Source organism: Mytilus californianus, unplaced genomic scaffold, assembly GCF_021869535.1.
Source record: "Mytilus californianus isolate M0D057914Y unplaced genomic scaffold, xbMytCali1.0.p SCAF_4, whole genome shotgun sequence".
Classification (NCBI taxonomy): domain Eukaryota; kingdom Metazoa; phylum Mollusca; class Bivalvia; order Mytilida; family Mytilidae; genus Mytilus; species Mytilus californianus.
Window position 1 is genome coordinate 31,279,333 of NW_026262690.1, and position 72,089 is coordinate 31,351,421.

At 33.1% G+C, this 72,089-nt stretch overlaps 2 protein-coding genes across 5 annotated transcripts in view; one reads left to right on the forward strand and one right to left on the reverse strand.

Moving 5' to 3' along the window:
• The first annotated feature begins 15,401 nt into the window (after positions 1–15,401).
• LOC127737877 (NFX1-type zinc finger-containing protein 1-like) lies at positions 15,402–48,098 on the forward strand. 3 transcript variants are annotated; one of them, XM_052248823.1, is made up of 9 exons: positions 15,402–15,465; positions 30,098–30,203; positions 31,286–31,384; positions 32,030–32,143; positions 34,686–34,784; positions 35,060–35,173; positions 36,747–36,908; positions 38,975–44,238; positions 45,597–48,098. In XM_052248823.1, exons 2-9 carry the CDS (start codon positions 30,181–30,183, stop codon positions 45,794–45,796), a joined length of 6,075 nt encoding a protein of 2,024 aa, XP_052104783.1. In that variant the 5' UTR covers positions 15,402–15,465; positions 30,098–30,180; the 3' UTR covers positions 45,797–48,098. The 3 variants fall into 3 exon arrangements, with proteins under 3 accessions (XP_052104783.1, XP_052104784.1, XP_052104785.1); XM_052248824.1 differs by having other exon boundaries at positions 34,689–34,784; XM_052248825.1 differs by lacking the exons at positions 32,030–32,143; positions 34,686–34,784.
• Positions 48,099–68,716: 20,618 nt separating this feature from the next.
• Positions 68,717–72,089, reverse strand: part of LOC127737879 (NFX1-type zinc finger-containing protein 1-like) — a 20,343-nt gene continuing 16,970 nt past the window's right edge. Inside the window, exon 4 of one of the 2 annotated variants that reach the window (XM_052248826.1) lies at positions 68,717–69,603. In XM_052248826.1, the coding sequence (XP_052104786.1) occupies positions 69,404–69,603 (200 nt within the window). In that variant the 3' untranslated portion in view covers positions 68,717–69,403. The remainder of the gene's footprint in view (positions 69,604–72,089) is intronic. The other variant, XM_052248827.1, reaches the window with a different exon arrangement.

Sequence of the window (72,089 nt, forward strand, 5' to 3'; positions counted from 1 at the left end):
GTAAGATCTACAAATAAGTCAACATGACCAAAATGGTCAATTGACCCCATAAGGAGTTATTGCCCTTTATAGTCAATTTTTAACAATTTTTTGTAAATTTTTGTAATCTTTTACAAAAATCTTCTCCTCTAAAACTACTGAGACAAATTTAACCAAACTTGGCCACAATCATCATTAGGATATCTAGTTTAAAAAATGTGTCCGATAACCCCGCTTACCAACCAACATGGCCGACATGGCTAAAAATAGAACATAGGGGTAAAATGCAAGTTTTGTCTATTATTTTTTGAACCGTTATAAATAGAAAAAATCTGAAAGGAACAAAATGTTCAGAATAATGGGCGCTATCAATTGTCCATATACGTTAAAACTGTTAGACAAATTGTTATAGGAGTTATTGCGCATAAATGACAAATTTTACCATTTTTTCATTTTTGCCTATTATCATTAAAACTATGATATTTAGAGAGAAACATTTTTTTTTCCATTATGCCTTATATGATTTAAATTATAATAGATAAATAAACACTTAAAATCACAAAAATTATCAGCAAGGCAAGATCTATTAAAAAGTCAAATTTTGCCGATATAGTTAGTAGACTGTCACTCTTCATAGTAGTGATTGCCCAAAATAAGGATTTTATTTTACCCTCTTTTGTGTTTTGAGCAAAAAATAAAGAAGATAGAGAGAAACTATACAGACTTAAAGATCAGTAATACAAGATCAACAAAATAGAGATTTTTGTCATGAAGTCTATTCTCGTCTACAATGTTTAAGAGTGTCCTTTGTTTGATATGCACATAGACCAAGGTGAGCGACACAGGCTCTTTAGAGCCTCTAGTTTTTATATTAGAATCATTTAATGCACGCTTGAAGCTTATTATGTCAATTTTGCTAAATTATATCAAGTGCTATATACAAATATCATCCCTTGACTTTTTATAAGGTTATTTCAGTTTCTGTTTTTATACATAAAAAAGAATTCCTTAAAAATCGATAGATGTATATTTCTAGGTAAAAATATTATACTTAAAAAAAACGTATGTAATATCGAATTGTTAAAAGTCTTGAGTATGGAAAAATCTATCTATCAATAAAAATGCAGCACATCAGACAGCCGCACTATACTGAGGAAAATCCCTCTTAGCGAACATTAAGATCGTTTCGGTAGAGGGCTTTTTAAAATTTCCCCGTTCTATAAAGTAAATGTAGACTGTGAAATCAAGAGGTCCATAAAGCCAAATATAACCAAATGCAAGCCAAATTTAAATACGCATTAGGTTTTCAATAGCAACGCTTTTACCAGTTATCTCCCTTTTGTAATTGCATAATGACGTTACGTACTTAACTACCGTCTCATAGTTACAACTTTTCGCCTTTTACCTGAAGATTGTTGTAAAAACATGAAAGTACTTGTGAGTATTAAATAATATTATTATACATGATCCGGCAATATTGGACTTTTTTATTGATATATATATATATAATTCGTCTCAAATTTAGATGTGGCGGCATGGTAATTGACATTATCATCCTTTACGACAGACAAAATAGCTGATCTGAAAGGTACACCATCTACTTGCCACTATACATCATGTACTGTGTTATAACCCTAGATAAAGCCGACGAGGAAAGGCATTACATCGACCACTGAAAGCTATATTTTTATGTAGCCTAGGTGGTCGAGTGGTCTAGGACGCTGGACACGGTGCAGGCGGTGTTGCCACGATGTCACAGTAGCAATGATTCGAATCCCGCTGAGGGAAGAACAAAAATTTGCTAACGCAAATTTGAAGATCTAACATTGTTGGGCTAAATTTGAGACGAATTATATATAATATTATGGTGTTAGCCCTGTAAAACCACGTGTTATCCGATGGAGAATGTCTGTCGTAAAGTTGTCACATGTTTAGACGTAAAGATGTATTATAGATCATCTCCCATCGGCATCCGTCCATTATACGAGCCACTGTCAATTTCTTAGGTACTTGTCTGTGAAAAAGTTGAGTAACGGTGTATTTGTACCTATTTTCAAGAACAATGTGCTCAATTTTCAGAATTGTCTGACTTTAGTCGTCAAATTAAAGGAGATTTAATATGATCAAAAAGTCATAAAAATTATGGGTTTTGAACATATGCTCTAATCTGAAAGAGTCGGATATCTTTTTAAAAGAATATACTTTTTATTTTTACATTTTGTTTATCTATTCACATTGTTCTGAATTGAATCATTATAAAAAGTAGCTAGTAAATAATGTCAGAAATATAAACGAACTGCCTATAATTCTAAACAATACAAGACCTTTTAGTCGTTTAAAATCAGACTAGTCTCTGTCACGTAATTAGTCGTTATTGTTATAAATCAAACTGCTGTCTTCATCTTCGTCCATCAATAATGAGATCAAAGCACACTTTGATACTTTAAAAATAAATATGAATCAATATAAATATATTGACGAGCAGATTCATATTATTTATAATGAGAATTATATATAAAGGGAATTTTTTATCAATCATTAATATACGTTTACAGTATTGACTTAAACCACATACCTTTGATGCTTGTATCATCGTTTAAATACGACATGAATGGAACACATTTTTCGTATCAATTATAGATAATGACTCAGAAAATTGAATTAATAATAAATATTTCCATAATGTAATCTTTGATATATTTTTCTAGATTGCTTTTTATTTATAATTATATAAAGATACTTGCAACACATAAACTAGAAAATGGAAAGCAAAATATCTTTGGTATTTGTATTCAAAACGTACAGCTGACATATTTCTAGATTTCATATTTCTGTTCTGAAAGAGGTTTCCAATGTTTTGGATTGTCATGAGTTGTCTACATCTAGAAAAATATCAAATAAAAAAGAGGAGAAGATATCAGGGGGCAATCAAAAACCTTAAGTTGAAACATTCAACGAAGGAAAAAATCCAAACAATTAAGAAATGTTTAAAGTATAAATCTATAAGGTTTTAGAAGTATTCGAAAGATAAAAATGAAACAAAAGCCAGAAAAAAAACCAAAACAAAACCCCAAACAACTAGAAAACAGGAAATAATTTTAACTAATTTGTATGAAGATGCTATAAAGCTATCTACAAAATATTTGGAGTATTATTTGAGTATAAGTTTAAGAACTGGATATACAGGTATGTAACTTCATACTTAAAACTTAGTGTAGATAGAACCTCTGATTTAAGAAATAAACATAGTCTTAGATGCATGATTTTTTTATTAGTTGCTATTGGCTTTGAACTAGTTGTTAGTAACTGCTAGTAATGTCACATATTTAATAGGTGTCTTTTTTGTTGAGGGTATGTATAAATACCCTGCAACGTCCGGTCTGTGTTTTTGTTAGATGATTTTCTGCTTTGTATCGATCTGATGAGTTAAGCTCTTTTCAACTGATTTTTATAGTTCGTTCTAATGTTGTTCTGTTACACCACTGTCCCAGGTTAGAAGGAGGGCGGGTTTGTTGGCGCCAGCAAACTAGTTTAACTTCGCAACATTCTGTATGTGCTTGTCCCAAGTTAGGAGCCAGAAATTCAGTGGCTGTCGTTTGTTGCTGTATATCATATCTGTTTTTCGTTCATTGTTTTATACATAAATCAGGCCGTTAGTTTTCTCGTTTTCTCGTTTGAATTGTTTTACATTTGTAATTTCGGGGCCTTTCATAGCTGAATATGCGAAATGTATTTTTGCTCGTTGTTGAAGGCCGTAGTATGACCTATAATTATTAACTTCTATGTCATTTGGTGGAGAGTTGTCTTATTGGCAATCATACCACATCTTATTTTTATCTATAAATGATTAAGTGACTTCTCAGTTGAGAAATGTTTTACATATTAGTGTTGATATAAAAACTATAGATGATTCCTTAGAAAATTACAGTTTACTAAAGGAGTGATCGTGAAAAGGGACATTTTTTTGTAACAAAACGTATTTAAATGTTTTAAAAAAATATATCCGAATTCGGTTACATGTAGAGATATCAATTACTAACACAATTTGGACATGAAGTACGAAAACAGCATTAAGGGAATAGCCAAACAACATAAAAAGATATAGTTTATCTTAAGCTTTCATGCAGCAAACGACCATGAACAAAACATCTATACACATACATTGTTTTGCATATTATAAAAGACACTAGTAGTCACAAGGTCACCCCTATTTTATGTGTTATTTGTGTTGCTGTATTTTTAGTTTGATTTGTAGTGGTTTGTTGACCTTTTCCTTGTCTGTTCCTTCTTTTTCATTTGTCTACGTTGTTGTCTGTCTTTGTTCTTTTGTACTTAAAGCGCGGAAATCATTATGTGATCCGTGTAAACTCATCGAACCTTTAAACAAACTTATTAGTAAGGGTTATCGTACCAATGTTGTAATTAGATCTCTGAATATAGTTTACATTGGCACTAATATCGATTTTGTCATTAGCAAATTAAAACATAACTAAATTTGTATTTTCTTTTCAAACGGGATGTATAGAGACACACACACGTTCATTTTTATCTATAAAGAAGTCACTCCTAACTATCCTACTACCTGTCGATACATTTATTTTTGGCATTGCACAAGTCATGTCTTCTTTGACTGTTCATGACATTAAAATACTAAATCCCTGGGATGTATTTTAGTTGATTTTAGTCTCTGATGCATGATTTTTTATTATTAATTGTTTTGGCTTTTAACTATCTGTCAGCAACTGCGAGTACTCTCAAATCGTACTTTCTTTTTAATTTGACCTGTTGATACTATTTGTAATGCTTTTTTGTTATTTAATGTTAACATGGATCTTGTCTATATACCAGCTTTGATTATTTGGTATTACTACAAATTTTCACTTCTTCGTACTATGAACATCAAAATTATTTCATTTTTCCTTAGATGCTGTTCTTGGACCTGTACAGGAAGTTTTATCTAGCACTAATTGTATAGTTTTATTGTTGATATTCACCCCATATGTACCAAGTGTTAGATTAGTTTTATTGATATTAAAGAAATTTCTTGGTATTCCTAAACGGAAGATTTTATACACACAGAAGAAGAAGTATACTTAACAACAAAATTATTTTCATTTACCTGTGTATAATATGACGTAGGTTTCTTCAAAAGTGATGATTTTCTAAAAAATGTTTGACATTTCACAGTGATATCATACTTTAACTTTATTTAAACCTGTTTATTTACTTTTGACTTTAATTATTTATTCCTTGTAATTTTTTATTAACTGTGTATTTGCATTCAGGTGTCACAGGTCAAATTTATTCGTTCATTGTGTGTTAATTTACGTTTTTTGATTGAGTTAAGCCTTCAAATTGATATTTTATAGTGTGTTTTTCTATGTTGTGATGTTATAATATTGTTTCAGAAAAGGGAGAAGGTTTGGTACCATTAAAACGATTAATCCCGCTGCAAATTTTTGCACCTGTCCTAAGTCAGGAATCTTATTACAGTAGTTGTCGTCTGTTTATGTAGTTCATACGTGTTTCTCGTTTCTCGTTTTTATTTAGATTAGACCGTTGGTTTTTCCGTTTGAATGGTTTTACACTAGTAATTTTTTGGGGCCCTTTATAGCTTGCTGTTCGGTGTGAGCCAATGCTCCGTGTTGAAGGCCGTACCTTGACCTATAATGGTTTACTTTTATCAATTGTAACTTGGATGGAGAGTTGTCTCATTGGCACTCATACCACATCTTCCTACATCTATTGGTTTTTTTTTAATAAATGAGGATTATAACGTTATATAAATCTTTTTATATATGCCTGTCATGGAGTGCACCTAGATTGAATTCAGCTTCGTTTTGAAAGATAACAATTTTCTGTATACAAGAAGATTTGGTTTGCCAAGAAACCTTAGAAAAACACATAGCTAGGCTTCTACAGTTTAAGCTTAATGTTAAAAAATTGTGAAACTTGCATATAGACGAACATTTTTGATGATTAACCTACAAGTTTTGTGAAAGTATGATAAATTCATTTTCAGTATTTCATGTATTTTAAACCATCTTTAGATGAATAAACAATTACTTATATAATGTTCATTAGCCGTTTAGTACGACTCTTATTTTACCCGAATTGATGCAAGAGTATTAAAATTCTCTATACAAATATTATTAAATGTTTGACCTTTTGAAACAAATAATAATACTGATTACCGATGTAGAGAACTTAATCAACGTAAAAGTGCTTTAAGGGCATACGATACAGTTACAGGGGAGGTAATGACGTTGCTAACGTAAAATTCTATTCAAACTGTGACATATTTGGAAAAGATGCATTTTCGACTGATTTTTATCATTCAGACTGATTTAAGCTGAAAACGAGTTCATGGACCCCTCTTTTTAAAAATGACATTTGGCTTGATTATGTATTAAGATTATTTGTGCCAATTTTCATGAACATTTCACCGATGAAATTTTTTTAAATTAGATAAAATTACAGCAAAAGAGGGGCGAAAGATACCAAAGGGACATTCAAACTCACAAGTCGAAAACAAACCGACAACGCCATGGCTAAAAAAGAAAAAGACAAACAGACAAACAATAGTACACAAAACACAACATATAAAACTAAAGACTGAGCAACACGAACCCCACCAAAAACTGGGAGTGATCTCAGGAGCTCCGGAAGGGTATGCAGATCCTGCTCCACATGTGGCACCCTTCGTGTTGCTCATGTTAGTTCAAACCCGGTAATAAGTCTAATTCGGTAGGTCACATTCGGAAAAGGGGACGTGATTGTAGTTACGACATTAGGAACATATCCGCTATCATCTGTGAAACGGATATTATGTAACGGTCAACCAACTCGTGATGGCGTCCGTTAAATTTACGAAGGATGATTTCAACTTCACCATTTGGAACTCTTGGTTTAATAGCTTCCTTGTGAGCAGCAACTCTCTATCAAGGAAATCATGATAGGAAATACAAGCCTTGGAGTATCGTATCAACTGGGAGATATATACTCCGTATTCAGGCGCTGCTGGAACGTTGCTACATAAAAATTGAAAGTTCACAATTGGGAAGCTGAAATCATCTCTTTTGTCATAAAGTTTTGTTTTCAACCGACCCTCATTGTCAATTTCTAGATGTAAGTCAAGATATGAGGCAGACTTAACTGTATCTGTTGTATCCTTTATCTCAAGTTCGATGGGATAGATGCGTTCAACATAGTCACCAAATTTTGAATTATTTAGTGAGAGAACATCATCTAAATAGAGGAAAGTAAAGTTAAAGGATACTGCTAACTTCTTTTCTTTCTTCCTAAGAAGTTCCTGTATGAAGTAAGCCTCATATGAATAAAGGAACAAGTCGGCAAGAAGAGGGGCACAGTTGATTCCCATGGGAATGCCGATTGTTTGTTGAAAAACACGTCCTCCAAACGTAACAAATATATTGTCAATCAAGAATTCAAGCATCTTGATAATGTCAGTTTCAGAAATTTTTTTATTAGAATCAGAGTGATTTTTTACAAAGTAGGATTTATCCCTCCTTAAGACCAGATACTTGTATCTACGTTGGTCATTCTTTTTTATGAAACAAAGCAGGACCAACTCTTTCAATTTGTCTTTTAGTTTGGAATGGGGAATACTTGTGTAAAGTGTAGGAAAGTCAAATGTTTTAATACTATTTGAAGATGAAAGAGTCTTAGATTGTACGTACTCTAAAAGACCTTTGGAATTTTTTAGTATCCACATCTGATTCACGCCACCTCTTGAATAGGTAGTTTCACAATAACTTTGAAGCCCGGCTTTGATTGCTGATAAAATTGATGTTAATAATTATTTAGAAAGAGGTTTCGTGGAGCACTTGGAAGACCTATCAATATACTGTTGTTTGTAAGGACACTTATGTAGTTTAGGTATCCAATACAGTGATGGAAGATCCAGTTCTTCATCTTTGGTTGAAATTCCAAAGGAACATAGAACAGACCTATGATTATCCAGGATTTCCTCTTTAGTAAGTGTCGTGGGGGTATATGTTGAGTTTCCAAATGAATTGTCAATATCTAATTCATTTATCAAGCAGTTTATGTAATGTGATTTACACACAAAAACGATGTTGTTTGGGGCTTTATCTGCGGGGACAACAACATATTTGTCATGGAGGTAGGACAAGTGTTTAGCAACATTTGGGTCTTTAAAGATTGATGTAACATGGGTTTTAATAGACCCATTCAGTTTCTTAATTCTGATTTGTATTAACGACCTTCTTTCTCGCGTTTAACCCATTGCCTGGCATAATCCACGACTGAATCCATCAGTATTTTGAAGTTGTGTTTCCAATTGACGGATTTAGGCTCACGAAAATTCGGGCCTTTGGATAACACATTTCGCAGAGAAGTGTTATTGACAATGTTTAGGTCACCAGTAATAACGTGGCCAGCTAGATTATATATGAATGGGGAACTAGCACATGCGCAATCAGGAGGTTTAGACTTGAACTCGTCAATATTGAGATCCTGCAACACGTGTTTGTAATTGAAAATTTTAGTTGCAATTGGTTTGGTATAGGTATAAGAAATGATAGGTACAGACTGATCTTTAAAATAGGGAGGTATTTTCGAGTGAACTAATTTATAATGAAGGATATTGCTCAAGTTGATGCATCTTTGTTGACAAAGGAAAGTTTAAGAAAGGATCTTTTCTCTTTTTCATCTTTTCCAATGCGAACTGGTTTGAAAAGTCTGTGACTTGCAATATCCGAAATGATAGCTGTAAGTTTGTATTGGTTTGAATGAGGGTTTGTAACAGTGGTTTCCAAACATAAATTGTACCGAGAATGAAAAGGGTAATGAATAAAGCTTCGTGCGAATGTGATGAATACCTAACGGCTTTTGTATAAATGACAGCAGGTCATTAATAGAGACATCATGGAGAATAGGTGATGTATAAAGACGATGACCATGACTGCGTCTACGCCGAGAAGTAGAGTTGAAAATGTTCATCGCATTCACCGAGCTACAGGAAGGACTAGATAGAATACCTATACCATCAATTTTGTCATTGCAACCATATGGTGTCGCAGTTCCCAATAGTCGAATCCAGTAGTCTTCTTTCTGTCTACGGAGAGGTGTTGCAAGATGAGGATTGTTAGTCCTGTGGTACTATATTATTTCGATGATGCCAAATTGCATAGAAACGATTGAATGATCAGGCTGGTTAAAATACTGGTAAACAATGTCGATAGCACTGTTGTTGATGTCTGATCTATGGCGTTTATTTAGCCTTCCTTTCGTTTCACCGACGTATACCAATCCGCAAAGGTTACACTCTAATCCGTAGACGACATTAGTTGATTTACAATTCAGATCATCGTAGCTTCTGGTAAAATAAGACTTTTTGGTTAAATTGCTAGTGAATTGAGGATCTGTTATAAAAATTCCACAGGTTTTGCAGCCTGTGACTTCACATTTCGAAATTAGACAGTGTTGTTCAGAGTCATCAAAATCCAAAATGTCTTGTAGAATAACTGAACACGGCTGCGTACGTAGATTATTGCCGTTGTTATTAGTATGATGATCTGAATGTGTCATGTTAGGGATATTTGTCATGTCTGTTGATGAGGGGGCACCTACCATATCAGACGACACCGTGTCCATGGTGACGTCTGTTTCAGACATTTTTATACTGGGCGACGTCCGAGCCAGTATTCTGTTTGATCTTCGTAAATTCATGCGTGTAAGGCTACTAGGCGGATGATGTCCTCGGGGACAAAATGTCCATCAGCAGAGACATCGACCCAGTGGTTGTAAAGGAGGGGCGAAAGATACCAAAGGGACATTCAAACTCACAAGTCGAAAACAAACCAACAACGCCATGGCTTAAAAAGAAAAAGACAAACAGAAAAACAATAGTACACAAACACAACATGGAAAACTAACGACTGAGCAACACGAACCCTCCAAAAACTAGGGGTGATCTCAGGTGCTCCGGAAGGGTAAGCAGATCCTGCTCCACATGTGGCACCCGTCGTGGTGCTCATGTTAGTACAAACCCGGTAATAAGTCTAATTCGGTAGGAAATGCGGTTCTTTGACTAAAATCTTGAAAATGTGATAAAAATGAAAAATTTCCAAAGAATTGTTACACAAATTCAAAGCACATTTATGTAGAGTAGATATTCCAGATGCTTTTACAAAAATCCGCTTGCGTTTATCCTTTGAAACAAAAAAGTTAAGTATTTCTTTACAAAGGATAGAAATGTCCAAGTAACCGAAATTTCCAGTAAATGTCTAAAATTTCGACCCAATTTATCTCTAAAAGTAGCACATGAAGGTATATTTTTTATTACATATTTGAATTGACTAGGTAAAAAATAGCTTGTATGCAAACTTTTGTCAAAAATTCACCGTGGGATCAAAACTGTATCGTATGTCCTTAATCGCGTAGTTACGACGAGTATTTGCAATCTTCACTCTGAACTTCCCGTTAAGGTAAAGTTCGGTTTGGATTCATGAAGATGACCTTCTCACGTGATCTCAAGTGCTCCGGAAGGGTAAGCAGATCCTGCTCCACATGTGGCACCCTTCGTGTTGCTCATGTTAGTACAAACCCGGTAATAAGTCTAATTCGGTAGGAAAATGCCGTTCTTAGACCAAAGTCTTGAAAATGTGATAAAAATGAAAAATTTCCAAAGAATTGTTACATAAATTCAAAGCACATTTATGTAGAAAGATATTCAAGATGCTTTTACAAAAATCCGCTTCGTTTATCTTTTGAAACAAAAAAGTTAAGTATGTCTTTCTAAAGGATAGAAATGTCCAAGTAACCGAAATTTCCAGTTAATGTCTAAAATTTCGATCCAATGTATCTCTAAAAGTAGCAAATGAGAGTATATTTTTTGTTACATATTTGAATTGACTAGGAAAAAAATAGCTTGTTTGCAAACTTTCGTCAAAAATTCACCGTGGGATCAAAACTATATCGTATGCCCTTAATCGCGTACTTACGACGAGTATTTGCAATCTTCACTCTGAACTTCCCGTTAAGGTAAAGTTCGGTTTGGATTCATGAAGAAGACCTTCTCACGTGATCTCAAGTGCTCCGGAAGGGTAAGCAGATCCTGCTCCACATGTGGCACCCGTCGTGTTGCTCATGTTAGTACAAACCCGGTAATAAGTCTAATTCGGTAGAAAAATGCCGTTCTTTGACTAAAATCTTGAAAATGTGATAAAAATGAAAAATTTCCAAAGAATTGTTACACAAATTCAAAGCACATTTATGTAGAGTAGATATTCCAGATGCTTTTACAAAAATCCGCTTGCATTTATCCTTTGAAACAAAAAAGTTAAGTATGTCTTTCCATAGGATAGAAATGTCCAAGTAACCGAAATTTCCAGTAAATGTCTAAAATTTCGACCAAATTTATCTCTAAAAGTAGCACATGAAGGTATATTTTTTATTACATATTTGAATTGACTAGGTAAAACATAGCTTGTATGCAAACTTTCGTCAAAAAGTCACCGTGGTATCATAACTGTATCGTATGTCCTTAATCGCGTACTTACGACGAGTATTTGCAATCTTCACTCTGAACTTCCCGTTAAGGTAAAGTTCGGTTTGGATTCATGAAGAAGACGCTTCTCACGTGACTTCAACTTCTTAGGTTTTTGTTTTGGTTTGTGTTGATCAATCTTAGTTTTTTCGAATATAGGTTTTTGGTTATCGTTTTCTTCTCTTTTTTTCCCCTTTCAATTCAATACAGATTTGTAGATATGATTCCATTCTTCACTTGTGTTGCAATGTCAAGAAATGTGATCTTAGAGGCAGAGATTTTATAGATGAATGTTATTGAGGGATGGGCGCCGTTGGCATGTTGAATGAACACATTAAGTTTTTGTTCAGTATTATCCCACTGCATGTCAATTTGTCGATGAATCGAAACCAAGAGAGAGGTTGAGAAAGAGAAGTATTGAAAATTGGCTGTTCTAATTTGTCCATAAAATATTGGCATATGACGGGGCCATCTTTGTTCCCATTGCTGTTCCGTCAACCTGGAGATAATGTTCACCATTGAATGTGAAGTTATTTCATTTTAATACCAAAGGTTAGAAGCTGGACTAAACATTCAGTTGGTGGGTGTAAGGTGCTGCGAGAGTTCCAGACTTCTCTACAGGCTTAAATATCATCTTCATGGGGATGTAAGTATAGGGAGAGGTTACATCTAGCGATACAAGGATTGTTTCAGGTGGTCTTTAATGAAAGTTAATAAATTCTGATATCTTGTCTGTAGGGTGGTCACTGGTAGAAACTATTGGTCTACCTGGATAATGGACTTTGTCTATTTTGGTTTGGGCAGAAAATAGAAACATTTTTGTTTTTCCAGGTGTTATGAATTCAAATTTGTCTGCATCTATATGATCCTGTTCACATCTGATTTTCAAGTCTGTGGTAACTTTTTTTTGTGACTTCAGGAGTTGGGTTGCAGTCTAATTTCTTATAAAATCTTCATAAGAAAGTTGGCGTTCTGTCTCCTAAATAATCACATATGTCCATGACGATAACAGCGCTGCCTTTATCTCCCGGTTTCAAGGGATTACCCTTATTATGAGAGTAAAATTTCAATCGCTTGAGTTCTTATGTAAACCAATTAAGAGATTTGATAATAAAGAAAAGAATAAAGACAAAGCAAATCAAATCAAATGTCAAGAAAAACTTGCAAAAGAAAACACAATTATATATAGATCTATATACATGTGAATGCATGATAAATAAATTTACGATACTTTGTGACAAGAAAAACACAACTGATCTGCAAGGTATACCATCTACTTGCCACACAAGCCGAAGAAAGGCACTACTCGACTAATAAAACCTATATTTTATATACAATAGATGGCCGGGTGATATAGGGCGCACTAAGCAGTGCATGCAATGTTGAAACAATGTAACAGAAGCATCAAATCCAACTGAGGTAAGAACAAAAATGTTCTTTCGCAAATTTGCAGATCTAACAGAGGCTAAATTTAAGACGAAGTATATATAAGAAGTGAAATTAGCCATGTATTAACCATCGGTTATCCGATGGAAAACCTCTGTCGTAAAGTTGTCACGTATTTAGACATATATAATTCAATTGACGTGACTGCACGATAAGTAAATAATCATCCTTTACGACAGACAAACAAAGCAGATTTGCAAGGTAAACCATTTACCTGCCACAATACATCATACTCTGTGTTACAACCCTTGATAAAACCGACGAGGAAAGGCACACTCGACTAACGAAAGCTATATTTTCATATAGTCTAGTTTGCCCAGTTGTTTAGGGCGCCGAACACAGTGCAGGTGGTGTTGCCACGATGTAACAGAATCAGGAGTTCGGATCCCAATGAGGGAAGAACAGACATTTTTTAACGCATATTTTCAGATCTAACATTGTTATGCTAAATCTAAGACGAAATATATATATACATTGTGATGTTATCCAAGTAAATCCAAAGGTAATCCGTTGGAGAATCTACATATCAATGAAGTAAATAATCCTTGGTTCAGTGGATGTATATTCCCAATTTTTTACATTTTTACCTATTATGTCTTGTTGCAGTTCAGTGTTTCTGTTGTTCAGCGATATACTACTGTTGCCTTTATTTGTTCTGCTCACACATTGTTGTCAAAAAATTGAATTTTACGCAACTGTCAAACAAGTGGGAGGTTTTGCTAACAATGAAACCAGGTTTATTCCACCATTTTCTACATAAGGAAATGCCCGAACCAAGTCAGCAATATGACAGTTGTTTTCCATTCTTTTGAGGTGTTTGAGCTTTTGATTTTGCCATTTGTTAAGGGACTTTCCGTTTTGAATTTTCATTTTTTTCCTCGGTATTTTTGTTATTTTATAATAATTTTCATAATAAATTCAGAAAAACACATGTCAGTTACATAATGTTACTTTATTATTTGTTAGCTCTTTCTGTCATGTTTGGCTCTTCATACAGAATGAATGAAAGTTATCGATAACAACAATTACGTTGTATCAACTTAAAGCTGAAGCGGTTAACTATATACAAGGAACGTTACAGTCTTCCAGTATCATTTCCATGGCAAAAATATTAACATCTTTTAAAAGATCAATTTACGTTTGATAAAATGTAATTTGTGGTATCATAATTTATCATTTCAGCATTCTTTTTCCCTTTAAATGTTCAACTGATTACTTTTATTTTAATTGTAAGTTTAATAGAAGACTTCATATAGGAGTTTTTCAGGGTAGAATGAAAAGAAGCTAGCATCTCTCTTTAACTTCACGTTCCACTATGTAAATGATGTCCTCTCACTAAGTTACTAACTACTTGAAACTAGTTAAGAATACAAATTATAATTGCATACCAGTTGTATGTCTGTGCTTGCTATGACTTTATTATGTTGTTCTCTGTTTATTTTAATTATTGTCACTATATATATTATGCTATTTTGCTGTAACATTATGCAATAAAATATTCATTCATTCATCTGTTCATTCACTTGATAGTTCAAAGTTCGGTGACTTAGTTGAACGCATCTATCCAATCGAAGTTGAAATAAAAGATTCCACAGAGATACAGTTTAGTCTGCCTCATATCTTGACTTACATAAAGAAATTGACAATGAGCGTCGGTTGAGAACAACACTTTACGACAAAAGGGAGGTGATTTCAGCTTTCCAATTGTTAACTTTTCATTTCTATGTAGCAAATTGCAACAGCACTTGCATATAGAGTATATACTGCTGATACGATATCCCAGAGCTTGCGTTTCCTATCATAATTTCCTTGATAAAGAGTTGCTGCTTACAATGAAGTTTGAACGAAGGGTTGCTAGTGATAAAGTTGAAGTCAATCCTTTGAATGTTGAATATCGGTGTCACAGATTGCCACGAATATGTTACAACTGTCGTAAGAAGAACAACGTCCCTTTTTCTTCATGAGCACAATCCCGTCCTTTTTTCTTTGATTGTGGCATCACTAGATTAAACTTATAACCGTATTTGTTATTACCATCAGCACCTAGAAGACTACCACATGTGGAGCAGTACCTGCTCACCCTCCCAGAGCACCGGGTATTCCCCCGTTCTTGGGTGGGGTTCGTGTTGCTCAGTCTTTAGTTTTCCATGTAGTGTTTTGTAAGTATTGTGAAGCAAGAAGTTGTTTTAAATGCACCCGGACTATCAATTGTTGATACCTGATAGACACACTTATTAAATTAGTTTTAAGTATCAATGCGAAAATATTCAACTATGTTTGAAACTTAGAAGGTAAATTCAAACAATTTGATTGGACGAGGAGTTAATTGTAAACATGTGCTAATAATAATAAATTTTATCTTCAAGTATCAACACATTTTATTTGTATCAGTACTATCCTACCAACTTGTAATTTAGCCAGTTTTCAGAAAATCGATTACCTGTATTTAAACCACGGTAATTGATGACTAATGCATACGTCACAACAACGAATGTGCAACTTGAAAGGTAAGAAGGAATTAATGTATATATGTATAACAATAGCCAGTTATAATTATTATAATGATAATAATAATAATTATAATAATAATAATTATATCATATAAATAATAATAGAAACAAGTTTGATATATTTTACCATTATGAAATGTAAATTGATTCTCAACAATTTCATTGACGAACACTGAAGTCCAATGGAGTACAACATGCAAACACTGCGAGCAATCAAATAAAGAATTGTTCTGTTTTATAATAGCGAAATAATTGTATTGGAACATAACTTTATACAAAGGACTAATTATCATTTGTGTGACAGCCTGTATTGTAACACAACGGTCCAATGATAAAACAAATCGGGTTTTTATCTCCATTCGCGTAATAATTATACATTTGCACCAATTTATAGGTAAACACAACTCATGAGAAACATAATTAATATAGAATTTATTGATACTATTACAGAAAATACCCCTTCATCTGTTATCTACTTCCTGCTCACAGCGGGGAGGTGGAAGTAGTATTTCGAGCAGGATACGTTTTGTATGAATATCACACGTCAATTAGCACTCTTTAAATACAAAGAATGCAATTTGAAATATATATGTACAAGTCCGTTATGGTGTATTATTTGTAAGCTACACTTATAATACACTATACTTCTAAAACATGTAGTGTCGCCTCTACCATACATCTTGTACTTTTAAAGAACAAAGATGATTTTTTCCTGTTTTCTTACGGATGATGGCATTTCAAGAGATCTGATTTTGACGTTTGTTGTTGCTTAGATTTTCTTTATAACATCCATAGAAATGTAAATGTTCAGATTGTGCAAATAAAGCAACACACTTTCCATCAGATTGTGCCTCAGTCATAATTTCCTCCGCAAAGCAATCCTCTATTTCATCTGTGTGGCAGGCCGAAAAACTGAGATAACCATTTGTCAGTTTCACTTGACTTCTCATTGAAATCTCTTCTGAGCCCAGCTGTTATTTCCAACTGTTTGATCTTTTCGCAACTAGTTGTGTGCGAGATAAAAACGACAGCACTCTAGTTTAGATGAATGGAATTCATTAATTTAAACGTTGCACATTGCTTGTGAAGTGATGTTGGATTCAAAGCGTGCTGACTACAGATTAAGTTCCACATAATACGGTAACAATTGTAATCTTTTAATTTACTGACCAAAGTGCATTAATAAGGGATATATAGTTACCATTTTGCATCCCTGTATGGGAATAAAAAATATTAAGGACATCACTTGAAAGTTCCATCAATAAATATTTCTGTAATACCACTGCTCAATCTTTCCAAATTGACATGGCTTGATAAAATAATTATTTCGTTGTCAAGGTCATATTCATTCACCAGCAAGAAGAATAAATATATATATCCAAGCAATGTTAGATCTGCAAATTTGCGAACTTTTGTCTTTCCCTCAGCGGGATTTGAATCCATGCTTTTGAAACATCGGGGCAATTCCGCCTGCACTGTGTCCAACCACCTAGACCACTAGGCCAACTAGACTATACCATATAGCTTTCGTTAGTCGAGTGATTACTTTCCTCGTCAGCTCCACCTAGGTTTATAATATAGTTCATAATGTATGGTGGCATGTCAGTCGTGAAGGACGATAAATACGTGGACTTACCATGCAGTCACATCAATATGTATTTATTATATATGTCTAAATATGATGACAACTCTAAGACTGATATTATACATCGGATATCCAAGGGTAATATAGTGCTAACACCACAATTTACCTATTCTTCGTCTCAAATAGATTTTGGATAAAAAGTTAAAAACTTTGACACGAAATGAAATCAATTAATTTCAGCGAAGTTCAAATTGTGGAATGTCAACCACAGCATCTGGATGTGTTGATTCCTTTGGATGCATGTATACATACGCCGAGTCTAATATTGTAATATTGTAAAAACTTCATTTGCATGAACTTACAGATTCTAGAATTATACAAGTCTCACATTTCTACAATCGTTGTATGGTTTTTCATTTGCCTTCAAGATTTTTGCAATCAGCATACTAGATTTACGCCTTTTTACATCAGGCTGTTCATACTGAAGAAGGATATCTGTTTTTCGAAATATCTATTGATATTTGTATATAATCAACTTTCTTCGTTGCAAGTTTTGTTATTGTACACTTTTTAAACGTATATACTTAAACTATCTATTGTGTGACAGTATCATTTTTCATACCGATACAACGCCCTCGTAAAAAAGATGATTGACTATTATTTAGACGTTTTATACATATATAAAATGATATCTTGGTCAGCTGTATATCATTGAACGGTATATTTGGTATAGCATATGCTTATGAATATAAACGTATAGTGTAAAACCATTAGGATATATATTGTCTCAATTTTGTTTTCCAGATATGTAATATTATAAGTACTAACACCGGCAATTTCAGGCATGAGATAACAAACTCTTAAAAACTGGATTTAAAATTAAATACATATAGCCATAATGATTAAACAACAAAAAATACAGATGTGCATTAATGTACTATTTGAGAGACAATATTAACTATAATCTATCAATACTTGAGTTCAACGTAATCAGTTATATAAATACCATAAGACCATGACTATGTGACGGTGTATTCACCTTTATCCGCATTCTTGACAAATTCCGATATCTTATATATGATTATTTTCTCATAGCTGCAGTACAATCAGTTATTTAGTGTTGTAATCATGACTTTATAACAAATAAGGCATCATGAAATCAATCAATAATTTGCATGTTTTATCGGTTTTAAACCAGTTTGAAATACAAAAAAAAAAGAAAGAAAATAAAAGTATAAATTCTTATTCAATCAAGATTATCCTGGCAAAAACGTAATGCAATTTTGAACAAAAAGAAAAGACTATTTTGTTTAAATCGATGTCCATTCTTTTTGAAAAGGAATCATTCAAATGGATATTAATGATTTGTAGAGCCAACAGTGACATTTGCATGGTAATTTTTTTGTTAAATCGTATGATAGATATGCACAGAATGTCGCCCTAGTTGCAGAAAAGTGGAAAATATCACTAACGATTTGATGTGAGCTCTTGCCATCACTTAGCGTCCGTTGTTGTCGTAAACTATTTAAAAAATCTTCTCCTCTGAAACGAACGTCCCAAATGTTGCTCAACTTCACCTGAAAGTTTCTTATTGTAACTTATTTCAAAATTATATCCGGGGATTTGATCCATCGACAAACATGGCCGCTGTTGCTAAAAATAGAACATGGAGGGTAAAATGCAGTAGTTGGCGTATATCTCAAAAAGGTATAATTGTTGCCGAATTTTCAGATAAATTAGACAATCTGTTTTGGAATTATTGCCCATGAAATGTATTTTATTTCAAATTTCGCAGTTTTTGGTTATTATCTTGAAAACGTTAACAGATAGAGGAAAATTTTAAAACACTAAAAATGACCAGAACAATACGATCAACAAATAAGTCAACTTGGCAGAAATCGTCAATTGACCCATTATAGGAGTTATTGCCTTCAAATGATGATGTTTACCCTTTTTGCATTTTTTTTTTAGGTTTTAGGTAACTATAGTTGACAGAGAGAATCTTTCGATAATAAAAGTGTTCAACAAAAAATTATCTACAAATAAGCCAACATGGACAAATCGTTAATTGTCCTTGAAAGACTAATTTCAATCTTTTTTCTTCTTTTCTTCAAGGCAGAACAGACATAATTATATTTGTGATCTTTTTATCTTTCTACACCCCTTTTGTACACCGTTTTTGCATTTTAAGGTTTGAGAATTGCGTGTTCATCACTACATGTGTATTTTGAATAAATCATCAGCATTATCTTCATAATCAGTTTTAATCTATTCTTTTGTATGAAATGTGTTTTTTTCGTTTTGATTTCAATTTCATGCATCAACATCAGCTAGACACATATTTCAACATACTTTGGTCTTAAGAAATAAAGTTTAATGATGAACATTGTACATCTGTAACATTTTCTGGGGACTATTCCAAATGTTCTCTTGGTTTTGCAATGCATTTATTTTTAATTTGAACTCTCAAATAAATGTATGATCACAGCTTGAATTCTTCAATAGTGTTTGTAATCATATAAATAAATTCTCGGGCTGAAATTTGTATAAACAATACACATGTAGGTGAACATTTACCTTCCACGCTTACATCGTCGTATCGGACAGAATCTGTATGTAATTATATGTAAAAATGTCTTTCTTTGTACCATTAACTTGGTTTTATAAGAAATAAAGAATATAATGACAGATTTTCTGCAATGCGTCTGAATGTTTTAGTGGAATCGCGTACGTTTCCTTGTCAATCAAATTTGATGAAAATTAATCCAAGATCCTTATAATTAAAGACAGTCATAGGTGGTAAAGAAAGTTAAACAAACGTGGATTTCATTTTTGTATTATAGTTTTCCAACAAATGACTGTGTGTGTCTTTGATAACATAATGTTTTTCTACTGTTAGTTGGTACATATATATACAGTATAAATTTTTATTTGTAGATATAAATTTGAAACTTTCACTATGGTCAACATGTCTTATTGTTATGTATCTCCTACCCACATAACATAATGGAAAATTTTCTATTCTATAGACAAATACTCTGATTGTATAAAGTGATTTGATCAATGATGGTAAAAAATGAATGCAAGAACTTTGTTACCAAAACACATAAACGTCAGTTGATCTGATCGAATTAATCAATATTGTGTTTATCAAGCCGTATAGAAAATCAACGGGGGTATGTAGGAAATGTCGGAAAATCCAATATCCATCATTCAGTCTTACTAGTTTGTTTAAGTAAGATTCATCCTTCATATCTTTTTGGCGGTAGACAATTCCCTACTGCACTATTGACGTTTTGGGTACAATACATATGCTTTAAAAATATTTTATATTATATTTTCTATAAAATATAGAATTTCGGTTACACACCGCTTACTCTTTTATCGTTTTTTGCTTACGAACATTTACATTTAGTAATAATATTTTGATGATGACTCAATGACACACGTACTTGCATCTCATATATCCCAGTTAACTTGAGATTTAGGATCCTATTGGAGCTAGAAAAAATGAAAACAACACGATTGTATTTTTTTGATTGATTTTTGAAACTTGAACATTGGTAAACTAATGTTGCCTCTAATTTAGACATGGTAAATTACAATATTCTTCTGCTAAACCAAACATTGGATATGGTTTAAAAAAAGCAATATTGTAATTACTAATATTATCTTATTATCTGACAAAAAAAATTATTTTTATTAGTCTTGGGAAAGTATCATGCTAAGAAATATAAAAATTCCCATATACTGTTTATTTAACATAGAAAAGTAGTGTAAAAAGGCTTACATCTCTGTAAATCTTTAAAAAAGTGAAAGAAAAATTGAAACTGGAATAAAGAACAAAAGTCAAGAATAACATTCTTACGTACCGTGACTTAAGTAAAACTTTATCCCTTGTTATAATAAAAAAAAATAATATCCCATTCCTCAAAATAACTCTGATATATAGAATATAAATTAATATAATGACTAACTCTTACTTGTAACATTGCAAACTTGTATATAAATTGATAACAACGTTCAAACCTATGATTGCGTTGAATAAAAACCGCAATTTTTATACGTGTGCATGCAAAACAAATGTCTTGGTAGAGGATATAATTACAGCGCAAACAACATTTTCCAAAAGACCAAAAAAGTGAAAAAGTATATTTTAACAAAACGTATTTGACTAGCAGGTCGAACAACGGATGTTCTTAAACCCTGCTGACTGCCATTGGCGATTGCCAAATAAACGGATCACCAGATGTAACAACATGGATCCTAACTATTAATTTAATACCAAACAGAAAACAATAAACTTGCGGAAAAGATGGTATACCGCAAAAAAAAAGGTGCAAAAATTAGTACACCATATCCGGATTTCGACAATTAATGTCTCTTAAGTGATGTTAGGAATCGAAACGGTATTTGGAAGGCCATACAATTTACCTCAATTTAGGATAGACTCTTGAATTTGGAAGGGTCGAAATAGGATGAACGGATCATATAAACCCGAAGGCAAATATAATACAAGCCCAAACGAAAAATATAAACAAGTCTAAATTGAAAACAACGTTCAAACCTATGATTGCGTTGGATAAAAACTGCAATTTTTATACGTGTGCATGCAAAACAAATTTCTTAGTAGAGGGGTCTAATTACAGCACAAACAACATTTTCCAAAAGACCAAAAAAGTGAAAAAGTATATTATAACAAAACGCATTTGACTAGCAGGTCGAACAACGGATGTTCTTAAACCCTGTTGACTGCCATTTGCGATTGCCAAATAAACAAATCATTAGATGTAACAGCATGGATCTTAACTATCAATTTAATACCAAACAGAAAACAATAAACTTGCGGAAAAGATGGAATACCGCAAACAAAAGGTGCAAAAATTAGTACACCATATCCGGATTTGGACAATTTATGTGTCTCTTCAGTGATGTTAGGAATCGAAACGATATTTGGAAGGCCATATAATTTACCTCAATTTAGGATAGACTCTTGAATTTGGAAGAGTCGAAATAGGATGAACGGATCATATAAACCCGAAGGCAAATATAATACAAGCACAAACGAAAAAATACAAACAAGTCTAAATTGAAAACAACGTTCAAACCTATGATTGCGTTGGATAAAAACTGTAATTTTTATACGTGTGCATGCAAAACAAATTTCTTGGTAGAGGGGTCTAATTACAGCACAAACAACATTTTCCAAAAGACCAAAAAAGTAAAAAAGTATGTTTTAACAAAACGCATTTGACTAGCAGGTCGAACAACGGATGTTCTTAAACCCTGCTGACTGCCATTGGCGATTGCCAAATAAACGGATCACCAGATGTAACAACTTGGATCTTAACTATTAATTTAATACCAAACAGAAAACAATAAACTTGCGGAAAAGATGGTATACCGCAAAAAAAAGGTGCAAAAATTAGTACACCATATCCGGATTTCGACAATTAATGTCTCTTCAGTGATGTTAGGAATCAAAACGGTATTTGGAAGGCCATATGATTTTTTTATATATACATTTCGTCTAAACAACAGCCCAATAATGTTAGATATACAAGTCTAAATTGAAAACAATATATATATATATATATATATATATATATATATCTATATATATATATAATTCTTCTAAATAACAGCCCAACAATGTTAGATCTGTAAATTTGCGGAAGCAAATTTTTTGTTCTTCCCTGGCCGAGATTCGAACTCATGCTACTGAGATATCGTGGCACCAAATCGCCTTGCACTATGCCCGACGCGCTAGACCAATCGACCACCTAGGCTCGACTAAAATCAAGTTTTCGGTTACCTTTCCTTGTCAGTTTTATCTAGAGTCGTAACACAGTACATGATATATAGGGCATGAAGATGGAATAAACTGACGAGGAAAGGTAACACCCGGCCACTCGAAACCCGCTTGAAGAGAAGGGGCTACAGAATTATTCAAAAAAGTTTTCAGAAAGCGGAAACTATTCCAAGGAGTAAACTGTTAGAAAACAGAGATAAAAAGAAAATTAGAAGAACTCCATGCGTTCTTACTTACCACCCATCTCTCAAAAACAGCTTCGGTGTCATTCGTGAGCATTGGAAAACAGTTAAAAAGAATTTCAAATTATCCAAGATTTTTCCCGAACCCCCCATGATAGCTTTTAGGCAACCCAATAGTCTGCGGAACCTGCTATTGCGGGCTGAAGTATCTGATCATAGAAGTACTTCTGGAGAATGTCGTTCGTGTGATGAAAAACGCTGCAAATGCTGCTTACAGATGCATCACTCATCAACTTTTCACAGTAAGGCAATCGAAAATAACTATAAGATATTTTGCAATGTAGCCTGCAAAAGTATGAATGTTATTTACATTCTAGAATGTTCGGTTTGTGGCCTCCAATATGTTGGTGAGTCAAAGCAGCCTTTCCACAAACGCATCAATGGTCATAGGAGTGATATCTCTAAGAAGCCACTTCTCCCAGTTAGTTAGCATTTCAGACAGTCGGGTCATAAGCTTGCTGACTTTAACCGCATGAAAATTCTAGTGATTGAACAGAACATTCACTGGAGTGATGCCCAGCGGCAGTTTCGTGAAATCTTTTGAATAAAGGAACTATATAAATCATCCAAACGGCATCAATAAGAAATGCTAGCAGTTTTATTTTACACTCATTTTGGGATGTACATATACACAGTCACGTCTATTGAGTATCGAGTTTTGTTTTATATTATGATGTACAAGATTTGGGATTAAATCAATAGACCAAAACTAACCTGTATTATTGAGCTATTTTACACATACAATTAGTATTGTTAAAATTATTGACACTGACGAGGGCTATTTGTTAAGCCGAAATATTTGTCAACACGATTTTATCAACATGTTATAACATCATCTTCGTATATTACCATCTTATATAAGTACCGTTGTGCAAATCTTTAAAGACTTGTATATATATATATATATATCCCATACGGTATATAAAAATTGTTGAGTTAGATTGCTGACAAATAACAAATACATTGGGTATTAAATAATAATATAACATCTTCACACGCTTAAAACACATGTCTTATGTCTATCTCTAGATTCGCCTTACGTGACAAGGTAACACTACGACTATTGAAGTTATATTTTTATATAGCGGATGTGGTCGTGTGGTCTAGAGCGCTGGACATGAGGCTAAGCGATTGGTGCTGTAGTGTATCAAAGGTGTGAGTTCGAATCCCGTTGAGGGACAAAAATTTGTCAGCATAAAAGTCTAATTCTAACACTGTTGGGTGTAATTTTCAGACTTATATATATATATATATATATAGAGAGAGAGAGAGAGAGAGAGAGAGAGAGAGAGAGAGAGGAGACGATGTAAACAATCAAAGTGGAAATGAGATGAGCCATATTGAATCCTAATAAATAAGAGGCAATAGAAGTTTACTGATGTTAAGGTTCATGTGGACCCTTTGGCTAAAATGGCTGCGTTTTGACCTCAAAATTTACTCCGAGTACAGACTAACCTGTTCATCTGGAAAAGTTTTAAGGCATAGCATGCCCTAGATAAATAAAATTCAAATGCATTTTATGTTTAAGAAAATTTAAAACTTAACTGGATTTTGCTGTGCAATTCTTTTTTGTCCCTGCAGAAGATGATAAAATAAACAAACACTTGATATGGTCCACTCAGGTACACAGTTTAAATCACCAATTATTGTTAGGTATCTATTGTTTCTCTATTGTCCATGTCAATCAATACAGTTCACTTCAATTATTACCTGAAGGGAAGTTCTCAAACCTCTTTCCTAACTTTGTTTATTTTGGCACCTTCTGGAGGAATGAAAAAAAAGTGCACGGCAAAATCCAGTTAAGTTCTTAATTTTCTTAAAGAGAAAATGTATTTGAATTTCATTTATCTAGATTAGTTATGCCTTAAAATTTATCCAGATACTCAGGTTTGTCTGTACTCAGAGTAAATTTTGAGGTGAACATGCAGCCATTTTAGTCCAAGGGTCCACATGAACCTTAAAATTTCACAAGTTTGAGCTTTCTAAAAAGCTGTGGACTGCTTCGCTGTATCCCAATTTAAGGTAATATGAGTGCATGTGGTTGTTGATTTACCATAAAGCTTGCAATGCGAAGCAATAGCATATAATTGTAAACAGCAATAAATATTTAGTTTCAATGAAAATGATGGTGTTCTACTTTAAGAGTGTGCATTATACACCCATGCTTTTAAAATTTTGTTCACTTTACTAGTTGAAAATTAAAACATTTACAAATAGACACGACTCTGGAGGTGTACCTCTCTGGAGGTGTGCCTAGATTTGCAGAAGTTATAAAATACAGATAATGCATTTTTGTAAACATTGTATAGAAACATTGTTTAGCAAAACAAATCGTGCATATTTCAGACTATCAAAACAAATAAACACGTATTAATTATTGATATCTCAATATTGAATTTCAGTGTGCAATATATGCATAATAAAACGAACATGAATTAATGACAGTTGATCGGAACTGAAATACACATAGTTAATTTTCCGGCATTTGATATTTTATCCTGAGACGAGAAAAGTCTGTAATACTTTATCTCATTTAAGCCAATAACTGTTGCTGTATCTCAGCCGCATCATAAAGCAACCAATCAGAATCTATATGTGATAAGTAATTTTTTCAAGATGGCGTGTATATCGACTGAAACTAATACAGGAACTTCTTAGGAAGAAAGTTAAGAAGTTAGCAATATCTTTTAACTCTACGTTCCGCTATATAGATGATGTTCTTTCACTAAATAATACAAAATTTGGTGACTATGTTGAACGAATCTATCCCATCGAACTAGAGATAAAGGATACTACAGATACAGTTAAGTCTGCCTCATATCTTGACTTACATCTAGAAATTGACAATGAGGGTCGGTTGAAAACAAAACTTTGCGACAAAAGAGATGATTTCAGCTTCCCAATTGTGAACTTTCCAATTCTATGTAGCAATATTCCAGCAGCGCCTGCATACGGAGTATATATCTCCCAATTGATACGATATTCCCGGGCTTGTGTTTCCTATCATGATTTCCTTGATAGAGGATTGCTGCTCACAAGGAAACTATTAAACCAAGAGTTCCAAATGGTGAATTTGAAATCATCCCTTCGTAAATTTTACGGACGCCATCACGAGTTGGTTGACCGTTATGGAATAACCGTTTCACAGATGATATCGGATATGTTCCTAATGTCGTAACTACAATACCCTTTCTTTTTCACGAATGTGACTTACCGAATAAGACTATGTACCGGATTTGTAATAACATAAGCAACACGACGGGTGCCACATGTGGAGCAGGCTCTGCTTACCCTTCCGTAGCACCTGAGATCACCCCCAGTTTTTGGTGGGATTCGTGTTGCTTAGTCTTTAGTTTTCTATGTTGTGTCATCTGTAATATTATTTGTCTGTTTGTCTTTTTATTTTTGGCCATGGCGTTGTCAGTTTGTTTTCGATCTATGAGTTTGACTGTCCCTCTGGTATCTTTCGTCCCTCTTTTTTAATAGCTCCGCACCGTGATGCGAAGCAATCAATCCATTAAGAAGATACAAATCAAGGAAAAAATAAACAAACAGAGGGAATCGAAAGGAGCGAGATCGGGTGCGTCAATACGACAAACGTCTCATGCTATCCATGCATCTACATCCATGCTAATCCCCACTCAGTCAATCGGGAGTAAGACACAATCGAGAATAGGACGAAATCTGTAAATTAAGAGATTAGACGATTTTATTCGGGTATTTAAAGATCTGAGACCGCAAATACATATCGCTAGTGAGGTAAGATAGACATATCGTATCGTTCAACCAATGCTTGATGATGTCCGTTAAACTTGTGTAAAATACCTTCTTGTTTCGGTAGTATCCTTAATCTCAAATTCACTTGGATAGATGAGATGCAACCACTTACTGAAATGTGGGTTATTGAGTAACAGTACATCATCAATATATCTAAAAGTGAGAAAAAAACCTTGGAAGATGTATTTTTTTTCTTTTTATCTTTGAGAAGGTTCTGTAGGAATTCTGCTTCATATGAACATTAAATCAAGTCTTTAAGAAGGGATGCACAATTAATAGGCATTGGAATACCGTCTAATGAAATATCAATCCACCCAACAAATATGTTGTCGATCAAAAAGTCCAATATTTTTGTGATATTTTTATGAATTATAAAACTGCATCACAAAACTCGTTGACTTGCCATTAACGGATCTACTCATATTAACTTAATTACACAATTTAATAATCGTGGATACCACCGACGTCAGAAACGGCACGCCTTATTCTCTTTTCAGTGACTTTTTCGCAGACGACAAAAAAAAACATTGTTTCTTAGTCCTTTGCAATCACTCTTAATAGTCACATGACCTTGTGGAATATTTCAGTTCGATCTTTGAATATTGTCTGTATCGGTACTTACAATAATTTTTATGTTTATACGTTAAAGAACTTAACATATTAATATTGCTATCCAGGTTTGAACACTTTTGGTTCTGCACCCTGTCGATACGTTCATTTTTGCACTGCACGCATTTGTGTTTTTCCATTTCTTTACTCTGAATCCGTTATATTTCAGTCTGCAAATACATGGTCTATTTATTAGAAGAAACAGGACCTTGAATTAGCATTCAGTTTTCGTAGACTAGTACTATTTTCTCTTGTCATTTTGTTGGTCGTTGTTGTTCTTAATAACCTTCGCTAATGAGTCTAGCATCAACCTGATATTTATAGATTGCTCTACTGAAAATTGTCTTCGGTTAGGGAGAAGGTATATCGCTCTCAAATATGTTTAAACCTGTTAAATTCTTTATGAACCTGTCAGGAGTCTGTATTTTAATATGGTTGTGGATGTTTTATGTCTGCTGCAGTTTTTTTGTTTGATTTTATTTGTTATCGGACAATTTGTTTTCTCTTTTGATTGGTTTCATATTGTGTTATCCTTGAACCTTTTATAGTCAACGATACGATATTACTTTGGCTATAATTGAAGGCCATATTGTAACTTATACTTATTTACATGCTTGTCATTTAGTCTTTGGTATATAGCCTCATTGGCAATAACACGGCATATCATTATTTTACATACCCGAATTCTTACTATATATAGGCAATTAGTATGTTACATGTTATCAACTAATTTGAAATATAGGACAAACTTGGACAAGTTTTTATAATCAGATGTTCCGTGAAAAGAAATAGACCATTAAAATAACCTGATGTTACTTCAAATAACTTACATTTTACAAAAGCAGATATGAATGAATAGTACCGTATATCAAATACATTTATATATATTATGATGTAACAACAAGAGAACCTATCTGTATTATTCTAGATTTTCCTAACATAGAAGGGTTCATGGTTTGTTAAAAGCAGTAGTTGAATTGAATCGTGAAATAGGAACACTCTTTTATGAAACTGATAATCGCATAGAAATCGAGAAAAAATAAGTCAATACATCTTTCATAACCGTTTTTACAGTTAAACGGTCGCTTTCTTTATAATAATTTAAAAGGAATGTACATTTCAATTCACCGGTACAAATCTTTAAAAACTTACACTATACAATGGTCTATTCAAGTCTGAAAACATTATACAAGAGGAGAACGCAAACCTTAATAATCTTTAATTAAAATTTGAAAAAAATGAAAACATATGCATTTTTTTATTGTTCGATTGAAGGTTGTATTATGTTTTGTAAATTTGACGAAGTACTCGAAAAAAAAAAACTACAAAAGAAACGGTATATATTTTACTATATAAACAAATGGTACCAATTTTCACAAACAAACAGGCTATTTTCTTATCTTGACGAGATGCCAAATTGTTTAAGATTTATTAGGAAACGTTTTTGTTTGTGAAATCGCCTTCGACAAAATATCACATAGATAGGCAAACATTTTGAAATAATTTAGTATACTATTGATTGACTAATGTCAACCTATCCTGCAATTCTGAATATGAAATTCTCATCGATAAACGCTATCTTTCACTTCTCAGTATGAGACACTTCAAAAATCCGTCCTATTGCTATAGAGTTCGAAAAACAACAAAATAAGCTGCAATTTTTCATAATGATGACTCTTAATTTCTCTCCATGAAAAATTAACGTGTAGAGCAAATTTTGAATCTCGAAATATTTTTATATCCCAGTGACTAGTATAAACTAATTTACGGATTTATATAAATAAGAAGATGTGGTATGAGTGCCAATGAGACAACTCTCCATCCAAGTTACAATGTATAAAAAGTTAAAAATTATAGGTCAAAGTACTGTTTCAACGCTGAGCTTTGGCTCACACCGAACAGCAAGCTATAAAGGACCCCAAAATGACTAGTGTAAAACAATTCAAACAGGAAAACCAACGGTCTAATTTATATAAAAAACGAGAAACACCTATGAACCACACCAACAAACGACAACCACTGAACAACAGGCTCCTGACTTAGGACAGGTGCATAAAAATGCTGCTGGTTTAAACGTCTTAACAGGCGCAAACCTTCACCCTAATCTGAGACAGTAGTGTAACATTACAACATAAAAAGACACACTATAAAATATCAATTAAAATGGCTTAACTCGACCAAAAAGACATTTAAACAAAAACAAGTAAACATACACTGAACGAATAAGTTTACCGTTCCCCAAAAATTGTACTGATTGAAAACTTGATTTTACTTCTTTACTTTGCTCTTACTTATATTGCTGAAGACCCACAAATAGGGAAACTAGCGTCCGGAAAATGGATTAATTCTAAAGGTCATTCATCATGAATCAGGATATTTTCCATTAGTCTCTCATATATAACAGTTAAGAAATTTTAAAGGCTATTTGAAATAATTGAATCAATACCAATACCAACTGGAGGCTAAATTGTAAGATAAAAAAGAGACGTCCAGTAAAAATATATGCAATATATGTATAAACAATGACTATATCAAACGATGCTATTATTAATGCATTATTTGTATTTTTTGCATTTGAGGCTACTTATTAATTTTGTATTGCAGATAAACATAGTACGTGATCTGCAGGTGGCAATACTGTGAACGACTAAAACAATACATGAAGTAACATCCTTTATTTCAGCGGAATGACAGATCAACCAGGCAGAAGGTGAGTGATTTTAATTTTACCAATGTTCAAATATCGTAAATCGAATAGGAAGAGACAAATCAAGGTAACACAAAATGAGAGAATCGCATGAAATAAAAAAAGCAACGAGATCTTGTGCGTCGACAGGATAAGCGTTCCGGCTCTGCATGCATCACCCGCAATGCGAATTCTTTAATTACTTAAAGAGATGAGAAAGGTACCAAAGAGACATTCAAACTCATAAGGCGACAATAAAATGACAATGCCATGGCAAAACACGAAAAGACCAAAAGACAGACAGTATCCAAAAACGCAACATAGAAAACTAAAGACTGAGCAACACAAACTCCATCAAAACCAGGGATGATCTCAGTTGATCTTGAAGGGTAAGCAGATCCTGCTCCACATGTTGCAACAGTCGTGTTGCTCATGTAATTACAAACCAAGTGATAAGTCTAACTCGGTAGGTCACATTCGAGAAAAAGAGGTTGGGATTGTGGTCATGACGATTGGAACATATACATCGTCATCTGTGAAATAGATATTACATAACGGCCAACCAACTCATGATGGCTTCCGTAAAACTCGAGATAGCGTTCGTACTACTAGTAACTCTTTAACGTGAATATCGTATCTATTGCGTCGATGATTTTCTACAGGAGGATTCTTGTCATTTCGTCTATTATATCCATTATACTTGTATTCAAGTACTATCTCAGGAATAATCTTAAATTGAATTTCCCTCAGAAACATGTGTTGACACTACAAGTCATTTGAAAACTACTTTTTATAATTGGAATTTTACAGAATAATTTATTTTTGTTGTTTCCCCAATAATGCGTGAGATAAATAATCTAAATAATGCTTATCATATAAATAGTGTTCAGTACTGACTTCTGACGGCTTTTGTGAAAATAATGACCATGTTCCTTATATACGAAACAGAAATCAGTACCACTAGATCCAGCATTGTTCCTTACATATAAAAGGGTATAAAGGTGTTAGAAGCAATCAGAGAAAACGAATTCGCAATCCGGGAAAACAGATCACTGATGTGTCCCTCAATTACCTTCGTATATCTAAATGCCTTTAATACATTTCAGAGGCCGAGGAAGACGAGGGAGTGGATATAGAGGGGGAATCCGAGAAGAAGGCAACAGGAGAGGAGGGAATACTAGAGGAAGGGGATTTCATCAAAACAGGTATTAATAGTATAATGTTCAGGTACAAGGGTGGAAAACATATATGAAAAACACATTTTCCCATTTATATATAATGAACAATGCGTTACACTCGTTTTTGTTTTTGTTTTTTTTTTTTTTGTCTGGTTGAGGTTAGTATCATCATATCTCTTTTTCCATATCGTTTTTCAACTCATTTTAGTAATTGTTTTGCGAAAGCAAAGTTATTATGTTATATATCGATTAAGCATACATGATTGTCTATATTTATCCACGGCCATGATAGTACATGTATATTAAGCGGAATGTAACGGGAAAAATATTTCACTTTTTTCAGCGGTTATAGTAGCGAATTTATGAATATGCATCTTCAAGATCCAAAATAATTTGTCTTTAACTAAAAAGATGCATTGTATCTTTAATATACATACCATTATATGTTTTAAGCATACACAGAATCTTAAATTATAAAGCTAATTCAAAATGCCAATTAATATTTAATCCGGAGCATGTTCTCCTTTCAAATCTTATCGGTATAAACAATTCAAATTTGCAAAAATATACTTGATGCGGAAATTTTGTTTTTAAAATCTCATTTTAATTTCTAACTATTTAACTTCAAATAAATATAAAAATAACACCTATAATTTATATATTTTGCTGTAGAAATCAGAGACCTCCGGATGTTGACCGTTCACTTCATCATGGACATTTTGGATCAGGAATTAGTTTATCAGACAGCGAAGATAGCGATACAGATATATTTGGGCACAGTGTTAGGTAAGACCAGAAAAAGGAAGAAAATCCAATGGGGACACCAAAAGCCAAAAGTCGACCTAACAGATAACTCCATGGTCTAAAGAGAGAAAACAAACAGAAAAACAACAGTCCTCAAATCACTACTCATATAAATGTACCTTTCCCGTGTATAATCCTTACAAAATCAGATTTTTTTTCTCACAAACTTAAGCTTTGAAAAAAGGTCGTCGATCCATATTTTTACTTTGTTTTTGAAATTATAGCATTTTGGCAAAGTATAAAACACTCTACCTCTTCTTATATAGACCCAAATCTTCCATAACCACTATTTGATTAACAACAGGCTGAAATCCGATTTTTAAAAATATACTCATTTTGCTGTGACAAGATATTTATTTTTTAAGTAACTGCTTTCGTAAATGTACATGGATCAATGTTTTCTGAAAGGAAGTTCTATGGACCAGGAATGCATTTACTGTACTTTTTATACTATAAATTGTTTATGTTGTAGCGCTTTCAATTTCAATATATAACTGGGTATCGGTTTACACTAAATTTTCTTTGACATTTTTAGACCATTTTTAAAGGGTTATTTTCGGGTTTTATGTTTCAGTGTTTCATTCAGTGTAATCATTTATTGAATTTATCTCTCAATTGCATTTACTGTACTTTTTATACTATAAATTGTTAATGTTGTAGCGCTTTCAATTTCAATATATAACTGGGTATCGGTTTACACTTAATTTTCTTTGACATTTTTAGACCATTTTTAAAGGGTTATTTTCGGGTTTTATGTTTCAGTGTTTCATTCAGTGTAATCATTTATTGAATATATAAATCAATTGCAAAAATTATCTTTTGGTTGTTTATTTTTGAATATTTATGAAATTCAATCATATAAAATGGATTTTTTTTAATTGAATAAATGTGTCTAATCAAAGCATTTGAATACTTAGTCTAATAGAATTCTTCTAAACACAATTGTAAAATGAACAGAAGTCAAATTATAAAAAATACCAAAATATTTTGCTTGCATATAAGTTAATTTTAGCATGACCTCAGCACTTAAATAATATGAGTTCTTTAAGGATGGTAGGAACAAAAAATGAAACTTTAAGGATTACTTACCAAGAAACATCAAATCACATGTAGCTGGGAAGCTCAACGAAACCCGCAATTAACATTGGAAATTTTGTGGAGTATTTTAAAATTGCTTGTGTTTACTTTTTGAAAATCTGTTCAGATGAAAAAGCAGTCGAAGAGTTTTTATTTATAATTTAAGTGGTTCTCGATTCTCGTTTCACGTTCATGTTTTTGGTAATATTTAAAGCCGGTACACATTCGTTTCCTGAAATAAATATTAGTTTAATTCAAATTAAATGATTGAAACTGTTAATGTTTACTGTTTAATGAATCTGTTGATACTGCAAATGCTTATTTAGACGATATAAGATTATTTTTTGTATAACCATTAATAGTTAAAATAGATGTTCACGGTACTTAAAAAAAATAGATTATGAAATACGTGGATCAAAATCTGCTTACCCTTCCGGAGCACCTGAGATCTCCGTCGGTTTTTTTGGTTGGTTCGAGTTGTTCGATCTTTATTTTTCTATGTTGTGTTTCGTTGACTGTTGTTTTTTATTTCGTCAGTTTTTGTTTGTTTGCCATGGGGTTGTTACGTTGTCTTCGATTTATGAGTTTGAATGTTTGTTTAGTATCTTTTCGCTTCTTTTTTTTTGTCCTGTTTTAAATTCTAAATTTAAAATTTTTTATAATTTTAGATTTCTACGCTTCACACTATATCCCTAATACTAAACTTAAGACAGATTGAGAAAAGAATGGCCGATGTAGATACAAATATATTGTTATAGGAAGAAATAAATCATACTTTGTAAAAAAAAAAGAAGAAAAAACACTCTGATTCAAAGAACACATTCCCTGAAATTTGTATCATAAAGATGATAGATTTTTTAATTGACAACATATTTGTTACGTTTGGAGGACGTGTTTTTCAACAAACAATCGGCATTTCGATGAGAACAAATTGTGTTTCTCTTATTGACGACTTTTTTCTTTATTCATATGCGACAGACTTCATACAGGAACTGATCTGGAAGAATTAGAAAAAAAAACATAGAATTATCATTTCACTTCACTTCTGCTATTATATAGATGTCTTCTCCCTATAGCTAAATGACTTACTTTTTATTTAATTGTCTTGACTTATAACTAGAAATTGACCATGAAGGTCGATTGAGAACCCGATTCCACGGCAACAGGGGACTTCGTTCTTTAGCTTTCTATGTAGTTTTTTTTTACTTTTTGTCTTTTCGTCGTTTTTCATTTTTGCCCTGGCGTTGTCAGTTTTTCTTCGACCTATGAATATTGAATGTCGCCTTGGTATCTGCCGCCTTTATCAATTGGAAACAACGTACAAGTAATGATGTAAGGGATTTTAAATAACAGATGACGAATTTGCAATCCGAGATAGTGGATGACTTATGTGTAAATTCATCAATAACTTTCGTTCGTATGTCTTACAGCTATCAATACATTTCAGAAGCCAAGGAAGACGAGGGAGTGTATATAGAGGAAGAAACCGAGAAGAAGGTTACAGAAGAGGAGGGAATACTAGAGGAAGGGGATTTCATCAAAACAGGTATGAACAATTCGGGGTACACATGAAACGGATAATTATACCGAGATAAATAGTTTTGAAAAAAAAACATACACTGTATATACTATGTAATATAAATAACACACACACACACACAAACACACGCACACGCACACGCACATTATAAAAACATACAGGGAATTGCATGGTCATAACACTTAATCCGGAATATTTTCTACTTTCAAATCATATCATTATGCATAACTATCTAACTACAAATGTACAAAAAAAAGCTTTATTTATCATATTTCGTTTAGAAATCAAAGACCTCAAGATAGTGACAGCTCACCTTTCCAAAGACCTTATTTGCCAGGAATCAGTTTATCAAGCGGCGAAGAGAGTGATACAGATACATCTGTACACAGTGTTAGGTAACATCATAAAGAATAAGGAATATAACATCAGCTTAAATTTTGATTAAATTCAAGTTCAATTTCGACATACAAAAAAAAATAAAAAAGAGTTTAGTTGAGTAATATTTTTAAAGAAGTAATCACTTAATGAGAAAATACTCATAAAAAATACCAGGTTTATAATGTTGTTCGCCAGATGCGCGTTTCGAATACAGACAACTCACCAGTGACGCTCGAATAAAACAATATAAAAGACAAAATATAGTTCAAATTTGAAGAGCATTTAGAACCCAAAATTCTGAAAGGTTTCGCCCTTCTGGATGCATCTTCACCAGGAACGCTATAAACCAAGGATGTATAAACACCCAGACGAGGTTTAGAAATATGTGATATTTTGTTAATTGTGGATATCACTTTATTTTGGCTTAAACTTTAAAATTACATTCGAAGACATGTTAAACACTCTTAAAAATATTATAAGAAATTCGACAAAGATTTGTAAATAATCAAAATAGAAAGCGGAATTGTGTACCAGATGGATATTCATGCACTTCAAGATTAATATCCACAGTATACGAATTATAATGAAGTGTAAGACTATTTGAATATTGCAGATACAGTTTGTTATTTTTCATTTTCATATTTCTTACATTATTCGTGTCCAAAAGTTGAATCAGAATAAGAAATAGATAACTGTGCCTTTGCGTATTATTCGTTTTAATTACAAATAATGAATGAGGAATAAGTCTGCAACTTCAAGAACATAAGTAGGAGTCCTTGTTAACTTAAATGTACAGCATATTTATAGACCTTTAAAAGTAGAAAAACAGTTAACTTGACGAAAAGGTTTATAATGAGCTGCGTCGGATAGAAATCGACCTTATGCAAATGAATGTCAATACATCTGTTAACTTATTTCGGGTCAAAAAAATTTCTGTGCAAAGTCTATAACTGTTTAAAAATTGAGTTGATATAAGAACCCTGCAAAACCGACCCAAATTCATCTTTTGCTTTGTATTTGAATGTTCTAAAATCAATCAAAGTCTTACACGTGTGCATGTATACGTGCACTTGCATAAGGTCGATTTCTATCCGACGAGGCTCTAATATCATTTTATAGAAAGTTTTACAGACGCCATCACGAGTTGATTGACCGTTATGGAATATCTGTGTCACAGATGACCACGGATATGTTCCAATTGTCGTAACCACAATCCCGTCGACTTTTCCTCGATTGTGACATCACCGTACGAGACTTGTCATTGGATTTGTACTTGCATGAGTAACACGACGGGTGCCACATAGGAAGCAGGAACTGCTTATCCTTCCCGAGCCTCTGAGTTCACCACCGGTTTATGGTGGAGTTTGTATTGATCAATCTTTAATTTTATATGTCGTGTTTTGTTGATTTGTTCGGTTTTTTTTTTGCTGTTAATTTTCGTTTTTTTCATCGACTAATGAGTGTTTGATGCATCACTGGTATCTTCCGCCTCTTTTAGAGAACACACAACAGTCTGAAAAAGACATTACAGTAGTTTAAGAGTTAAAAATGATCGGCATTATTGATAATTACTTTGCCATTTTGTTATAGGGAGTATGCACGTTCAAGTAGCGTAAGAGATAGAACATCGAAGTATGCTAGAGATACATATGAAGGCAAGGGAAATACTAATGCAGCAGCCAAAAGAGGTCAAAGAGGAAATTCCGGTTTTAGTCGCCAGGATAACCAACAGATGAAAGTTACTGCTGCATCGTGAGTTTTCAAAAAAATATGATTTGATTTTGTCATTTTTTTAACAAATGTATGTTATGACTCTAGATCTGTCAGCCTCTTTTCTGCACATTGTTTTTTTTTTTTTGAATAGTGAAAATGGCAGCTTTATCAAATTGTCCCAATTTGATTTTTACCTTTCAGAGATCAGTACTCCTTTTGCAAGTTTTAATGTACTCACAACACTAATATTTTCTCATATTTTAGGCACTCCCTCTAGAAAGCAGTTCAACACCACGTATATCATAGTGCGCCAGGGTTTTCATAACTTTAAAAAAAATTAAGGAAGGAGTTGTAATATCCACAACAAACAAAATATTTTATAGTTCAAAACCTCCTCTAAACAGCCATTTAGCACCCTGTAAATCACTCTCATAGGGTGTACAAAGTTTTCCAATAAAAGTACGTACATTATACACGATGACAAACCCGACAAAAACCATAAGGGGACCGATTATTTCCAACCAATAAATCATGTTAAATTCGTCGCCAAAGTTTTGAATTATTGTGCCATATATCTTAAACAATGCATTGAATATTTCGTCAATATCAAGTAATCTTCTGGTGATTAAAATGATAGACATAATATACTTTTATATAACACTTGATTTTCTAGATTCCACAATAAATATTGTCAAATATTTTAAAATTAATTCCCGCATTTTTATTAGTGTTACGAACGACCAGGGTATATAAACAGATGAAAAGTCGTCAAGTTTCCTTATTCGCTACTTTTTCGTTATCTTTTTATTTTTTATAACATTTTTTCTTAACTTTAGCGATCCTTTGAGATATTTTGAAAGGAGGCTAGTGTGCCAACCAAAAATTAACCTGTCTCTGGGCGAAAACGTTTTTACCCTCTGAACGTTAGACTATCAGGTTTTAATAACTTGCATTTTTGATGCCGATGAATACTTATTTGCACCTTTCCGTTCATATATGTAATACCTTTCTTTCGTATTTTTCTTTGCAACTGCAAGTCATAATTTCTTTATTTATGGGATCATCTGGTTATGGATCGTCCTGTGACAGGTTTTAATTTCTTATCGAAAGTTAGACTTTGGCTTTGCCGAATAAATATTTCTTGAAGATGAAATACATTTAAATGAAATTTTCGTCCGATTTTATCACCAACAACAAGTCATACCTAGGGTTTTTTATTGAGCAATAGCTCACATATGTTAAAGAGATTAATTGATTCTCATTTGAAAGTGCTTTGGAAGGTGACACTTGAGGACAGTAGATCATAAGGAGATAACTGTAACAGGCTGTTTATTTATTCCCAAATTAAAAAGCTTTGTCTTTGTAGTTTGATTGCTTAGGTTTTGAGTGTAGGAATAGTAAGGTACCTCTTTAATAACTCATCATTATGAGAACATTGTCTTAATATCATGATGACACTGTTGAAAGGTATACTGGCAGTACGGTTGCCTATAATTGCTTACATCCACTTTATTTGAACTTTGGTGGATAGTTGTCTCATCGGTATTTATATTTACACTTAGGAGATAAAATTGAGTTTACCTAGCGACGCGTATCTGAGCTAGGTAAACGGATATTTGCGACAGGAAAATCAAGTTTTATGAAGGCCAAACAAAAAGTACAATACAGTTATCTCCATTCTAGTGCCACATACTAAAATAAATTCCATTTTAGTAAATATTTTGGCCTAAAAATACCATAAATAAAAAAGTCTGCGAAACTTTTACATCGTCTTTGGCATCTAAACAATGTGACCTCATAGGTGTACTCCCGATGTCAAACATACGTACTAGACGTATTTCTACTTTTCGTACGCTTTTATATATATATTATATATGGTTTAGATACTGACTAAAAGAAGATTTTGATGCACAAAAAAAAAAAATTTTGAAAAATGACATACCGAAAATTATCGGAATTCAAAATGGTGGCTTTACTTAGTTACGGACTGGTAGAACGTGGAATCTAATCCTTAAAAATTCGAGTCAACTTCCAATGAAAGCTATTGTTCTAAACGATTTGCATTAGAATGTCTATTACAATGCTTTGTAATATTTATATTTCAGAAACATGAGAGGGGCAAAAAGAGGACATAATATGAGCAAGAAAGGCGAAAAACACTGGAAACAGGTCTTTGGATACAGCCGATTGCTTGAACTAATAAATAAACTACCGAGCGATATAGTTTTTGAATTCAGCGCTAATATAGATTTGTCAAAGAATGTCCTTGATTGTACAAACCACAGTGATGAAATGATAGAACTGATTTTGAATTGTCTTTCTAAAGCTTGCAAGTATACAGGGCTTAGGCAACAAGTTCTACATATATTAACTACACTTGAAGCTTCAGAGTTTCTAAAGATTACTCTTCTTAAGTTTATTGTAAAATTAAAGTCGTTACCCAAAATAAGCTTGGAACAGTATGAAGCTTCTATGCTATACATTCTGAACATTTGCAAAGAAATAAAATTAAGAATACCGAGCTCAATGTTCCAAGTTGTAGGTATAACAACAATATTAGGACAGATAGTATTAAAACTTTCAGACAGTGAAAGACCAAGTTCGCAAGAATTGATATTAGCATATAGACACTTAGATGACTCAAACGAAGAAGAAATGGAACAGATTTCCAGTGATACTGATAAGTCATATGGACAATCGGCTTTGGAGTCTAACCAACAACCACCACAAGACTTCCATGAAATTCCAGTATTTCCAGAAATGCATGATATCCATGTTGATATATATCCCTTTTTAAGAAAAAATAAGATTTTTGGTGGATATGAAAATCTGCAACATTATCTAGACGTACAATTCCGATTACTTCGAGAGGATTTTATAGGACCTTTACGTGATGGAATTCAAGATTACATAGCAGCTTTAAAAAGACCAAAGGAGAAGGGAAATAATCCAAGGGAGATAAGGGTGTACACTGATGTACAGATAATAAGTACAGTATGTAACAGCAGTGGCTTATGCAGAAGAGTTAGTTTCTCATGTCCAGGTTTTAAACGTATTAGATGGGAATCAAGCAAGCGCCTTTTGTTTGGATCTTTAGTATGCCTATCATCAGATAATTTTGACACCTTGTATTTTGCAACTGTCGGAAATAGGGATCTGAAAGACTTGAAGAAAGGTTTGGTTGATTTGAAATTTGAAACAGATGCAAGCGAAATAGTAATGTTATCTGAAAGATTAGTGCTTGTTATGGCAGAATCAAACGCATTCTTTGAAGCGTACCGACATGTGTTGACAGGTTTAAAATCAATGCACAGAGGAGACCTTGCATTCGAGAAATATATTGTTTCCTGCGAAACAGATGTCGATCCGCCAGCGTACCTTCAGAGGAATCCTAGAGCTCGATATGATCTCAGACCATTAGTAGACACGGATGTGATAATCTATGACAAAACATGTCATCATTTAAGAGGGCGTCAGCCAGTGTATACATTTAGTGCACAATCACAACTTGCTTACAATGTCAAAGTAAACAATGTAAGAAATTGGCCAGACCCGGAGATGTTACACTTGGATGAATCGCAGTTTGAAGCAGTTCAAATGGCTCTTTCAAAAGAATTTGTCATTATCCAAGGACCACCAGGGACAGGAAAGACATATATCGGCCTGAAAATAGTAAAGGCTCTTCTTCACAATAAAGATATATGGTGTCCTGATGAAAATAATAGTAGTCCGCTCCTGGTAGTATGCTATACTAATCACGCGTTAGACCAGTTCCTAGAAGGAGTTATAGGTTTTTACAAAGGAAATATTTTACGACTTGGAAGTAGAAGTTCCAGCGAAGTAATGAAACTGCATAACATCAATTCAAAGAGAATGGCGTTGCGAAGAGACAGAAGTGCGCCACTTGCTTTGTTCCGAGAAAGGGTAAAAGCACGTGTTCATATGAACTCCCTGAAGGCTGCTATAAATAAAATTTCAGAAAGAATTGAAGTAGCTAAGCGAGAGGTGTTACACGAAGAAACGCTGGAGACAGCTATAGGACAAGGATTATGGCGTCAGCTGATACACGGCCATCAGTTATTGATACAAGAAATGATGGCACACGGCTTTAATCAACAATCCGGGAAGAGGGAAAGTGCAATTTTAGAGTGGCTAGGCTATGGAAATCTTACATGTGGTCAGGAAACATTACATTTGCCCTCTTTGTCAACAACACGGGATTTATTAACCGGAAACGACGAAGATGATGAAGAAGACGATGAGGACGAATTTATTGATGCGGTTGATGAAGCTGATGGTGAAATGCAGAATAGATTGATGGACATATTTGATGATGAAAATTATGAAGAAATAGACGATGATGGTGCTATAACCGAAATAACAAATATGTTGCAAGCAATTGGGTTAACAACAAACACAGTAGCATTAGATGTTTCAAGCATCGGAAAGGAGGAAGCAGTCGGAACAGAAGAATGGAAACTTGATCGGAAACAGAAAAAAGCGATTAAGAAAATAATTAGAAAAGAATTGGCATCGCCTGATAAAATGAACAGTAGTGAAGTAACTAGGATACAAAATATATGGAAAATTGTACAAAAAGATAGATGGCGCCTCTATAGATACTGGGTATATTGCTACTGTGAAACCCTACAATACCAAGTTGAATTAAGAGAACAGGAATTCCAAGAGGCGTGCGACATTGCAAATGAAATGCAATTGCATGAAGACAAAGAGATTATGCGTCGATCGTCAGTGATTGGCCTTACAACAACATGTGCCGCACGGTATCAATCAGTTTTGAAAGAAATAGGACCAAAAATAATCGTCGTGGAGGAGGCTGCCGAGGTACTTGAAGCCCACGTTATCACAACGCTGAGCAAGCATTGTGAGCATCTCATTCTAATAGGTGATCATCAACAACTGAAGCCAAATCCGACTGTATACAAACTAGCTAGAGATTACAAACTAGAAATATCCCTTTTTGAAAGGCTGATCAACAATAAATTGGACTACCGTTGTCTTGCGCTGCAGCATAGAATGCGTCCTGAAATATCTAGAGTCATGAGGATTATATACCCTCAACTGTTAGATCATGAATTCGTGAAGTCTTATGATCCAGTAAAGGGAGTTTCTACTAACGCATTTTTCATTGAGCATACTGAAATGGAAATGTCTGATGCAGACATAAAAAGTCATTCTAATATACATGAAGCAGAGTATATCGTAGCATTATGTAAATACCTTCTGCTACAAGGATATAAACCTGATCAGATTACTGTTCTAACTCTTTATTCAGCCCAGTTATTTGAATTAAAACGAAGAATGCCAAAATCGAATTTCAATGGTGTTCACTTAACAGTTGTGGATAACTATCAAGGAGAAGAAAATGATATAATTCTCCTTTCCTTAGTTCGCAGCAATGCAAAAAAAAATTTGGGATTTCTGAGCATAGAAAATCGTATCTGTGTATCGTTATCTAGGGCGAGAAAGGGGTTATATGTCATAGGCAACTTTCAAATGTTGACGAAAGACAAGCTTTGGGGCAAAATCGTGTCTCTAGCTAGAAAAGAAAAGATGATTGGAAACAGTCTCGCTCTCTACTGTCAGAATCATCCAAACGATGATGGAATATATGCCATGACAGCAAATGATTTTAAACAAGCACCCGAAGGTGGTTGCATGAAGCCATGTGAGTTCCAGTTAAAATGTGGACATGCATGTACCAGAGCTTGTCATATTTATGATAAGAAGCATAAAGAATATGTGTGTATGAAACCATGTCAAAAGACTGTTTGCGAATTAGGTCACAAATGTACTGGTATTTGTAGCAAGAAGTGCAAGAAATGTAAAGTAACGGTCCCTAAAATCATACCGAAATGTGGACACGTGCAAAATGTGCCATGCTCTCAGGAATCTTTTACATTTATATGTCGAGAGAAATGCGAAATTGTATTGTCATGTCAGCATATATGCCAGAATTCATGCAGCGATAGTCATACAGTTTCTTGCCAGGAAGAAATAACAAAAACATGGCCATGTGGTCACTCATCGACAGTCAAATGCTGCAAACAAGATGGAAAATGTCCGAAGCAATGTCGGCAAATTTTAGACTGCGAACATATGTGTAAAGGCACATGCGGAGACTGTTTCTATGGACGACTACATAGATCATGCAAAAAAGAATGCAAACGTCCTTTAGTGTGTGAACATCTGTGTAAGGACAAATGTTCAAACTGCCCGCCTTGTACACGTAATTGTCAGAACCGTTGTGTTCACAGCAAATGTCAAAAATATTGTGGTGACGTATGTATTCCATGTGTCGAACCATGTGAATGGCAGTGTGAGCACCATTCATGTAAAGAGGTATGTAGTGAACCTTGCAAAAGACCTCGATGTAATCATTCGTGCAAGAAGATGCTGAAGTGTGGACATGAATGCATTGGTCTGTGTGGTGAACTATGTCCAGTTGTTTGCAGGATATGCAGTTACGATAAAGTACAAGAAATTTTCTTTGGCACAGAAGATGACGACGACGCTCGATTCGTTCAGTTGCAAGACTGTTGCCATTTTTTTGAAGTGAGTGGCATGGATCGTTGGATGGATGAAAATATTGACAGCGACCAGACCAAAAACAGCATCAAATTGAAGGAGTGTCCTAAATGCAAAACTCCAATTAGAAGAAACTTGAGATATGGAAATATGATAAAAGAAGTTCTTAAAGACATTGAATGTGTTAAAAAACAAATGATTGGTGATGAAAAGAGGATTAATCAAATCAGTGAATCGATTCAAGAAGGAATTGTCAAACTAACAATAGAGGATCGCGCAACCGTAAAACAGCAAATGGAAATAATGTCGAAAAGACCAGTTTCAGTACAGAATTTTGCAACAGTGAATAACCAGATTACTTTCTTTAGACGCCTTTCTGGTCTAGAAAAACAACATGGAAGACAGACCGATACTAAATTGATGCTCAGTATGTATTCAGCTGGATTTTATGATGACATAAAATGCCTCCGTGAATTCATAGCAAACGAACGCAAGTATTTCACTTCACAGGAAATGATTGATATTGTTGATGAATTCGACAGATTAAAGCTTTTGGTAAATTTCCTACACTTCAAGGTAAAAGTACCGGGAACAATTTTTAGATTAGATGGGAAGATGACGGTTGACATGAACACAAGTGAAGAATACCTAACAGATGGCAAAAGATTATCCAAAAAAAGGAAAACCTTTGTTCAGGGATTCATGGAAAGCATGAAAGATTTACTTCCCAGGACAGGACTTGGCATTACTGACGAGGAGCGCATGGAGATCGTTAAGGCAATGGACTTGTCAAAGGGCCATTGGTATAAATGTCCAAACGGTAAGAAGAAAGACTTGATTTCAAAATACTCCGTTATCATACCGGTATTGTTCTTTGGGGTAAAACATGTTTTACATTGTTCATCTGTTTTGTTAAATTTCCTCTGTTATACAATATCCCTAAGCAGCTAAGGAAAGCAGAGTAGGGGAGCCCTGTGTTAGTAAGTTCTGCATTAGTGGAGGAGCGACAAATGGCATGTTTTAATGATAAATAAACCACAAATAACAAATAAGATTATATTCCAATATTCCACCTTTTTCAAACACATTTGAAAAAAAAGATACAAAATCAGATATCTAATTCATATACCTCGTGTTACGCTTACCAACTCAAGCGTAAATCACAACACATCAATATATATACGAACCACACCAATCAATGGATCACTAGCACTTGAATGTGTTTCAGAAAAAAAGTGATACATGTAGTTATATTCTTATCTCATTGATTTAAATTAAAACATTTTTTTTTATTGCATGTCTTGGCTTAAATGCATAATTAAATTTTCAACAAAAAAGACCAATCATTTATATGACAAAAATCACTTAAACTTTCATATTCGAATATTGATGATTTAAAAACAAAATCTAACTAAATTGTATATCAAGTTTTTAGTCCTATGTCAGAGACATTCTTGTAACATAAAAAGAATGAAAGATTAAGTATAAAAATAATGATATAGACAGACACAACCAAAGCAGTATAGAATAAAAAAGAACAACAATCTGAAAATACTAACGGAATATTTAGGACGGAATATGACTACAAAAAATAGGATATATCGTTAGACATCTGAGACACCGATATGCCGTAACGGTCAATTAAATCATGAAAGGGTCTATCAAATGTTCTAAAAGATAACTACAACTTTGTCATAAAGAACGGGTTTCGTAGCTACCATGAAATCTCCTTGTATGCAGTTTTCGTTCATATATTTGTCAAACAACGTGTATTCTATAAATCGCAAACCACGAAAACAACGAGACACGGAAAAACAAGATATAGCATGTATTAGGTACCAAAGCGAACAGTTAATTGTGAATCCGAATAAATAAAACCTTACACAGAATCAATGTCAAAAGAGTGTCTAACAGAGCAGCTAAATCGTGTAAGACCATAATTTCATTGTGATGTTGTAACCTTAGTTAAATGTGAAAATTTAAATCAAATTGTATTTTTTGATGCCAATACTGATACTCTAGTGCATCTTACACTGTAAGTTAAAATGTCATGACAACCTCTGGCGTTTGAGTTTGTGATAACTGTGTTCAGCGTCAGTGACATAAATGAAAACAATAATTTGAGTGAAGTTGCTGATTTTTAGTTTTATTATTATTATATATTTACCATGTTTACAGGGCATGTGTACGCGATTGGAGAATGTGGCGGTGCTACCGTGGAAAGTACGTGTCCAGAATGCAAGTCAACAATTGGAGGTAGCAGCCATAGACTAAGAGGTGATAATGCGCTTGCCTCGGAAATGGATGGTGCAACACATTCTGCCTGGTCAGAACAGGCGCTTATGGAAAACTACGATCCTTTTGAAATTAGATTTTAGGATAGTTATCAGAAACAAATTTGTTAAACAGTAAAAAAATGTTTTAAGTTGTATAACAGTTTCTAGCTGTAAAACGATTGGGCTTGTGTTACGTACAATTTTGTTTACTCGCACTGAACAACCGACTGATCATTTCGTTTGAAAAGGATATGATCATTCACAGCAATTGTCGCATAGCAAATGGACTGTAATTTTGATTTTTTTCTTTTAATTTATTCACTTCTTGAATACAATATGCTGTTAATTGTTACACTGACAGTTTACTGACATCAACATTATTATTGATCCATGTTTTATACTGTTTATTTCTCTTTTGTCATCCTCAGTAGCGTTTAAACAATAAAACTAATAATACTAAAGAAAATAACCAAAGAAAATAATCTACAAATAGTTTATGCATTTTCCATACTAAATTTGAAGCAGTAATGAAATTTTACGACGGTCCTCTTGATGACAACGATACACCATGGACCGTCCATGAATACGAACAGTACGTGATATATATACGTATACTAGCTCTCAGCATTTCAAATAAAATCGAAACACCATGAAATTGCAATGATTTTGGTCAAGTAAATTAAAACGCTCATTTATTGGATACTTGTTATACTTATAGTCAACTGGTTGTTGAAAAGAACGACGAAAATATTAATATGAACTTCAGTTAATTTAGAAAAATTTGTTAGATGAATACACTGCGAACTTGCTGACACTCTCAAAAAGTATATAGTGACGCGTGATTGAATCCGAACGGTTTCAAGCGAAATTATGAAGGTCGATTGTCGGGCGGGTTACTAGACACATACATTGTGTATTTTGAGGTCAAAATATTCCTGAATTATTTTAAATTATAAAGTTTGACCGTTGAACAGAATGTACACGTAGGAATTAAAAAAAACGGTGAAAAGTTAAGACAAAGTTTTTAAATTAAATTTTTTTCATTCAGCTATATAAATCTATCAACACATGGTATGTGTACATTAGTTTAAATCGTGCTATTTAGTAGTTACTTGGGAACGTGTCAATTAGCTGATATAACATCATAATGCAAATTACTGTTTAATTCAATTTATTTTGTTTTACACGTAACATCATGACAGTGGTTAAAAATTTGCTTGTCAATTTCAACTTTATTTTGAAATAGGTTTAAACAATCTGATTATGTAGTAGCCCTTTTTTTGTTTATACAAAATTGTCATTTGTTCATGACAATGTCATTCGATGTGTTTGAGCATCACCGCTCTTCAACACTTTGTACATTGGATACCAATGACCGTTTGTCCCGCCTTCTTAAATTGATTGACAACCGTGACAACCGTATTTTGAACGTCATATCGGGACGCTTTACATGGATTCAAAATAAATATATTAAACTAAAAATAATTTTCAGTAGAAAATCCCAATAAACTACTTTTTCCATTCCATTTCAAAACAAGCAATGCATTTTTCAAGACATTTAGTCAAACATTTTTTTTAAAGCATTCTCTTCCAAAAAAGGAAAAGAAATCGGTGCATAAGAAAGAAAATTTCAGCATGATATATTTAGTACCAAAGATATTCAGGAGTCGTAAATTTTACGAGATCCATTGATTTCACTTAAATAATGTTATGAAAACCGTGAGAGGAGTGATCAGGAGGAATTTTGAAGATCACAACTAAATTTTGGTGAATGTTTTCGATGAATTAAATTTGTCTCACGGATAAAAATATTTACGATAATTATTTGCTCTTCTAGTTTCAAATCATTGTTCAAAATATTTATGGCCTTGATATTTATTCCAACATACAATGGAATAAACAGGTATTTCCAAAAACACCAATTCAACGGTTTTATACGTAGCGACAAGTGCATAAATTCGCCTGAAATTATTAACTATTTCATTTACCGCAGAAGAGTCATGTGATCGGAGACTGATATGTCTATTTTTAGGATTATAATCAGTAATAATACAATGTTTATAAAGTGTCGTACAGCTTCTTCAATCTGTCGTACTAAATATTCATAACTGTCTATTGTTGTTGCTCCCTATTTGTAACAAAAGCGAATGCTAGATTCAATTTGTCAAATTTTTGTAATCTTAAATATTTCCCTTTGCTATCAGATAAAAAAAATGTTGATAATTCCAAGATTAAAGTGAGAAATTCCAAGATTAAAGTAACTGTTGTAAATTCCAAGATTAAAGTTGATAATTCCAAGATTAAAGTTGTAAATTCCAAGATTAAAGTTGGAAATTCCAAGATTAAAGTTGATAATTCCAAGATTAAAGTTGGTAATTCCAAGATTAAAGGAAAGCAGCATGTAGTTAGTAGTTAGTTTGTTTTCAAACATGCACACATTCTCTGTTATTATACTTATAAAGGTATGGAACTCGATCTATATATTTGGTTTTATAGAAATGTGAATTTAACGTGTTTAAAATTCAACATTAATCCTTCAAATATATGAAATTAATCGAATCTTTACTAGCGTTGTATCAATTCTATATACATGTATCATTAAAAAACATATTTCATTAATTAGTTAATATAAAGTTTTTACTAGTCAATTTTTATACAATATAAACAATCTATAAAGACATTTCTAAGTATTTTTAAAACCTTTATAGATAACATAATTGTATTGTTCTTTTATTTTTTACGATATTAAAAGTTTTAAAGTAAGGGAACGACTATTTGATTTTCGCGGGCGGAAAAGAGTGGGTGGGGATGGGGGGAGTGAGGAGAGATATTGAAATGAATAACTTGGCCTGGGAAGTGCTGAAAATAAGTATTGTGCAACACAAAATGCAGGAATCAATTGATTACAAAAATGAAGAAAAAAAAATCGCGGGAAAAAGTACATTTGTGTAAGCATGCGTAGCAACGGATGAAAATAAATATTCAATCCGGATAAAATCCTGGTTATTTTTCATTTGTTCATTTTTAATTGACATTACATGCATCTCATATCTGACGTTATATTATATGAGATATAATGTAATCTATAAAACAAATAGATACTAGAAGTTAGTAACAATTTAAAGGATATTTTATGGACACTTTATGGAATTTTTTTTATGTTGTAAGGGTAAAATATTGACATAATATTCCTACATCTGGAAAAACATATATTTTTTTTATATGAAGCTAGAGATCTAATACAACTGTGTAGCATACTACTGTGTGTGTACCATGATCTACAGTGCCGTCACTGAAGCGAATTGTATTTCTATCAAATGTATATATTAGGTATACGTGAACTTATAACGCTATTTCTTGAAAAGGACGGCATATAAATATTATAAAACTAGCAAGTTGCCATACAGTTAGAAAACAAAGTTGCCGTACTGTAAATATGTCAACAGGAGCAAGTTGTCGTATCCTAAGCTAGATAAGATTTTACTGATCTTCGCTAGAAAACATCTTTTTGATAGCGAATTTCAGTAAATATGAAGTCACACTATCATAATCTAAAACTTTATGTGGAAAAAGAATAAAAAACAATTGATTTCTGGCCAACGGGAAGATGGAGGGCGATCGACCTCGAAATTTTCTGGTACCAAGTGCACAGTTTTGGATAATAGCACAAAATCTTGTCTTTGTTTGCTAGTTGTTGGCATAAAAAATTAAAGCTTTGAATATTAGTAAATCGTTTCAAAAGCGGTAACCTCATCGAAACGGTAGAAATGGTTAAAATTAAAAAGACTCCTTGCCTTGTTTATTTATTTTTTCCTTTCTCTCTGCTTCGTTGGTACCCAATTTCCGGTGGCGATGATACACAGTGAAGACGGAATGCAAACAAAATATAAAATGTTCATAACGTCAGCGGGAAGTATTTTTTATTAAGGTCCTCCACCATTCAACGTCCTTGGGGGACTAAAAAGGACGAAATCGTTTCAAAAAAACCAATTTTACTGCTCTACATATACTTGTGTGTGACTACCTTAACATACGGTGGGAAAGAGAGAGAGAGAAGGCATGCTAATGAAATATGATACAGTGGATATAGATGGTTATACAATTTACAAACATCATCCCGGAGCACCCTTGTGATTCCGGTATGATATGTACTGAACTACGTTTCCAACAACAAATCAAATATATAACTGTAAGATTACATTGTACTTGCTTGAAAATATTGTGTATAAAGGGAAAGTTCTCTTTTGCAATAAAAGTCAGTAAAAACATGCCTCTCTTTGTCAATTGAAATTGATATATTTTCGCTACGTGCGTGAATATACTTTTGTAAATGAGGCAATGCATTTCACACACTAGTCTTAAATGTCTTAAATGTTAATTTTTACTAAAATCTCACGATGTCTTTTATGATAAAAAATGAGGTAGATAAAACAAAATACCATTTTCGTCGGTATCTTCGGTGTAAAAAAATGCGGACAATTTCCCCTGTACCTTTTTGAACTTGCAAACCAAAAATCTAAAATTTTGCATCGCTAACTAAATTTAATTAGTTTGAATCCGAAAGACATTACATTATAAACCTTCTTTATCTTGGTGAATTGGTAATAATTATGGACTTTCGAACTTATTCTTTGAATAAAGAAAGTCTGTGGTGTAATTCATAACGCACAAAAAAATATGTTTTAATATATCTTATTTTTATAATTACTTCGATGATGAACTTATCACTACAAAGTACTTGCAAAATCTTCGTTACCGTGAAAACTAAGAGTTGTTTAAATTTCAAATTTCATCAAGGTCTCTTCTGTGGAACTGTCTGACTGGCTTCAAAGTCGACAGGATAAGAGGTCAATGTATTCAGGTTAATTTAAGTTCTGTGGTACAATGGGTAAATATCTGGTAAGAATATATCTTATCTTTGATGTGCCGCATTTTCATCCCTATGAGGTAAGACAGTCCGTGCGTGACCCATAACATACGATATTGTATGCATTTCATTGGCTATTTTCTAGCAAAATCCAGACTATACTATATCAATTAACGTGTCTGAAGACGAATTTGTGTAAAATATTTTTGTTTGATTTTAATCTCTGAAATTTAAATAAACTGAGCTCTTAAACAGATCTTTTCGGGACGTCGGGTTGGGCCTATAGTTTTGTGTGAATTCGGGATTTTGACAAAACAAATGTGTTTTAAATAATGCGAATGTTTATTAAATATCAAGAATAATGATAACGCAATTATATAATTCATGCTTTGAGACGGTCCCTGTACGTGTTGTATGTGTAGTATTTAATACAGCGTGCTGTTGTGCAGTGTGACAATAAACCTGGGAATAGTTTATTGATATATAATGTCCTAGAACAAACTAATTATTTCTGAACGTTTATCATTTGATAATTTGTATTTCAATCATAGCATGAAGAAAATTAAAAAAACGATATTTCTGTTATAAATATTTATCTTAGTTCGGAAACGACAGTGGTCGAAAAGCAGAAAGATAATTAAACAAAAGGATTTTTTTGTCAAAAATATTCAATTTCATTAATAGATACTACCAGACCAAGAGAATATTCATTATTAAGTTTAAACTAAGACTAAATTCATTCTTAATAGAATATGATTAAAATTGTCATATATACGTGCATTATCTCTCACAGGTTTGAACAGCCATTACATTTATGAACATTATATGCAACGTTTGAGCACAAATGAGCAGGGATGCGTACCAAAAGTTAGCTAAATATCTAAATTTTAAACGGTCGTGAATGAAAAAATACTTGCGTGGTTTCAATTCACAAGGATTTTAAATCCTTGCATCTCACAAAAAAACGTAATTAATATTTTACAATAATCATACCAAAATTTAATTACTATCATAATGTTAATTAGTTTATACTGTTTTAGTATGGATCTATAAGTCTCTGCTTGTATTTGTATATAAGCAATATATTAATATAGTGGAGTGTTAGACTTCAAGAAGAGATAGATTTGATAAATAAAATGTCCATCCGTAAATACTTGACGTTTGTGTTTATTGATATTATATTCTAACTTTTTGGAAAAAAAATCATGAATAGGAATGTATGTTAATTATAAAATTTCAATACTTTTTTAGTTTGTTTGTTTTAATAGTTCAACATTATAGCATCTTAATATTTGCACTATGGTACGATTTTGAAAAGTTTATTCATTTTATTATACTTCACGTAAAAATGCAATATTTTGATTGGCTTATACGAGGGTGTTAATTTACTCTATTCTATGGTAAATACTCTATTACCCTTCACGGAGACGCTTGATCAAGTGTGCGCTTTATTAAATACGACTCTATCCTATGGCAAATACTCTATTACCCTTCAGGGAGACGCTTGATCAAGTGTGCGCTTTATTAAATACGGATGGTTGTTATGTACAAGACGTCATAGTTTATTACTTTGAATTTTAAATTTAATCGACAGTAATAACAGAACATTCAGTATAATAAATTAAATAACACATATCTGAGAGGGTGATAGAGCAGATTGTTCCACCTCGAAAAGACATTGTCAACCTTGGCTTCGCCTCATTTGACAATGTTTTCTCGGGGTAACAATCTGCTCTATCACCCTCTCAGCTATGGGTTATTTATATAGTGTTGACCAGCTATCCTACACGTCTTGGTTCATTCACATTATATATCACCCTGTTCACAAGCACACTATCGGTTTGCGTTAACAAATTCCGGATTGATTGACAATGAATCCGGAGTCAAAACACTTGAGGTAGATAGTTTGACATCCGAATTCAACTATTAGATTAATATATGTGATGACGCAAATGCGTATTCTTATCCAGAGTATCAGTGCGTATGCTTTCTATGTACTATTTCTTGCGCAAAAATACAACGTGCATGCATAAATATTAATTTCACTCGCGAATGTGAATTTTCGCTTTTCTTATCTAAATTAAGGACACGGCAGTAAGAGCTTGACATATGACTTTCAAGCACGGTCATCATTACTTACGGTATTCTGACCTCTAGCTGATACACTTTTCTTTTCTTTTTTGAGTCACTGTCCTATTATAACCATTGACATTTTCGAAAAGCTAAGGATTTTCTACCCCAGGAATAGATTATCTTAGATGTATTCGGTAAAACCTTTGTTTCGAAATTTTGGGTCCTGAATTCTTTTCAACTTCATACTTTGTTTTGGCCTTTTAAACTTTTTTTATTCGAGCGTCACTGATGATTCTTTGTAGACTTAACTCGCGTCTGGCGTATAAAATTTTAATCCTGGTATCTTTTTATATCTACATATCTTTTTATATAAATTGTTTCGTTTGAGAGTATGTTCTTGTATTCATAAAACTTCTGAAAATAAGATATTCTTCAAAACCAAGTTTTCCTGTGGAATATTTGGATTGATTTAAGTAAAATCAGGAAATCCTTAAAATTCGTGATGTTTTATGAGACCAAAATAAGTCTCTATATAAGAGGTCCCAATGAAGCTGGTGTTTTACTATCTAGAAAAATATACGAGACCTTCTTATAAGCTGCATGCCACAGGGTTTCACTTCACATGGAAATTGGACTTTAAATTTATCTATACAACATCTACCATGAGTACAGACAGCTTCAATAACGAGTTAAGAATAATTGAAGGCATCCAGGAAACAAAATATGATGATATGATAGATAAAATATATGCATCCAGATTATAAAGCAAATTGGGTGCTTAAATTTATATTGCGATTGATTTGTGCTAGTTAAATTAGACATCCGGTTTGCAGAAACTAGGATTTGCAATAGGATTTTGAAAAAATGATGTACACTACCAAGTAATAAATAAAATAGTCGAGCCTTAAAATGTATATTCAGATAGTAGCTGTATATATACACTTTTCTATTCACAACAATCCAGCATTGCTTTCAACTGACTTGTGCAAGAATCTACACACAATTACATATTTTTGATAAAGGTGTTTTAACATCATCATTATCTTGTTCTATTCACAGACCATTATTTCAATACACAAGCAAACAAAATTTTAGCAACATTTTTTGGTGACCAGTCAGCGGACTTGGGTTCACGTATAGCTTTTCTTTTTTTTTTTTAAAAGCAACTTGTTCGTTAAGTAAAAAAACTATATAACTGTTGTCTTTTCGGGTATAGATTCCTTTTGTTACAAATCACACATGACTGCAAGAATGTATCATAATTTATCAAATTCACACTGTTTACAATATCGCTCTATCCATCACCGTTTTCAGGATAATATCCAAATACATAAACAAAAAATATTCATAAAAATCTATGGAAAGCCTCAGCCGTCATATATTAGAGATTTACAAAACGTTATGCTAAAGCTTAAAATGTAAAGTTAAGACAGCGTGATGTTGAATTGAGTCATCAAAATGCTAACTCTAAATTACAATCTGCTAAGTTGAATCTGCGCAATGTTGACTTGCAATGACAAGTGCTTTAGTCGTGATAGTATAATGATAAGTCACGATGTTGTGATGATATGCCAAAAACACGTAACGTTGGGTTTAAAGTACATGATGTGAAGTTGACGTTGCATGATGTTAGCTTGCAGATGGATACTGCCCAGTCATCCACATCGACAGCTATGATAACAAATTAAATGAATAGCTAAAATGGATGGTGCTGACTTGTTATTAATAAATGTTGAGCTGAGATAGTACGATGTTATATCATTGTGATATAACGATTGGTCTATCATGCAATCTGTTGATTTAAAACACCATGATGCACAGTTGAAAGTACATGATGTTAAGTTAAGATAACACGATGCTACACCATTATATTGAAACGAAAGGCTAACCATACAATTTGTTGACTTAAAACAACACGATGCAACGTGTTAATCTAAGATGCTCACTTGAAACTACAGGACGTACAGTTGAAATTTTGTAATGTTAAGCTGCGATAGTACGATGTTATATCATTATAATGTCACGATAGGCTTATTATACAATTTGCTCATTTAAAACTACACAACGTACAGTTGAAAGTACGTGATGTTAAGCTAAGATGGCACGTTGTTATATCATTAGAATGTCACGATGGCTTCCCACACGATATGCTCATTTAAAACTACACGACGTACAGTTGAAAGTACGTGTTGTTCAGCTAAGACAGCACGATGTTATATCATTATAATGTCACGATAGGCTTATTATACAATTTGCTCATTTAAAATTACACCACGTACAGCTGAGAGTACGTGATGTTAATCTAAGATAGCACGTTGTTATATCATTATAATGTCACGATAGGCTTACCACACGATATGCTCATTTAAAACTACATGATTTTCAGTTGAAACTAGGTGATGTTAAGCTAAGATAGCATGTTGTTATATCATTTGAATGTCACGATAGACTTACCATACAATATGCTCATTTAAAACTACACAACGTACAGTTGAAAGTATGTGATGTTGAGCTATGATAGCACGATGCTATATCATAATAGTATCACGATAGGCTTGCCATACAATATGCTCAGTCAAAACTACACGACGTACAGTTGAAAGTACGTGTTGTTGAGCACAGATAGCACGATGTTATATCATTATGACGTCACGAGAGGCTTATCATACAATGTGTTGACTTGAAACTACACGATGTAAATTTGAAGTAGTTTGGTCTTGACTTCAAACAGTAAAATGTTAAGTTAAAAAAACAGAACGTAAAGTCAAAATAAAACAATGATAGGATGACATATACTTGTGCAGAATTGAAGATTTTTGGTGTTGACTTCGAATATAGTACAAATATTAGATCGTTTTATGTTAAATTGAAAGACAATAATGATGCGTAAAACATTACAGAATTATGTGAATTGAAACTGCAATTCTATGGAAAAGAATGGGGGACAAATCCCCAGGATTTTTTCTTCTTCATTTGCAAGTTCGGAGGCAAAATGATATACAAAGAAATTTTTCCATAAATTCATAAAGCAAAAGAATTACCCATCGCTATATATTATTTTTACATGTTTTGTTTGGATTTTTTTTTATGATTAAAAACCAGATATATAGTTCCTTTTAATTAGAGTGTATTTTTTCTTAATTTGTTTTCTTTCCCTTCCTCACTCATTTCTTAGATTCTTTTGGATGGAAATGAAAGAAGAGAGGTGAAATAAACTTTTGGATGTTGTATTTTAACTGATTTTGATATGGAAAGAGTAATTAGACCAGGTGCAAAAAGGTGATATTTACAGTTTTCGGAACATCTCTTGACTTGTCCATAGGGGTATGGATGTGTATTGGCTAAATTTGTAAGATGCTGGGGAGCGATATTTCTGAATGTTTGATATATGTTTGGACTAGTACTGTACTTTACACACACAAAATATTTGACAAAAAGAACCGGTGCATTTTTTTTAATGAAACAAAACGTTATAAAGAACTAATAGAGAATTTAATTGTGGTCTGTGGCCTACTCATATAAAATCACATCTATGTAAGAGTTAGCGGAGAATTTGTATTTACCACTCCCGTTTTCCACGAAATAAAACATAAGAATCTGGAGTCTTAATCTTAAAAAACAAAGATCAACTGATATGACAAATAATACGATTAGTGTTGGACTGAGATGGTCAGAGCTATATCAGAATGTGACCCCCCCCCCCACCCCCACCCCCCCCCCCCCCCCCCCCCCCCCCGGTTTTGTTAGAGGTACATATATCTGAAAATTTGTATTTTCTTTTCCACGAAATAAAACAAAAGAATCTGGACTTAATCAAAAGCGATGCGATTACGATTTCCATAGAATGTCAGAGACAGTTTGTCGACTAGTTCGTTGAAAATTCGGCTAGGCAAGTAAATTATGTCTTGTAACAAAGCAGGGTTTATTCATATTCATATCACACTTGCATGTTCTCGTCCTGATATGCATGTAATATTTGCCACTGTACGTAAAACGCACCCCTTTTCCCCGAAATAAAACCAAAAAATCTGGACGTCCTCCCCCTGAACAGTATAATAGATACATAAATGAAAACAGAAACCCTTTTCAACAAAAGGAGATCTACAAGTAACTCGACGTGACCGAAATTATAAATTTCTTCCTCATTAGATATATTGCCCTTAGGGTAGATCGGGTGTCTTCCCCCATCTTAGGGAGCTACCATTTGATTTTTATTGGGGGGCTAGAATGAAATTTGAGAAAAAGGCAGGACAGGAGTTTTGAGTAAAAAAAAAGGCAGGATGCGCAACTTGGCAAAAAAAGGCAGGATGACAATTTATGTAAAAAAAAGTCAGAATAAACTAATAAAAAAAAAATGCAGGACCGAATAGAGTGAAAAATAAAAAGGCAGGACAGAGATTACAACTAAAACAAGAGGCTCTCAAGAGCCTGAATCGCTCACCTGTTATTTTTTTTGCTTAAATCTTTCATCAATGATTATTTTTGCTTTTTACCCATATGTTCCATTTAAGCCATAGTGTCTATGTTTCTTGACGTACAAGGAATTGAAATACAAAATTTATACTAGATTCATTTGAGAAGATTTTTAAAGTTAAAAAACATAAAACAACTTGTGTAAAATTGTCCTTAAAGGGTAATAACTCCTTAAGGGGTCAATTGACAATTTTGGTCATATAAAACTTTTTTGTAGATCTTACTTTGCTGAACATTTTTGCTGTTTACAGTTTATCTTTATCTTCAATAATATTCAAGATAATAACCAAATACTGCAAAATGTCCTTAAAACAACCAATTTAGTGGCAGCAACCCAACAATTTCAGGGATGATAGATCTTGACCAATTGAACAATTTTACAACATGTCAGATTTGCTCTAAATGCTTTAGTTTCTGAGATATAAGCCAAAAACTGCATTTCACCCCTATGTTCTATTTTTAGCCATGGCGGCCATGTTTGTTGATGGATCAAAATTTCGGATACAATTCATAAACTAGATTCCTAAAGGAACATTCATTCAAAGTTAAGAAGTATTAGGCACAATAGTTTCAGAAGAGAAGATTTTTAAATGTTAGCAAACTTGATGAACACATTGCGTAAAATTGTCTTTAAATGGCAATAACTCCTTAAGGGAGTCAATTGACAAATTTGGTCATTTAACTTTTCTGTAGATCTTACTTTGCTGAACATTATTGCTGTTTACAGTTTATATCTATCTATAATAGTATTCAAGATAATAACAAAAAACTGCAAAATTTCCTCAAAACTACCAATTTAGTGGCAACAACCCAACAATGGATTGTTTGATTTGTCTGAAAATTTCAGGGCTGATAGATCTTGACCATTTGAACAATTTTACCTCATGTCAGATTTGCTCTAAAAGCTTTAGTTTTTGAGATATAAGCAAAAAACTGCATTTGACCCCTATGTTCTATTTTTAGCCATGGCGGCCATGTTTGTCGATGGATCAAAACTTCGGATACAATTTATAAACTAGATACCCTAAGGAACATTTAATTAAAGTTTGAAGGTATTTGGCCCAGTAGTTTCAGAGGAGAAGATTTTTGAAATAGTTTACGACGACAGACGACGACGACAGACGACGACGACGGACGACAACGACAGACGACGGACGACGACGGACGCCAAGTGATGGCATAAGCTCACATGGGGCCCTTCGGGCCCCGGTGAGCTTAAAAGGCAGGACAACATTTTTCGTCCTAGCCCACCCCCCCTCCACCCTCCCCCCTCTCCCCCATAAAAATCACATGGTAGCTCCCTTAGATTCTCATATAGCTCAACACAATCGGTCTATATCTAAAAAAATATACACATTTTGAGAGAGGAATGTTATTCATATGTAGTACTTTTCATCTTGATGAACAAAAATAATGAGATTTATCTGATTAAAACGACTATTTGTTTTTGAATACAGAACGTTTTTTGCATATGTTTTTCAACTTCTCCATATAACTCGGATAACATTATTTTTTTGTCGTTTTTTATTTTTTTGCCATGGCATTGTCATTCTGTTTTCGACTTATGAGTTTGAAATCCTTTTGGCATATTTCGTCTCTAATGATGGAATGTGTAGGGACTTTATCTATTTCGTTTTGTAGACAGAAAACGAGTCTCGTGATCCCATTTTTTATTTTTATTTTCTAACATTGAGTTTTCCATGTATAGTTTATACTAAATCTGACAATACTGCATAACCTGTAGCCTGCAAAATGCTCTGTGGCCCAAACATTTTATTATGTTTTTCAAAAAAGAATAAACTACATTTTGACAAATAATGAAAAAATAAATATATCGATTTTAATTTAGACCACACCCATGAAAACTATAAGAGAGAGAGAGAGAGAGAGAGAGAGAGAGACATAAAAAAAAACATATCTAAAAATTAATCAAAGCAATACCAAAATAATTCATGGACTTTAACAATTTTTAAAGATTTTTGATTTTTTTCTTCTTCTTTGAAAACACATATAGATAGAGAGAAGCTGCAAAGAACCAAGAAAATCACTATTGACAAGAAAATAAGTGACGGAAATCATTAATTGCCTTATTATTATAAGTTATAGGGGTCATTGTCCATTAATGACTTTACCAATTTAAAAAAAAAAAAAATATTCTTCGAGTGGATATATACATAAACCTGGGCACTATCTTACTTGGTGCTGGAAGAATGGTTGGCACTGCTGTAAATGATGTATTTCTTTTTTTGAAAGTTGACGATTAAGACTGGAGGCTCTAGGTCAAATTTCATTAGGTTTCATATAGACTTCATGTATGAGCGTAAAGTATACAACAGAATCTACCATACTTTATATTTGGGTTGGCCCCCTAGCAGTAGTATTCTTCACCTATCAATTCTTTTTGTTTTATTTCGTGGAAAAGAAAATTCAAATCTTCAGATACCTCTAACAAGGCCGGGGGTGGCGGTGGGGGTGGGGGTGGGGGTGGGGGGTGGGGGGTCACATTCTCATATAGATCTGACCCTCTAAGTCCAACGCTGTACCGTATTATTTGTCATATCAGTTGATCTTTGTTTTTTAAGATTAAGACTCCAGATTCTTATGTTTTATTTCGTGGAAAACGGGAGTGGTAAATACAAATTCTCCGCTAACTCTTACATAGATGCGATTTTATATAACTAAAATTTGACCCCCTCACAGTCATAACCGAAGTCTTATAAGCACAATATTATGTTAATTGTATATATTAACACACAACATAGATAAATATTTTCTTAAATATTGTTCATAAAAAAAGTCTGGTTTTTAATCATAAAAAAAAATCCAAACAAAACATGTAAAATATACGGCAAAACTGTATTCAAGTGTAATATATAGCGATGGGTAATTCTTTTGCTTTATGAATTTATGGAAAAATTTCTTTGTATATCATTTTGCCTCCGAACTTGCAAATGAAGAAGAAAAAATCCTGGGGATTTGTCCCCCATTCTTTTCCATAGAATTGCAGTTTCAATTCACATAATTCTGTAATGTTTTACGCATCATTATTGTCTTTCAATTTAACATAAAACGATCTTATATTTGTACTATATTCGAAGTCAACACCAAAATCTTCAATTCTGCACAAGTATATGTCATCCTATCATTGTTTTATTTTGACTTTACGTTCTGTTTTTTCAACTTAACATTTTACTGTTTCAAGTCAAGACCAAACTACTTCAAAATTACATCATGCAGTTTCAAGTCAACACATTGTATGATAAGCCTCTCGTGACGTCATAATGATATAACATCGTGCTATCTGAGCTCAACAACACGTACTTTCAACTGTACGTCGTGTAGTTTTGACTGAGCATATTGTATGGCAAGCCTATCGTGATATTATTATGATATAACATCGTGCTATCATAGCTCAACATCACATACTTTCAACTGTACGTTGTGTAGTTTTAAATGAGCATATTGTATGGTAATAAATAAAATTGAGAATGGAAATGGGGAATGTGTCAAAGAGACAACAACCCGACCATAGAACAGACAACAGCAGAAGGTCACCAACAGGTCTTCAATGCAGCGAGAAATTCCCGCACCCGGAGGCGTCCTTCAGCTGGCCCCTAAACAAATATATATACTAGTTCAGTGATAATGAACGCCATACTAAACTCCAAATTGTACACAAGAAACTAAAATTAAAAATAATACAAGACTAACAAAGGCTAGAGGCTCCTGACTTGGGACAGGCGCAAAAATGCGGCGGGGTTAAACATGTTTTTGAGATCTCAACTCTCCCCCTATACCTCTAGCCAATGTAGAAAAGTAAACGCATAACAATACGCACATTAAAATTCAGTTCAAGAGAAGTCCGAGTCTGATGTCAGAAGATGTAAACAAAGAAAATAAACAAAATGACAATAATACATAAATAACAAGAGAGTATTGTTGTAAGCCTATCGTGACATTCAAATGATATAACAACATGCTATCTTAGCTTAACATCACCTAGTTTCAACTGAAAATCATGTAGTTTTAAATGAGCATATCGTGTGGTAAGCCTATCGTGACATTATAATGATATAACAACGTGCTATCTTAGCTTAACATCACGTACTTTCAGCTGTACGTGGTGTAATTTTAAATGAGCAAATTGTATAATAAGCCTATCGTGACATTATAATGATATAACATCGTGCTGTCTTAGCTGAACAACACGTACTTTCAACTGTACGTCGTGTAGTTTTAAATGAGCATATTGTATGGCAGGCCTATCGTGATATTATTATGATATAAGATATTGCTATCATAGCTCAACATCACGTACTTTCAACTGTACGTCGTGTAGTTTTAAACGAGCATATCGTGTGGTAAGCTTATCGTGACATTCTAATGATATAACAACGTGCCATTTTAGCTTAACATCACGTACTTTCAACTGTACGTTGTGTAGTTTTAAATGAGCAAATTGTATAATAAGCCTATCGTGATATTATAATGATAAAACATCGTGCTATCGCAGCTTAACATTACAAAATTTCAACTGTACGTCCTGTAGTTTCAAGTGAGCATCTTAGATTAACACGTTGCATCGTGTTGTTTTAAGTCAACAAATTGTATAGTTAGCCTTTCGTTTCAATATAATGGTGTAGCATCGTGTTATCTTAACTTAACATCATGTACTTTCAACTGTGCATCATGGTGTTTTAAATCGACAGATTGCATGGTAGACCAATCGTAATATCACAATGATATAACATCGTACTATCTCAGCTCAACATTTATTAATAACAAGTCAGCACCATACATTTTAGCTATTCATTATATTTGTTATCATAGCTGTCGATGTGGATGACTGAGCAGTATCCATCTGCAAGCTAACATCATGCAACTTCAACTTCACATCATGTACTTTAAACCCAACGTTACGTGTGTTTGGCATATCATCACAACATCGTGACTTATCATTATACTATCACGACTAAAGCACTTGTCATTGCAAGTCAACATTGCGCAGATTCAACTTAGCATATTGTAATTTAGAGTTAGCATTTTGATGACTCAATTCAACATCACGCTGTCTTAACTTTACATTTTAAGCTTCAGCATAACGTTTTGTAAATCTCTAATATATGACAGCTGAGGCTTTCCATAAAAATCACTATTAAAGGTCAATAACGATGTATAATGTCAATCGATTGTTTTGGTCAATCGTTTGTTATTATAGTTCTTGTATTGCTGATCACTTTTGATGTGTAACAATTTTTGTCTATCTATTATGCTCGTCAAGATACTAAAGATCAAAAATATTAATTTAAGGGCAAAACTCCATAAGAAGTCAGTAATTATCTGGTTTTGTAGATCTTCTATTGCATTTTTGTGGTTTACAATATTTCTGTTTATTATTGTTTTTTACGATTATAAACACAAGCGGTTAAACTCATTTTGATCTTTACAATTTATTTTGATATATTAATGTTTTAAAGATATGAAAAATCCCGTCATTTAAGGGAAACAACTCCTACAAAGAGTAAGTTAAATGTTTCAATCTTATAAGGTTTTTTTTGTAGATCTTGAATTTACGATAATTTTTATTACTGTTTAAAAGAATATCGTATTTACGGGAAATAACTCTCAGAAGAAATCGTCTAATAGCTCCTGTCAAATTGGTAATTTCATGGATTCTAAATAGATGATTAGGAGTAGAAGTTAAATATAGACGTTCTGACTTTTTAACCTTTTTTACATATGAAACGTGTCTCATGTTAAATTGAAGCATTTATGATCTATAGTATTCATGAGAAATTCTCATACAAAGGATGCGCAAAACGCGCAGGAATAAATTTTACAAAACAAAGGTCAGGAGCGTATTGGATTACTAATTTTGCCTTTAAGTCAAGCTTTTTTTCTGTAGTGACAAGGACTCTTTTAAAGCAATCGCTATGATATATTTAATACGACTGGCAAAATATATGTCACTCAAGTATAATACATCATTGTATCAACCTCATTATATGTATGATAGCATATGGCATTTACATATCTCACCAGTGCATGTTCAAACTATAAAGATTTCATTAGCAGGGGGTGGCTCCAGACACACAAACTGCTCTATCACGTATTGATTGACAGATGCGATATGTCTATTTTCTAACTCACTAGCGTAATGTTTTCGCAGTCTTAGTTGATGGTCGTAATGGGGGAACCTTCCTGACGAATAACGGTAAAGATTCTTGTCAAATGACGTTAACGATAATTTTTGGTGCATGACGATAAAATGTACAATTTCTTTTAGACGATAAAAATCGACTGATTTTGACGAATCACGTTAAATTTTTTCCAAAAATAACGGTAACGATAATTATTTGAGACCTCTGACGAATCACGGTAATATTTTAATCAATTTGACGCTAACGGTAGCCGAAAATGACTGTTTGACGCCTGACGGTAAAGGGCATTCCTACCCTCTTAGTTCTTTAGATACTAGAACAGTAGTATAAACTGTCGTTTTACCGATTGTGTCATTTATTTGATAGTGTCATTTTGAAAAGTGTGGATGATTCGCATGGCGGGTTGTGGTGCATAGCAGTAGACGCTTGCCCTGTAGACGCAACCGGTCTTGCTCCTTTTGGAGTTCATGCGATTTCCTCAGTTGTTGTGTATTGCCTTGATTTGTCTTCTTAATTAAATTTGGTATTTGAACATCAGTAAACTACAGTTTCCCAAGATGAAACATAATGTTGCCTAAATGATAACAACATATTATCTTTTTCATTTTTTCTCATAATATTGACAGAAATATTCTGAAATTGTGTGTAATTACACCCAACATCATGACAGTGGTTACAAAGCAACTTGTCGAAATCAATTTTATTTTGAACCAGTAGTCCACAGTTTCCACAATAAAATACATTATCTTTTGATGTTCCTAAAACTATTACAGTGTCATTATATAAACTACATTGTTTCAACTACAACCGCACGCCAATCTTTATCATAAAGAACAGTTGATTGAATAAAAGTGATGGATTGCCACGCCTACTAGTATATTAAACTGAGGTCATATAAACTGACTTCAGATAGCTGTCAATATGGGAAAAAAATATTCCAAATGGATATATTTAGACATTTAGTTGGGAACTAGTATTCGATATTTAAAAAAAAAATATTGATATCTCTAATTGTTTCAGTATTAAAAGTGTTGAGTAACGTTGAACATGAAATTGTAGATTAAGTTTGCGAAAACGTGTACACCCCCTTTTTTAAGTCATTCCATATAAAGAAATACAAAAAATCTGCAGGTTTTGTGATTTTATAAGAATTGCAAATATTTAACAAATTCAAATTCTCATACAGAATGATTTTTAAGTTTTTTTTTCTCAACATTGTTTGCTGAAGAGAGAGAGAGAGAGAGAGAGAGAGAGAGAGAGAGAGGAGGGGTGTCATTCCACATTTCCGAAAAAACAAAGGCTGAATACCGAAATCCCGAAAAATAAAGCATTCTTTCCCGAATCCTGAAAAATTAATCATTGATTCCCGAGTCCCAATAAGTGTAAATCCCGAATTCCTGCAAAAATAAAGGCCCAACCCGACGTCCAGATAAGATCTGTTCTAGAGTTCAGTTTATTTAAATTTTCAGAAATTAAAATCAAACAAAAATATTTAACACAAATTTGTCCAGACACGTAAATTGATTAAGGTTACTAGCTAGTCTGGATTTTGATAGAAAATAGCCAATGAAAGACATAAAATATCTTATGTCATGGGTCACGCACGGACTGTCTTACTTTATAGGGATGCTTATGCGGCACATCAAAGATAAGATTAATTTTTAACCAGACATTTACCCATTGTATATAAGAATGTACCACAAAACTTAGATTCACTTGAATACATTGACCTCTTATCTTGTCGACTTTGAAGACCTCACAGAAGAGACCTTGATGAAATTTGAAATTTCAACAACTGTTTAATTTTCATGGGAACGAAGATTTTGCAAGTACGTAGTAGTGATAAGATCATCAATGAAGTAATTTTGAAAATTAGACGCCAAGGTCGAAACTAGCTCTAGATAATAATGAAGAAAATGTGAACCGTCTCAAAGCAAGAAGGTATAATCATATACCCGAAGTTTTGTTCGTGGACATATGTTGTGGGTGGATAAAGTCGCATGGATTTAAGGGTTCGAGGTATGAATCATTTGAATAAAAATATTATCTATGTAGAATTTTTGCTGTCATTTCAACTTGATTCAAACTCAATTATTTATATTTTATTGTTTTATAATCCCCCCCCCCCCTGAAATCAATTATTCTTCTTCAAGAAATATAGAATCAATAAAAATATTCTAAAAACGTGGCAAACTATTGTAAAAAAATATACTTTGCAGTGTTCTGTTGTTTTTTTGGGTGATAATTTTCATGCCGGCAAGGCAATAGTAACTCGCAACACATTCTATATATCAACGATTTATACCCGGGGTCGTCATATTTTAATGATTTGGAACAGCTCTGAAAGAAAATAAATAATGAAATGTCCATCTACCGAGTGCAGAAAACCTCCACAAAATTTAATAAAATATGCAAATTGATAGATACAATATGTGCTTCCTTTCCATATTCAAAACATTTCGCATTATTTTAGAATTTTCATTGTGTTAGAGATAAATTTAATGATACATTTTGTAAGAAATTTAAATTCATTTTTTAGGGTGAAGAAGATATTGTTTTTCCTTTATTGCACAAACCACCACTGGACTAGAGAGATTGACCTGATAAACCACCACTGGACTTGAGAGATTGACCTGTTAGTTACGGCTGGAAAAGAGTCAACGTTTATGAATCGACATGCCCAACACTTGCAAGAGAAATTTCGGCAGTGTTTGTGAAATAAATTTTATCTTTTGTGAAAAATCATAATTCGCTGTTGTCCGATAATTAAACCTTACAGTGATTTACAGTTCATTTGCTTGCCATACAACTATAGTCAGCAGTTGTATTTCGGAACAGAAAAGGAGCTTAAAGTATTTACTGAAAAAGTGATATTTGTTTAAGCCCGTGAAATACATGTGTACATCAAATTAATTTTATCATGAAAATAGAAAATTGTGCACTCAGAATTGTGCATAGCAAATAGTGATGTTATCAGAACTTTTCATTTTTTAAAGACAAATTTTCGAATGGTCTGAAATCAGAAAGTTGCATTAGCGATAACTTGAAATACAATTTTAGATTTTGGATTTTCTTTAAGAGCAATTTTAATGCATATTTTTTTGTGATATCAATAATAAATTTATGTAGAAAATACACAAATGAAAGAATTTGGCTAATGTAATAATTCTGTTTAAAATTGCAAATTGTTTTACCATGAAAAAAATAGTTTTGGAAAGGCGGAATATTCAAAAGTCTACTTGATACTAAGAAGTTATACATACCTCTTTATCAGGCAAATGAAAATATTCAGCCTTATTTTGATTGATTGTTAGCTTTAGTTGTTTTATTTGTCATTGTCGATATTTCATATTTGGTTTGCACGATTGCATTGCATAATTAAATAGCTGTTTCTTTTATCTGTTTTTTTCTATTTGTTCTCGAAGGTTAATTTTAATTCCTTCAACATGTGACCTCATCATTCTACATTTGGGCGCCAACTAACATGTATAGCACTCATACCACATCTTCTTATATCTATATAGCCCCGTCTCATTATTTATGTGCCTGTCCCAAGTCAGGAGATTGTAATTCAGTGGTTGTGGTTTGTTGCTGTGTATCAGGTTTCTTATTATTTTGTTGTTTTGTACATAATTCAGGCTTTCATTTTTTCGCTTCGAATGCTTTACTTTTCTTTATGTTTGGGCCTTTTATGGCTTGCTATGCGGTATGGGTTATGCTTATCGGTGAAGGCCGTACGATGACCTATAGTTACTGTAACATCTACGTTATTTGGTGTCTGGTGGAAAGTTGTCTCATTAGCAATCATACCACATCTCCTTATTTTATTTTGTACTTGTACCAAATCATAAAATGATTGTTTAAAATTCTATAAGCTTTCTGAAAAGCTTTAAACTTGTATACAGCAAACAGTTAAATAAAATGTTTATACTATGTGCAGCTAATTATTTGAAATCGAATCCTTTCCCCCAGGGATTGTGAAAAAAAAAAAGTTTTGCAATTGGATGTTTATGTATTTCTCTCTTCCAATATTTCTTTAAAATCAAATAATTTTTGCGAAAATAAACCGCAATTCCTACATCCCAACATTTGTTTGACCGATGCGAGTCAAACATATTTTTGTGCGTTATAAATTGCACCACAGACATTCTTTATTCAAAGAATAAGTTCGACAGTACATAATTATTACCAATTCACCATGATAAAGAAGGTTTATAATGTAATTTCTTTCGAATTCATATTAATTAAATTTGGTTAGCGATTCAAAATTTTGCAAAAACATGTAAAATTTTGAGTTTTGTAACAAAATATGCCTTTATCAGCGATAGATAATAATTTAGATTGGGAAACAATATTTAAGAAAATGATAAAGACTGTTTAATAATCAGATTCCAGTAGGATTTTGCAACTTTTAGACATTTACCTTGCAAGTAAAAAAAAAATACAGGGGAAATTGGCCGCATCTTTTTGCATCTAAAAACATCCGGCGAAAACAATATTTTTTTTATCTATCACATTTTTGTTTATGAAAGACATCGTGAGTTTTTAATAAAGATTGACATTTAAGACTAGTGTGTGAAATGCATTGCCTCTTTTACATAGCGAAAATGTATACATTTCTATCGACAAAGAGAGGCAGTTTTAATGACTTTTATGCAAAAGAAAACTTTCCTTTTATACACAATATTTTCAAGCAAGTACAATGTAATCTTACATTCATACAACTCCTCTGTTTTCATTTTGAAATGAAATTAATAGATCTCGTAAAATTTACGACTCCAGAATATCTTTCACAGTTGATTAGTATTTGTAACATCGTCACAAAATATATCATACTGGAATTTTCTTTCTTATCCAACGTTTTTTTTCCTTTTTTCGAAGAGGGACGCTTTTTTTTTTTAAATAGAATGTTTGACTAAATGTCTTGAAAAATGCATTGCTTGTTTGAAATGGAATGGAAAAAGTACTGTAGTTTATTTCTACTGAAAATTATTTTTAATTTAATAAATTTATTTTCAAAATGTTTTCATTTAAGTTGTCCCGAGATGACGTTCAAAAGACGGCTATCAATCAATCTAAGAAGGTGGGGCAAACGGTCATTAGTATCCAATGAATGGTCCATTGTACAAAGTGTTGAAGAGCGGTGATGCTCAAACACATCGAATGACATTGTAATAAATGAATGACAATATTGTATAAACAACAAAAAGAGCTACTACATAATCACGATTGAGTAATCCTAATTCAAAATAAAGTTGAAATTGACAAGTAGCTTTGCAACCACTGTCATGATGATGGGTGTAGTAGAAGTGAAAAGAATAAATCGTGATCTGTTTGGTTAGGCAAACCGTGCAACTAAAACGTCAATTTATCGACGAATAAAGTCAAATCTGATAAAGTCTTGAACACATATATAAATTAACTATAAAATAAAAGAAAACTTCTATGTTAATGTTCTAAACATTTCTTTTTATTCAAACAGTCACCAATCATCATAATCGTATTACCTAGTTTAAAATTAAGCCTCTCTGATTAATAGTAATATACATGTAAATACGTATACTTGCTGTGAAATAAAAAGATTTGAAACAAAAGTTACAAGAGCATATGAAACATTAATCAAAATTGAAATAACATGCCAGTAAAAAATTGTATAACGAGTAAAGTCGCTTTTAAACACTTGTGTCATCTAGTCGATTTAATTATTTGATAGATGTTTAATGGATTAAACATAATATAGTTACATGTGCTTATACTGCTAGAAAATAATAATACAATGAAATAGGAGACAATCTTGAAAAGGCACTATTTGTACAAAACAAATTTCATATTCAACAAAGCAAATTTCAATTATAAATTAAAGATTTACAATGAGTTATAGGTACTACTAGAAAATCATAATAAAAATATGAGGTTTCATTATTGCTACACTAATCATGTAGCATTTCAAAAATCTTTGATAAAATCTGTGTATTAACTTCTAAATCTAAAGCATTTAGTATTTCGTACAATTTAATGAATCATGTTGAATTAAAACATTAAATTTATTGAAAATCTTGATAAATAATTTGTGACAATAACTCAAAATATCCTAAGAAAGAATAAAATACAAACAAACATGTCATTTTTCGAAACTTAAAATCTGATCTGAAATGGGTCGTAATTACCCATGTTGGCTTGTTCTGACCAAGCAGGATTACTAGCCCCATCCATTTCTGGTGCAAATCTATTATCTTGTCTAAGCCTATGGCCAGAACCTCCAACGACTGACCCACAATCTGGACATTTGCTTTCTACAGTAGCACCTCCACAATCAGCAATACAATATACATGTCCTGAATAACAAAATTGGTATATATATTGTCAGTATAAGATTGTCTTTCTATGATAAATTTAAATACAACAATCCGTCTTATTTCTTTTTTTTTTGATTGCTGTATACATATTCCTTTTTGCTGTAAAAATATTCCAAAATAATGTGCTAAAACTTTCATCAAAATTCTAATTTCTTTTCTAAGAACTTAAGCTCTTCATATTAAAAAATCTATTGAAAAAGTATACGATCAAAAACAGTTTTGTTTCATGACTTTCATCGCAAGTTATATGTTCTGATATGTTTGTAATAACTACAGAAACAGTGATCAGAGTTCACAAATTTATAAAGTTCTTCTAATTGTATCATACTTATACAGTTCCCCTAATAAGGGCAATGTCCTTGTTTGGCAAGGATGAACCCCCAAAAAATGATTTGAGGACAAGAAAAATAAATGTGGATTGTGTCCACATGTGGACACAGATGATGCCCCCGCTTGCATATCATATAGTTATAAAGGGACATAACTGAAGAACAGTAAAAGTGACGCTACCCAAATTTGAACTTGATCTGAGTTTTGTGGTAATAAACATTGTGTGTAAGTCTCATAACATTTGGTTGAAGCTAATTCAGCAATTTTTCTATTTGTAAACACGCATAACTCTAGAACGGTTGTGTATAAGTTTTATAACATTTGGTTGAGACAAACTAAAGTTAGAGAACGGAAACGAAAAATTCAGCAATTTTTATGTTTATAAAGGGACATAACTCAAGAATGGTAAAAGTGACGCCACCAAATTTCGTACTTAATCTGTATTATGTAGTAATAAGCATTGTGTATAAGTTTCATAACATTTGGTTGAGGCAAACTAAAGTTAGAGAACGGAAACAATATTTGTACTTGATCTTAGTTTTGTGGTAATGAGTATTGTGTATATAGGTTTCATAATGTTTGGTTGGGGCAAACTTAAGTGACAGAATGGAAATAAAAATTTTGCAATTTTTCGATTTATAAAGAGGCATAACTCAATAATGGTTAAAGTGACACTACCCAAATTCAACTTGATCTGTGTTTTATCAGTGGAAGGCAAAATTAAACATTGCATTGTATAAATAGATATAAGAAGATGTGGTATGAGTGCCAATGAGACAACTCTCCATTCAAGTCAAAATTTATAAAAGTAAACCATTATATATAGGTCACAGTACGGTCTTCAACACGGAGCCTTAAGCATTGATTGTAGTTGATTTAACTATAATCATGGACAAAGGAAGATAACTCCAATTTTAAAAATAAATTGCTTCGCCGGGCGCAGCTGGATACGACCGCAGAGGTCCAACCCTGAACAGTTGGGGCAAAAATGGACACAATATTCGCGCTTGATACAGGTCTGAATTTGGATTGTAATTAACTATTTGACACATAATTGGTTTCTGACACAGAATAACTGTAGTCAAAGAACTTAGAATTGGTTATATAATTTGAATTTCTATTCAATTTTTTGCTTTTGTGCAATACACTGTGCCTGTGCAAATTGACCCCCCGCCCAAAAAAAAAAAAATAAAAATTAACCCATTTTTTTTTTGCTTTTGTGCAATACACTATGCTGTTGCGTATTGAACCCCCCCCCCCCCCCCCCCAAAAAAAAAAATCCCCCACCTTTTATTTGCATAAAAAAAATATGTGAAGAAATTTTGTTTAATTTCTGAAATCTGAAATCAGAAAAAATTGCCCCCCCCCATTTCTTTTTTACCCCCCCCCCCCCCCCCTCTTTTTAAAAAAAAAAATTTTCTTTCCCTCAAAATATGGTCATAATCTCAATTCAAATTACCAATGGAATTGGCAACCATAATTATCCATTTTTAAAAGCAGTGTAAGGGAGGTAATCCAACATTGTACAATTTTGTTTTTGGATTACCTCCCTTACACTGCTTTTAAATTGTCGATTAACCAGGAAACCCTTGTTTTCCACCTTTTTTTGCCCCTAATTCCTTGACGGAGCCATAACCCCCAAAGCCAATTCTAACCATCCCTTTGTGGTATGGAAACTTGTGGTATAATTTCAGAGAGATCCATACACTTAAACGTAAGTTATTGTCTGGAAGTTACAAAAATGCTTATTTTTGGCCCCTTTTTGGCCGCTTATTCCTTAACTGTTGGTACCATAACCCTCAAAATCAATCCCAACCTTCCTTTTGTGGTATTGAACCTTATGGTAAAATTTCATAGAGATCCATTCACTTAAACTTAGTTATTGTGCGAAAAGCAATGTGTCTTCTGCTTGACCACAATATTTTTTTTATCAAATTGGGGATCAGAATATATTTTTAGGAAAAAAAAACATACCCCCTCCCCCCCTCCTTGAAGTTAAATGGTCGTTCCCTTATAGATCAATGAAACGGAAAAAATATGTTTTATCATCAATCTGACAAAAACTTGGTGTAATTCTGACAAAATTTTATGTTTTACGCCGAACTTCTTTGAACAAAATATTATCATAGTTTTTG

Bases quoted from the DNA above. Each gene is read 5' to 3' on its own strand.
- LOC127737877 (XM_052248823.1), top strand. From the start codon at position 30,181: ATGACAGATCAACCAGGCAGAAG. The intron at 30,204-31,285 runs GTGAGTGATTTT...AATACATTTCAG, and splicing joins ACAGATCAACCAGGCAGAAG to AGGCCGAGGAAGACGAGGGA. The intron at 34,785-35,059 runs GTATGAACAATT...TATTTCGTTTAG, and splicing joins AGGGGATTTCATCAAAACAG to AAATCAAAGACCTCAAGATA.